The following is a 69,611-nucleotide window of genomic DNA, read 5'->3' as shown; positions in this document are numbered from 1 at the left end:
AGATCAAAAGCCTTCTAGCAGAGACCAAATTATAAAACAAAATAAAGAAAAACACAAGGCATGAGACTTCAGAAGAGCCAAAACGGAACGCCTTGTGTATATTGTCACTACTAGGGAGCATAGCTAAGCTTCAACCTGGAGCTGGCACCATCAGGCTACGTGACTGCCTTATCTCAGTTGGTTTTCCTTTGAGACTGGTTCTGTTTTCAGAGCATGTTTACAGTCACTCAGCCGTCATGTGCCCTCCGCAGGTTTCTCCAAGTTACTGTCCTCTGCGTCCTCTCTAGTTTCCCACAATTTTACTCTGGGTCAATCCATCTTCTTGAGGCATTCCTCCATCCTCTGCCCCCTCACCACATCCTCCTTTTAGCCCTAAGTCTCCTGGGGCTCAAGACCCAACTACACTCCTGCTCTAGGTATGGACTTCAGAACAAGATGGAGCACCTTCTGAATCCCAAGCTCCCTGCAGCCTGAGCCTGCCTTTGGAGGGGAGGGCAGAGCCAGGCCTGGGGCCCAGCCAGCCCTGGCAGCTGGATGGCCAGCTGTAATGGGATTAGGGCCAGCCATGCCCGCCCCCTGCCTGCCTCTCCAAGCCCCACCCACCTTCCTCCAGCATCCTGATTAGGATGCAGCCCTCGGCCCTACCTACCCAGCCAGCCTCATTGTCTCGGCCAGTGGCAGCGCCTAGCAACCCTCACAGGGGTGCCCTTTCCCATCGCCATCCTGGCCCCTCTCCTGCCCCTCAGCTCTGAGCACCAGCACCACTTGTGTTTCATCACTGCGAAGAAGCCAGCACCGTGGAGCCAGCTGGTCTCACCAGATCCTCCCAATGACCCAGTTTTGAGAGTCTCTTCTGAAATTCTGGGCCTCCTCTCCAAGATTCCTAGGTCCTATCAGCAATTCCCAGATGACCTGCAGAGATTCCAGAGTTCCATTCTGGAATTCTCCAAGGCCTGGAGTCCATTCCAGGAGTCCATGAATTCTTAAGTTCCAGGATTTTACGACGTGGGTTTCATACCATTTGACTGGAGGCTGGCATTTGGTTATTGTAGGACAGAGGGGTCTGTGGTTCTAGAAATGGAGACTCTGGTCATGAATCAAGGTGACAGAGGTTAGGAGATAATGAGGGCATGGAAGTTGCATTTTTAGTCTCTTTAAATGAGAACTTCCGAAGAGTGCAGAGAGAAATGTAACTTCTGCCTGGGAAGAGGGAATGTGGGATACACTTACTGATTCAATAAACACTGTCCAACTCCTTTAGGTGCTGGAAATAGAGCAATGACCAAAGAAAGACCCTGCCCTCACGCAGCTTCCATTCTCTTAGGGGAGACAAATATTAGACAAATAATATGCAACATGTCAGACAGTGATAAGTGCTAAAAGAGAAAGAGGGAACAAAGGAATTATTAACACTTTATTGTATTTATTCTATGCTAGACACTGTTCTAATGCTTTATTTATTTATTTAGTTTTGGCCATGCCATGCGCCCTGCGGGTTCTTAGTTCCCCAGGCCCCCTGCAGTGGAAGCACTGTGTCTTAACCACTGGACTGCCAAGGAAGTCTAATACTTTAAATATATTAACTTATTTACATTTATTTAAAAAGTAGATGCTACTGTTTAGTCCCACTTTATAGATGAGGGAACTGAGGTACAGAAGGTTAATTATTTGTCCAAGTGGCAGAGCAAGGATAGTAACCCAGTCTGGCTCCAAAATCTGTGCTTAACCAGTGTGTTATCATACAGCGGGGAGTGGACGGTGATGGAGTGAGGGCACTGTCATACAGGGAGGGCAGTGACATTCGACCAGAGCCTTGCAGAAGGCAAGGTGGCGATGCATGTGCATCTCTGGAAAGGACACTCCCCTGGGGCGTAAACCAGGTCCTATCTTCCACTATGGAGGACACATGTTCTCTGTGCTCTGGGGCTGGAAAAAGGCTCCCATGGGGATTTGGTGGGAGGGGTAGGCTCAGAGAGATGCTTGTCTCTGTGGTCATAAACAACCTGACTACCCACCCCAGTCACATTCCCGTGCATCCTCTCCTCCCTGGCTATGCAGACGGCTCCTCTCCTTTCCAAAGAAGTGTGCCCAGAACACAAAGGAAAGAGCTAAAAGAGACAATCCCATGTGACAGGACTAATCAGGCTGCTAATTATGAGTAATTAGAAACACCTCCCTGCCTTGTCAGGTCCTGGGTGGCCCAATGTGAAACAGAGTGATGACTTAATCCCCCTGGGAAGGAAGGGGGAGCCATGGGCAGAGGCACAGGGGGAAGGTGACCAAGCATCCCTGACTATCCCCACACACCTGGCCTCCTGATACTGCTTTCAGTCTGTCCCGCCTGCAGACACAGGCAACTCAGCATGGAAAAGGGAGCACTGGGGACACTGGGATCAAGCTGAGTGAGCTTGCGTCCTGGCTTTGTGTTTGTGCCAGCAGCATCTTTGGACAAGTTACTTCCGCTCCCTGAGACTTGGTCTCTTCATCTGTAAACCTGGGGTATTCATCATCCCTAATCACACAGCTTTATGATAATTCAAGGAGCTGGTAAAATAACCGAACATGGTGTTTGGCACACAGTAACTGCTCAATAAATGGTAGTGCTTATTGCTGTCCCTGCTTCATCATCTGTTGCCTTGGATGACTTGAAAAAGTACTTTGCTTTCTCTAGCCTTGGCTTCCCCACCTGTGCAATGGAGGTAGGAGTTGGTGAGTCACATATGCAATGAAAAATATTTCCTGAGCACTGATTCATGCCAAGCACTTGGGTGGAACAAGCCTGACACAGGTTCTGACCTCAGAGAGTCTTGGTCAATAGGTTGTGCTCACCCTGCCGCTCACATTCGCTCTCTAGGTGACAGGGGCTACGGGAGACAGGATTGTAAGGTGCCCTGGTATACGAGCCCACACAAGCCCCTCCTCTTGGATGTGGACAGGACCTAGAAATACTACGGGATTTTACTTTCCTGGTTAGGCTAGTTATGTGGCAGAGGGGAAAGGATTTTGCAGAGGTTGTTAAAGTCCCTAATGCATTGACTTTAAATTTGTCAAAAGGGAGATTATCCCAAGAGGGCTTGAGAGAGAATCAGATGAGCACTTTAAGAGAGGGCCTAGAACGCAAAGCCAGAGGCATCTGTCTTGCTCCTGTTGGCCCCAAGGAAGCAAACTGCTGTTGGAGAGAGGGCCAGATGGGCCCTAGAGGCTGAGGGCCCATGCCCCACAATCACGAGGAACAGATCTACAAACCCTGCCCCTGAGTGCATGCAAGGTCTTGGGTCAACGCCATCCTGCCAACTCCAACTACCTTCCCAGCCCTCAGTCAGGGCCTAGAGCCTCCTGTGCCCCAGTGACTTCCTCGCAGACAATGCTCCCATCAGCCATGGTAAAGAATTGTTTCATCAGCTGCCAACCTGCTCCCAAAGTTGGTTGTCAAAGAACGTTCTATTTGCACCACTTTTAATATAATTAGCGGCATCGTTTGCATGACACCAAGTCAGGGCTCAGCCTTTCACCGGCCCCCTATTATCCTGAGCTTCTTTTCTGGGAACGGCTGTATCCATGCCTCACGCTTGCTGCCTCCTCCCACATGAATTATCTGTAATTTCCACACCTCCGTGCTTGCTTGCCGAGGTGCCATGTAAAAGCCAGGACTTGTGCTGGGCCGGATGCACTGTTATTTTCAAGGCACCCAAGTCAGGCTCTGAGGAAACTGGAACAACAGCAAGTGGGACCTGACCTTGACTGTGGACTTGCAAGGGGAGGGGAGGGCAGGCAGAGCGGGTGTGGGTGTCCACCCCAACAGGAGCTGGAGTCAGATTGAGGGCAGTGAGCTAGCACCTAGCAGTCAGAGGGCAGGGCGTGAGCAGTATGGCTCTTGAACACACACCATGTGGTCCATTTGTAGGATGCCCAGGAGGGGGCCTTCCTTGCAGCAGCAGAATACTAGACATCAACTCCAGAGAGTGCTGAAGATGATGGAGAGGATGGAGGTGGAGGGAAGAAAAGAAAGCCCTGTGAATACTGACGATGGAATGGAAATAGCGCATTCTCTTTCAACCAGAGTTCCCTGCAGGGGATTCAGCTCCCATGGGTAAACAGCTGAGTCCCTGGGGAGGGACTACGGAAGGTGAATGGGAAATGTTGCTCTCTGAGGGGAACTGCCTGACAGTGATGAAGCCCTGCCTCTGCAGAGTGGCCCACTGCCTGGTTCAATTCTGCAGAGAGAAAACACCTCTCCTGGTGGAGATGATGTGGGATGTACCTTCACATGGCAGATCTGTGGATGGTGCCCTTGCGAGTGTCCGTGTGCATGTTTGGAGCCTATGTGGATGCACCTCTGCACATACATAATGCACAGAAATGCACGTGTGCGTGTGCAGAGTATACTCACTTGCAGCAATACGTGTGTGTATTTGGGTGTACGCTTCTGCAGGCTGGAGGCTGCATTTGAGTATTTGTGTACGTGGGGGAAGGAGACAAGACATTTGGTTCTCCACATGTATCCCTCAGTTTGACCTCTTTTGATACTACTCCCAATATACCCACACTTTCCACCTCCCAGGAGGCGTGTCTTCCCTTCTAAGAGTTATGGTTCAGGGGACAGAACTCTGGACTTGAAGTCCAGAGACCTGGTATGTGCCACCCCCCATCTCTGCTACTAGTCGGCCTTATAACTTTGAGCCAATCACTCCTGTTCTCTTAGCCTCATTTGCTTCCTCAGTGAAAGGGGGTGCTTAACCAGTCAAGTCTGCACTTGGAATTGAGGATTCCAAATCCCTGGTCCCCTGGTTCCTTCCCCCTACTCTGACAATCCTCCCCTTGCTCACCCTTACCCATCACTGTGCCCTGCGGAGTACACAACAGAGAGGACTCGGGACTCCTCAGCTCTGAGGAACTCCCAGAGAGCTCTGAAGACAGGTCTCCCTTCCTCTTGTACTCCAGGTTTCTCATGAGGCAGCTTCAAATATTCTAGGGCTCCTGGAATACAGTTTCAAAACCATGGATCTAAGTAGCCTGATGTTCATTGCCTTGGTTTCTTAGAAAATTCCAAGGGTCCAAGCGGTAGCTGAAAAGGCTCTGGAGAGTATTGGTTTATCTGATGAGGATGCTGCCTCCTAGGTGAGAGGGCAGGGGGCTTGCTTCTGGAATGGTGCTCTCCCATGGGAGCCCAAGCCCTGCTACCTGGAATGTCCCTGCAGCCTGAGTATCTGCAGGAGGGGGCACTTACACGAGGCAATGGGACTGGCCTATGCACCTTCATGGGGCTGAGCCTTCCAAAGCCTCCCTGCTGCCTGCCCTGTTGTGTTTCCAGGCTTTCTAGTGGGCAATCCCTGATGCACTCGGGCCTTCTCAGAGCCTCCCTGGCTGTCTGGCTCCAGCACAGATGCAGGAGGTGACCAAGGGGCCTTCAGAATCAAACTTTCCCCACGGCTGCACAATCTAGACCTCCAGTTCCCACTGGCTTGAGTGAGAAGTGAACCAGGGTCAGCGTTTTGCTCCTCCATAGAAAGAAATCCATACTCCATAGCCTGCCATTCAAGGCCCAGGACATTCCTCAAATGAATTAAATGGGCAAATGCACCTAAAGCAGCTATTTCCCATCTTTTTCACGTCCTAGAGTATGTAGAAAGCAAAACATGTCTACTGCTGCCAGAGGATGTACAAGAGGCTGCTTGTGGTTGCTGAGGGTGCTGAGGGACAGCATCTTGGCACACCTCTCATGGTTCTGGACATATGAGCATGCCACCATGGGACTTGCACAGGTAAAGCATTTAACAGAGGGCCTACGGCAATGGTTCTGAGCCTTGGCTTCACAGTACAATCCCCCGGGGAGCTTTTGAAAAAATATTTTTGCCCAGGCATGACCACAGACCAACTGCCTACTGATCTTGGTGGTGAGGCCCAGGCATGGGTACATTTTTAAAGCTTCCCAAGGATTCTTTAGCACCAGGAGGGTTGAAAAGCACTGGCTCAAGACAAGGTGAGCATTCAGCAAATGTCAGCTATTTACAATAAACATGCCTTGGTATCCTCGAATGTGCTGTTCTCCCTGCCTGCGCAGCTGGGCTGGTGTGGCTGGAGTGGAGCGGGGTGGGGTGGGGGCCGGGCGTCACGGAGGGAACTGGTGCTCAGGAGAGACGAATGCTGGGTAGCACAGCCTGGCATCCATCTCCCTCAGCCACATCTCAGAAAATTGAATTAAAATACATCTTTTTTCGGCTGCTGCCCGCCTGGCTGGCTGGCTTGTGGAAGGGAGCTGAGGCAGTGAGCACCTCAGGGTAGGGAAAAGCTGTTGAGGAGACCCCCAGCCTCCCAACCTTGGGGAAAGAAGGCAACTCAAGGAGTCCCCCTGGGAGGAAACCATTCCCAAGGGTGGTCCCTCAACCTCTAGTCTCTCTGAAGCCAGGCAGGCAGGGTGAGGAGGGGCTAGCTGTCTTCGAAGTACAAGGAAGCTCTGGTCCTGTCTTGGGGAGGCCCAGTCTGGGGGACTAGAACTGGCATAGCTTCTGCTCAAGGAGAATCAAGATCGTTTGGAGAGATCAGACAGGCAGAGAACAATCCGGGGCATGAAAGGCCTGCCTGCTCCAGCTTGGTGGGGGCAGCCCACTAGGTAGAACATGAAATTGGGCACATACACAAACTTTAGTCCCCAGTCTAAATGTGTCCTTGGGCTGGTCCTGTGGCCCCTCTGGGCTTGGGCACTTCATTCATAGAGAAGGGGACTAGCCAGCCTTCCTGGATCCCAGCTCTGGTGATATTTACTTCTGTGCCTCATCCTGGCTGATGCTGCTAGTACGGCTGGGACAAAAAGCCATCTACAAGGACTGCAACACCTTGGAGAAAATGAGAGAGGTGTCCTGTCCAGGACCAACTAGAAAAAGCGCCCCCTTTGGTGGATTCTGCATGCCTGGCTTGGTGGGCCGTGGGCAGAGCAGGAGCTGGATTTCCATCCCTACATGTCCCATGAAGAGCACGGACTGCACAGTGGGACCTAGAGCCCTGACTGACCCCTAGCCGTGGTCAGCGAGGAGCCCACCGTTTGCAGCAAAGGGAGGACAGGTGAAGGGAAGGGGTGTGAGCAGAGGACTGCGGGTTCATTCCTGTCCACCGGCTGCCCAGCAGAGAGGAAGGGGTGCCCAACCTGTGCACTGCCCACACCAAGACCTACATCCAGGACACAGAACAGAGAGCAGGGGATCCAAAGCCCAGAGAGGGATCTGCAGTATGGAAAAGGGAATAAACCTGGAAATGAAGGCTGACTCAGAGCCAAGGGTCCTCATCGGGCAGCCTGACCATTGACATTTCCAGGGACAGCTGGCCTGCTGCAGGTGACTCTGATTTCCACCCTTCCTCACACTTCATGCCTCCAATGTCCCGTGCTCCACGCTTCCCTCCTGTCTCTGAGACTGCCGCAGCCCCTCCTTCCCCCTCACAATGTTTCACAGTTTACAGAGCACTTTCACACACAGCGTCTCATTTGATCTTCAAATACCCAGGTTGGAGACAGATAAAAGTAGGCTCCCAGGGGTCACGGCAACAGTCTAGAAAGGGGTATTCCCAGGTCCAGAGGGAAGTCCTGTCTGTCTTGTCTGTCTGAGTCTAGCAAGGCACCGGGCCCTCTTCTCTCCAGAGGGGTCTCACTCTATATTGATACAGAGAAGAACTAACATTCTCCTCCTCCAGGAAGCTTTCCTGGACTGAAATCAATGTGATCTATGCATACCAGAGGGGGCCAGGCTTAACTGTGCAGTAAAGAGAAGTCACCATCACTGAGCTGACCCAGGGAACTCTTCACATCTTTCCAGGCCCTCAGATACAGCCTTCAAGTTTCTGTTATGGAATCCTGCTCCACCTTCCAGTCCTCTCGTCTCCAGCTGGACTAGAATTCCCAAGGATAGGCTGAAGTCTCTCTCTCCTCCCTCCTCCTCCTTGAAGCTTCCTCAACAAGGTGGCCACATTCAAAACTCAGGCCCACAGGGAGGCTGTACAATGACTTACTTGAATAAGGAAAGACAGAGCCTGGTTGCAGAACTGTGGGTGGGAGTATGGAGGGAGCTCTTGGGATGCTCATACCTGCGGTAGTGACCAGAAACTGTGAGCAGGGGCAGGTGGGAGCAGTGGGTTGGCAGGTGGGGGTGGGCAGAAAGTAAGAGCTTGGTCTGGGAGTGGGTAACGCTTCTCAGTTGAGCTTTGGCTCCACCAACTGGCTACATGACCTTGACCTGTTTAGTTCCCCTCATTAAGCCTCAATTTATCCATCTGTACTAGGAGGACGTTGAGAGATACTACAATAATGGTAGCCATAGTAATTAATTCATCAGTGAGGACATAAAATTAGTGAAAATCAGGCTAAAGGCTGTGTGTACCATTCTTGTTTAATGCTGTTGTCAAGAGGTGGGGGGTAGGTACTATGATTCCCATGTACAGGGAAGAAGTTGAGGCTCAGAGACGCCCAGTCTACCTGCCCCAGCTGACAGAGCTAGCCCTGGCACATCAGGGTCAGGAGCAAGGCAGTGTGACTCCAGAGTACTGTCATTTTAAGTTGCTGTAGGCTGCCCCTGTAAAGCCCCCCACCTCCCTTTTCTGGCCAAAGAGGCATTTTCTAGGCGATCATATTTGAAGACATCCAGGCAGGCATCCCGAAGCTAGCTGACTTTCCCAGGCTGTGGGGGCAAAGAAAATCCCAAGGGGAGTCTTGCTCTGTAAGGAAGGCTTCCTGGAGGAGGAGGAGGAGGAACTGGCTCTGACAGACAGGGAATCAGGAGGACGTGGGAGGGAGAGGGTTTCTCGCTCTGGGTATCTTGGGAGGCTTGAAAGGCGGGCGGTGAGCCCCGGGGAAGGCCAGACGCTGAGCCCCGGAAGCCCGGCATCAGAGGGGGATTGTCGCCTCCGCATCCTGGCTCCCAGGTCTCCGCGCCGAAGCTCCTGCTCGGGTCTGCGGCGGGCGGGGTCCCGCTTCCCCCCATCCCCGGCCTAACCCCTCCCCCGGGCGCCCATTGGCCTGCACCCCACCCCCCAGCCTACGAAGCGCGCGGGGGGAGGCGGTGGTCCGTCGCCTCCCTCCTGCTGCCCGCCTGGCTTCGCGGCGGAGGCGGCGCCTCTCCCGCAGGGCAGACCCGGCTGGGCGGGCGCGCGGCGCGGGGCGGGCGGGGGCGGGCGAGGGCAGGCGGGGGGCGCCGCGCTCCGGCCCCGGGCGACGACTGACGGCGGCGGCGGCGGCGGCGGCTCCGGGCGAGCGCGGTCCCCGCGTGCGCACAAGCTCACGCCGCCGCGCAGGGACCCGCGGACACCGGCGGCCGGCGGACACACGGACGCGGAGACCTGGGCTCGGCGCGCGCTGCTCAGCGCACACTCTCCCCATCCCCGGGCTGCGCGGGGCGCGGACTCGCCGCTGCGCGCCCTCCCCGCGGAGTCTGCCCCGGGCCCACCCGCAGCCCGCGGCCCCGAGGCGAGGCCCCGCTGTGAGCAGGTAAGGGCCGCCCCGCCGCCGCTGCCCCTCTGCGCCCCGTCCGCCCTCCCCCGACTCCAGAACCTTCGTCCCTCGGGGACCGCGGACCCCCTCCTCCAGCTCCGCTGTCTCCGCAAGCAGCGTCCTTCACCGACGGAGAGCGGGCCAGCGCCAGAGCGGGGCCAGCCTCCCGAAACCGAAATGAAGCCCTCTCCCGCCGCTGCTCCATTCCTGCGAGACGGTCTGACACCCTCCCTGCCGCCCCCCCCAGTATCTGGACTCTTGCTCGGGGGCGACCGATCCTTGCAGCCCGCAGGGGGTGGGGTCGACTAGCTGCCTCGCGCCCCTCCCCGTGCCAGAAGCGAGGACCAGGGGCAGGGAAGGCACTGCGGCCGGAGGGACCCAGAGGGACCTGTCTTCCTACTCCCAAGGCAGACGGACGCGGCTACGCGGATCGGGAAGGCGACTCCGGAGGATCCCCAGGGGGCTGGGTACCGTAGTCCTCACGGGGTTTGAGGGGAGGGCACGCGATGTGCTGCGTAGATGCTGGAGTATGGGCCGGCGTAGAATGTCCCCCTGTAGTGACACCTTCGGGATTCTTCAAAAGAGCGTTGTCCCTCGGTTTCCCGCGGCGCAGAGAGGCGGGGGTTGGGATGCCTGGGCTTCCGCGGTCCGGCGAGGAAACGCCCCATGGGGGCCTGTGGGAGAAATGGGGGTCTGTGGGAGGCGTTGGCCTGCCCTGGCCGAAGGGGGACCGCCGGAGATGAGACCCCTGCCTGCTGCCTTAAAGGCACAGGCTCCTGCTGCAGCTGCGGGAGGCTGGGGCCCACATCCTGGACAGGTTGTTGGGGGCGGGGTGCTCAGAAGGGGCCAGGGTGCCCATGGCGGGAGCTAGACGCTCAGGAGGTAGCCCCGCCAGAAGCTGATGGTATTTCACGTGGAGCTGGGAGTGGAAGCTCAGCCCTGGAAGGTGCTTACACCCCCTCTGAAAGCTGCTGGGGGAAGGATGGTGGACGCCTGCTCATTATCCAGATGATTTCTATGCTTCTAGTGAAGGTGCATATGTCCTTTACCACTCCCTCCCCCCCCCCCCCCGGCCCTGCCCCCCAACACACACATCAAAAGAAAATACACTGCATTTGGCTTTTCTAGTCAGCTGCCCAGCATGGGCGGCGGCTGGGGGATGGGAGGGGGCTACACAGTCTGTGGAGGGCAACTTGCCTTGGGACCCTCTTGGGCAGAGGCAGACAAGCATCATGAAGGTCAGGCTGGAGGCTTTTGAGTGGCTGTGGGCTTCCGAAGGGAATAAAAATCTATGTATGAGCCTTGGTTGGGGGGCAGTGGCACTCAGATTTTCTCAGGAGACCTGTCTGAGTTGGTACTGGGTGCGGGGGGGTTGGCAGAACCCCTAGTCCTCAGATGAATCTGGGGCTCCTGCTCCCAACTGACCTTGGGGAAGGCAAGCAGAGGTGCCAGTCTGGACACAAGTCAAAATCTGAGTACACAAATTAGAGATGGAACACACTGGGGCAGGTCCTGGCCAGATCTTCCAAACGATTCATCAACAAGTGTATGTGGGTGACCAGGGAGGCAAACCCAGTACCTTCCCTCCCCTGTCATGGGTAGTTCATCTATGATTCTGTGTCTGGGACAAGACCATATGATTCCCTTTGCCCCTGTGTGCAGTGAGAGGGGGTATCTGTAGGGAGCCTCTTGGAGGACTCTTTCCTACATTCTAAGAACTAATCAAGCTAAAAGATTCATTAAGGTCCTGTTTTGTGTAAGGTTCAGGCTGGCAGGGGGTTGATTGGGGAAACACTTTGGAATCCATCCTTTTTCATGCGGCTGCCCCTCTCTGCCATGCTACTTTGGGACCGTCTCTCAAGCTGTGTTGAATAAACAAAACAAAACAAAATGGGTGTTTACAGATCAGTATATACACCTAAGAGGCTAGGAAAGACAAGAGCTAAGGCCACAAAGTGGCTTTCTTCCTGGGGATGTGGCCTCAGGTTCAGTGGCCCAGGTCTCCGGCCTCCCAGGGGTGAAGATTTCATTGACCCAGGGCTAGCATTGTTAAGTGGAGGACACCTTGTGCTGTCTGCCAGAGGTCAGAACCAAGGTGTGCCAAGCGCAGAGCACGAGCTCAGCTCAGTGCCAGGAAGGCCTTGTTTCCCTGGGAGCTACCCAGTGTGGAGCTGACACTTGGCGTGACAGTGGGCTTCCTGTCTGGGGAGGTATGTGAGCAGAGGTCCCATGCCCCAGACGGGGGGGCTAGAGGCCCTGGAAGCCTCAGCCACCCCTGAATGGAGGAATCTAGGAGTCCAGGGTCTGATTGGGCTGGGCCTAGTGGTCCAGCTGCCTGGCAACATGCAGGGTGGAAACTCTTCAGCTGCAGCATGTTTGTACTGAGCCCTGGATGCCGTCACAGGCACATGGTGACAGCCACCCCCACAGTGACACACAGAGAGGGAGTGACACACTGCCAGGGTGGCATAAAGACTTCCCATGACACCTGCCAGAGAGCTGGGGCAAACACACAACAGCAGAGAGCAACAAACATAGAACATTGGGCCACACCCTCTCACACAGACCTGGACACAAGTGGGGACTCAGACGTCTGCCCAATGAAGATCACAAAGTCGTCCTTAATGAGCTACAGGTGCACGTTGCGTTGAATGGAGAAAGTATGTGTGTGTTGTGTGAGGCTGGAACGAGGGTTGGCAGGCTTTTTCTGTAAAGGGCCAAATAGTAAATATTTTAAGCTTTGCTGGCCGTACACTCGGTTGCATTCTGCTATCGTAATGTAAAAGCAGCCATAGATGATACTTATGCAAATGAGCAGGGTTATGTTCTGATCAACTTTATTTATGGACACAAATTTGAATTTTGTACAATATTCCTGTGTCATGAAATTTGAATCTTTTAATTTTTTCCTGCCCATTTGAAAATGGAAAAACCATTTTTGGCTCACTGGCTGTACAAAAATAGGTGACAGGCTCGATGTGACCTGCTGAAAGGGTTTGTGAACCCCTGGGCTGTAGGTTAGTAAAGAGAAGTGGTTTAAGAGGTGGAAGAAGGGAGGGGCTTAGTCCTGGGGGCCCAAGCTGCCCTAGCGGGCCTTGGATGCTTCCCTTCACCCTGCCTGGAGCTCAGGGTGCCCATCTGTTTAATGCCTGGCCTCAGCATCCTACCCTAGACAGGCCTCTGCTGTGTTCCTGTGATAAATCTCCCATGCTAAGGACACCCAGAGACAACATTCATGCCCCAAAATGAAAGGACATCGTATCACTGAGCTCACCAAACAGGTCCTGAGCCCCCGTTCCCATTCACCCTCTTTGGCCAGGGACATGCCCACCTCCACCAGGAGGAAAACCTCAGGGAAACCTGGACATGCCCTTGTTTCCAGACAAGACTTCAGACTCACAAGAGAAGGACGAGACCTGAAACAGCCCAGGCAGGAGTAAGGGGCTGCTCATCTACAGGGGCTGGTAGTTCTCAGAGGAGGGTGAGGCCAGTGGAGGTAAGTGCAGCCAGGGTGGGCTTCCTGGAGGTGGTGGTAGAAGGTTGGGTTGGCCTTGTTGAATACCTGGATGCTCTCATCCCAGCTCCATGCATTGCCTTAGCTGTCACCTTTCCCCCATGACAAATGGGCAACACAGAGGGGTGGCTGAGAAAAAAAAAAAGACAAAATATACAGTTCCTTTGCGGGCACCTCCGAAAGTCCCAGCTTCTGATTTAAGGCTGTGTGGTGAACCAGGTCCTGCCTTCGGCTTCTTCCTATCCCTCCTGTCCCCTTCTGACCTTTCTTTCCTGCTGTCTCCCTGGAGGGGTGGGCTGCGGAAACTTGCTTTTCCCACTTGTCCAAGTCTCTGGATTCTGTCCCCCACCTCCCATTCCAGCTGCCCTTCCCCGCCCAGGCCCACGTCACCTTTACCCTGCATCCAGGATAGGTTTTCTGCCTGCGCTGTTGTCCTTCTACTCAGCTCTCCAGCCTTCTGAGGAATATTCCTTAAATGGGGAGCTTAACACTTCATTCCCCCTGCTTAAAACTCTTCAGTGCCCCCAGCCCTCTCCCTTGGAACTAGGCTGCAGCATCCCTGGCGTCCGTAGACTGGCAGCAGCCTTCCACTCTCTCATCCACCCCCACCTCCTGGTATTTTGCTGAGTCCCTCAACACCCCCACGGGGTCACCTTCCTAAACCCATCCAGCCAGCACTCCTCAGTTTTAGTGCCCCCACCACGTGCCCTGCTTGTGCCAGGTGCCGGGGCACCTGCCGGTCAGAGCTGGCTCAGCCTTGCAGGGGCTCCCAGTCACTCGGAGGGGCTGGGCTAGCAGGGGTCGGTGCACATGGCGGCCGTCTCCATCCCCCCTCGCCCGAGCCTCAGCCCCTGCCTGGGAGGTGCTCCGTAAACGATCCACAAAGCAGCGCCTGCTTCCTGTTCCCTCCCTCCCACCCTCTCCCCCCACACCTCCCACTACCTTCCATCACTTCCCGTCCCTCCTCACTCTTCCCCCCCCCACTCTTCCCCCTTTCTATTATCTTCTGTTTCCTCCTTCCCATTCTTCGCCCCTTTTTCTCTTCCAGGCCCTGGGGGTGGGGGGGTGTCCCTGGCAGAGGACTCCCAGGACCCCTCCGCGACAGGTGCCTGGATTAACCAGTGTGGAAGGGCTTTGCAGTGTGACCTTGGGAAAAGCTCTGGGTCTCTTTGGGTCTCAAACCCTCACCTGTGAAATGAGACATTGCTACCAATGTGCCTGTGTGCCCAGCCTTTCCCTGCCCTGAGCCCAGGTTCCCTATGTGTAAAATGCAGGCCTGGGTGGAATCATCGTAGGGGGACAATCCCAGGGACCTGACTTCTGTTACCTGCTGTGCACAGGACTCCTGGGACCAGGCTTTGAAAGGGGAATGTTTGAACATCAAGAGGAACATCAGCATTGATGATTAATCCATCAATTGCCAGAGCACCCCTCACTCCGGCATTGGACACTGACCTTTATCATCTCTGACTTTATTGACAAGGAAAGAGGTTCTTGTTTCCCAGAAACAAGTTCAGTTCCCTCCCTTCGAGGGGTGAGTTGGAAGGGCAGTGTTTCATCTTTCAGCCATCCATCTCTGGTCCCCTGTACTAGGAGGGAGAGGAGCAAGTAGGGAGTGGGTGCTGCTCAGGTTTCATTAATAAAGGGAGTCTGTGTAGAGCAAGGGAGGTGAATGATCCACTTTCCCTGGGTCATCTTTGGTCTGGTGCCCAGGCTTGGCACTGCCCTGTGATGGAGAGGGGTGCTGAGCGGCCAGAGGAGTCCAAGAGGAGATGCCTCAGCTCCACGAGGGCAGAATAGGAACCCAGGGCTCTGTGGCCCCATAGGGAGGAAGAGTGAGATGCTGCCCTCCCATGGTGGGGGCTCCCAGGAAGCAAAGGAACCTGTGCTGCTCAGGGCTGGCCTGGAAGTGTGTGGTGGAAAGACATCAAAGCTTCCTCTGAGGGCCCTGGACCAGCAGCTGGAGAGGGGTGAGCCTCTCAGGCCAGGAGCTGGACCACTCTCAGCTGGGGGGCTACAGAAAGGGTCCTGCAGGGTGTGGGGCAGTGTGGGAGGTGGCTGCAGGGTCTTCGAGTCCCCTCCCACTCCATGCGGAAAGTCAGAGCCTGGTGAGTCACTGCTGGCTCCGGTGAGCTGACTGGTGATGCCGTCTTCCTGTGTGCCGCTTGAGGTGCAGTGGCTCGCTTGAGGACACGGCTGCTCTTTCTCTTCCGGCCCCAGGCCAGTCACTGGGCTTATGGGGCCTGAGTAGGGCAGGTCCTCCCAAGTCTGTAAGGGGGAGTGGACTCCCCTGAAGTCCACGCATCTGTCTCACATCCATTCCCACCAAGCAGGGCTCCAGGACTCTCTCCTGTGTGACCTTGGGAAGCGTCTCCCCAACTCTGGCCTGCTTCCCCACAGGAAACTCAGTATCTTGGAGAGGTGGCCGTTTCAGGTGTGAAATGCTGTGTCTGTAATTAATTCTTCCTAAGGAGAGTGAGCAGAGTGGTAGCAGAGGGCCTGACCTGTGCCAAGGGATGTGAGAGGGATTACTTATAGGGTACCAATGGACTCTGAGCTCGTCTTCCTTTTACCAGTAACAGAGAGTGGCAGGAGCATAGGGATGGTGTGCACAAGCCTTGGAGCCAGGCTGCTTCAGTTCACTTCCCAGCTCCACCACATGCTTGCTGTGTGACCTTGGGGAAGTTGCTTAGCCTCTCTGTGCCTCAGTCACAGCTATAGAATGAGGATAATGCTAGCGATGACTGCATAGGTTTGGGGCAGGTGAAATGAATTAATGCATTTTTATTGTTTGGAAATGTGCCTGGCGTGTACCAAGTAGTTAATAAACGTTAGCCATTAGCAGATAAAAGTGCAGCAGGCCTGATGTTCCCATTTTGAATATGACAGAGGGCTTATGGGGGGTGGAGATGACAGCAAGAAGGTGAAACAGCCTGAACACAAAGTGGTAAGATAATAACAGTTAACACATGTATAGCCCTTATTGGGAGCCAGGCTATACTCTCTATAGTTTACTTACATAAATTAGTTGATGCCTCCCCGTAGTGTCTATGAAGTAGGTATTACTCTTATTCACATTTCGCATAACATCGACTTGAGGCACAGAAAAGTTAAGTGGTTTGCCTGAGGTCATTAAGCTGAAAACTCTAGCAAAATGGTTCCTGAGTCCACCACATTAAATGCCAGGAGGTAGTGTAATTGTCCTCAGATCAGTTGCAAAAGCCAGTTTATCCCAGCAGAGCCTGGACCTGAGAGACAGCCTGGGAATATCAGTGCGCAGGTCATCCTGAGCCGCACGCATGGCTGGGCTGAAAGAGCCCAGCATCCACCCTCAGGGAGGGGAGGGTCCAACCCCAGGCTGCAGTGGCTGGGCCTGGCCCTGGCCCTTAAGAGGGTCACTGGCAGCTTTCGGGAGTCCAGAGGAGGGGGGCAGCTGGGACAGGGGACAGGGCGGGGAGTGGCAGACCCAGGGGACACATCTCAAGGGGCTTTCCTAGGACAGAGGGGCCATAAATATGGTCCAGTGGAGTATGAGGTTTGGGGCAGGCGGCCTCATACTGGAAACTCTGAGCATGGTCCAGCAGGGGCGGTGCCCCGTGGCCTCGGGGCGGGAGTCGTGGGAGAAGTGGTGGGGGCTGAGATCACCGTCCTGGAGAGGATGCAGGAAGTAGTCCCTGAGGTGCCCAGCTGAGGTGGAGGCGTGGGAAGGTCAAGGCCTGGGAGCTCCCAGGTTCCCTCTCTCCACCTCTTGGCTAGTGAGTGTCTGTATCCCGTTGGGCAGAGGGTAGACTGTAGCTGGGGAAGGTGAACAGGAGAGGGCAAACGTGGGACTCAGGAACCCGGGTCTAGTTCCAGAGGAGGCCTCCTGTTGAGAGTGCCCCCGCCCTCCACCCTGCGGCCCTGGGCTGGGGACGCACCGCTCTCCTGGTTCACCGTGTTGTCTGAGCAGCCTGGTGACAAAGCGGAGAGCTGGGGAATGGCTAGGCTGCAGCCTCTGCTCCAGCTTGTTTTTTATCCACTGCGAGGGATGAGCATCCCACAAGCCTGGGCATCCCTGGTGTGAGCGTGCATGTGTGTGCGCGTGTGCGTGTGCGCCTGCGTGTGTGTGTGTGCCTGCACCCACATCTGAATCCAGGGAAATCCAGCTGCCTGTGAATACCCGGATGTCCTCGCAGGACGAGGGTGTGGATGACTGGACGCAGCAGTGGTTTGACGGGCATACCTGAAGACCTACATCGCTGTGTGGTGCCTCTGCACCTACCTTTGTGCTGTGCTCTGTGAGTGCGCCCCTGCACTTCTGTGCAGGTGTGTGGAGTTGTCTGTCAGTCCCTGAAGCAATCTCCACCTTTGTGTATTCTACACATGGATGTTTGTATGGATGCCTTCAGGTGGGTGCCCTGGGGATAAACGTCTCTCTCTCTGGAGCTGATGTGTCTCTGTGCTCTTCTCTGTAGACCTGTTTCTCTCTCTCTCTCTCTCTCTCTCTGTGTCTAAGAGAGAGCGCACCAGTGATTAAAACACAGACTCCCTTTCTGCTTGCCCACTGCTACCCACTTGCCCTCCAGAGCAACTACAACGGGGTAAGCCACTAGCTCTTCCTAGAACCAGGCCAGCTCTCTTGGTGCTGATAAAGTTAATACAGAGGCTTTATAATCCCATCTCTACATGAGAACCACCTGAAGAGGTTAAACAACACTCATGCCCGGGCCCCAGCCCAAGGGATACCGACTCAGTTGGGTTGGGGTATTTTTAAATACTCCTCAGAGATTGTGCTGGGCAGCCCAGGTTGAGGACTGGGTTAAGAGGTCAGAGCGTATTTTGGGTCCTGGTCAGGGCTCAGGGTAAGAGGCCATGAGTCTCCAGTTGTGGGTGCCCAGGAAGGAAGGGGGTAGTGCTGTTGCCATCTCAGGGCCCTGAGCACTCTTCCCTCTTCCCAGACCTCTTCTTCCAGGAAGCTTGCTTTATGCCAGGGCAGAGGTCTCTCTCAAGAGATATGTTTCTGGTGGTACCTTGCTGGGAGTCCGTGCGAGACAGCCCCCAGGAAGGAGCGCTGTGTGTCCACTTAGGGACACAGGCAGTGCACCCATTTCCAGCCTCTGGCTTTGTCTGGGCCCGGCTGGCTGCCAGGCAGGCTGAGGAGGGAGCTGAGATGAGGAGTCACCTTCCTCTCTGCTAAGAAAGCTGAGACCCGGAGAAGCAAAGGTCTTGACTGTGGCCGAGTGCTGAGGCCAGAACCCAGGTGCAGGCCACAGGTTGTGGCTGCTTTCACCCCTGCCAGGAGGGTCGAGGGAGGTACTGGGGGCACCCAGCATTGTCCTGGGTGGAAGCCTGCCTGACCCCAGACCCCACCAGCCTTTGGCTTGACGTTGTCCTACGTGCAGGAGACTCAGCCCAGATCACGGAGGTCTTCTGACTTGGTGGTTTCTCTGAGCCCTTGGTGTCTATCATCTGCTAAGGAGCTGTGGGCCCGGCATTCCTCTCTCGCAGCGGGGTGGGTAGGGAGCGCCAGCTCTCTGCAGAGAGGGCCTTGGCCTCCCCAGGGATAGTGGAGATGACCGGCCTCCCTGGGAACCATCAGTGCCAGGTCATGCCAGAGGCAGCCTGTGGCCACTAGGGGTATGGAGGGTCCTGGGAGGGGGTACAGAGACTGAAGCCTGTGCTTGGGGTGCCCAGGGGTGCTGGGGCCAGTGCATCCCCAGCCTGTCCGGTCCATCCTGACCCGCAGGGGAGAGGCTGGGCCCGCATCCCCGTGGACCCCTGGGATTCTCAGAGCATCTGTCAAAGATACTGAGGCCTCCCTCAGCATCTCCAAGTGGGCCCCAAGCAGGCAGAACAGTGGGTAGATAAAAAGGGCCCACCTTTCCTTGAGCCTTCCTGTGGCTGGTTTTCTTTCTCCTTTTTGGATGCTCGTTTGTCACCAGATTGAGCTTAGAGAGGCCAAGGGGAGCTCATAGAGGCAAGGAGAGAGGGGTGGGGCGTGGGGAGGCAGCGATCTGGGGGCACAACAGGCCCCGGGGTAGTGGCTGCTCTGCCCATCGATGGGGAGTGTGTAAGGACTCACGGCTGGGATGCAGCCCCCATGGGCCTCTTGAACCAGGCACCTATGGGTTAGTGGTGGCCCTGACATGGGCCTACTCAATCTTTTTAATAATAACTTAATAGTAATAATCAGTTTGTAATTACTGTGTAGGGTTTCATTGTATGGCTGTGCAGGGGCCTGTTAACAGTGCCTGCTTGACAGATGGTTGGCTGCCCCATTTTTTGCTGTCGATGCTATTTGAAATGATGCTGCAGTGAATATCCTCGCATAGACTTCTTTCTATGCACGCACAAGTATCTCTCTAGGATAGACACGCAGATGCGGAATTGCTGGCTTGCAGGGAATATGCGTTAACGATCAATTTTAGAAGCAGACCGGACTCTTCCTCCAGGCATGTGCCTGGGCTCCCTCAGCCTCCTCCCTTGACACCCCGTGCCCTACCTGGTCCCCAGTAGCGAATCGGGCCTCCGAGCCACAGGAGCTCCCGGGGGAGGGTCCTCGAGGCCCGAGCACATCCTCCTCAGTGGTCGTTCTTTTTGTCTGCTGTGTTGGTAAAGGCTTTATGCTGGAGGCCAGGTGGGCTGAGGCAGGGTGAAAGGAGGCTATGTTTGTTGGGGACCAGGCTCGGCCACTGAAACAAAGGGGCCCTGTGTGAGCGAGTGAGTCAGAGAGACGGGCAGCTCCTTGTCCCGCAGCAGCCCGCCGCTAGGTAGGCCTTCAGGCTGGCGGGTGGCTGAGCGCCACTGCCCATTCAGGCATCCTGGCTCCTCCCACCCCTCAGGTGTTGTCCTAACTGCTCCGTCAGAGTTGGGTCCAGTGTCAGGGAGGGGCAAAGAGCAGCAGGGGTGAGTGTGTGATGCCTTAGGGACAAGTGGTGCAGAGGTGGCACGTGTCACTGTCACCCACATTCCATAGGTGGGAAATTCGTCATATGCCCACACCCGAGAGCAGGAGGGACCTGGAAATGTCCTCTCCAAGGGGGCACGCATGTGTCAGCTAAAGCTTTGCTCCTGTGGAGGGAGATAGGGCAACACAGTCATCTGCTGCAGAGGAGAAAGCCATCCAGACCGTTCTCGTAGTCTGAGGGCGCCCGAGCCAGTGTGCTCCCTGCTGCATCCCCAGTGCCTAGGACAGAGTAGGCTCTCGGCACTCCTCGGCACAGATTCTTGTGGGGTAGAAGAGTAGAGAACAGCACAGAGCCGTGGAGGGGCTTACCCCTGGAGGCTTTGCTGCAGGTAGGGGAGGGGGCCTGTCCCTGTCCCTGTCTCTGCCCCTCCTGTGCCACCGGACCCGCAGGACTCATGCCTTTCCTTTCTTTTTAGCCTGTAGATGCCCGGAGCTGAGCAGCGGCTGCTCTGAGGCTCTGGCTGAGCCTTCTTCCGAGCTGAGAAGCATCATGGCCAGCATCGTGTGGGCTTCCCTGGCTGCTCTCCTCCTGCTGCCTATGGTAAGGGCCCGGGACCCTCCCCTCCATAACCAGCCGGAGCCCCAGGCTCACCCAAGCTCCCAGACAAGCTGTGTCTTCTGTGTGCTCTTAGCCAAGCTCAATTCATGCCGCTGGTATCTCTGCCAGCACCTTTGTGTGAATTAAAAAGGGTACTCCTTCCTCAAGACCCTGTGCCGATTTGACCAGAAATTGTTACATAATTTACAGATCTATTACGATAGTAACGTGTACGGATCTATTACGATAGGAACGTGTGGCAGCCTGTAGAGTTGTACAGGACGCAACCTGCTCAGTTGTGTGCAGGGGCCCTCGTCAGGGCTGTAGAAGGCACTTTTGATCCTGGGCCGCAGCCCACTAGTCTCTGGCAAGTTAGAGCTCAGAAGCCTGCTCTCTGCTCATGTCTCTCCCTGAGCAAGAGGGGTGGGGGTGGAGGGTTCCGTCGGCCCTGCCCTTCCACCTGGAAATTCTGACCAGCATGGGTGCAGCTGTCTGCAGAGCCCTGGATGCCAGTCCTGCCTCTGCCCTGCCTTACTGTGTGACCGTAGACAGGCTCATCCCTGTCCCTGCACATCTGTGAGCAGTCAGAGGTAGCCTGGATTCTGGAGCACTGCTCTTGGCAGCCTGGGATGCCTTGCACCTGCCTCCGCACTAGCCAACATCCCCTTACAGAACTCCATTCCTGCCCTGGAGTTTCGAGTTGAAGTGGCAGCATTAGGATGCAGCTGTTGTGATACATCCATGTGCTTTGAAGTTACTTGGTCCTACACTTAGATCCAGTATTTGCCACTGACTGACTGTGTGACCTTGAGCAGAAGTTTCTTAACTTTTCTGAGCCTCAGTTTCCTCTTTTGTAAAATGGGGCAGGAGTAAATGAGAGTGGCTAGTAAGCCCCACGGAATGCTGCCACTGTCCTTTGCCTGCAGCTTCCGGGCCCCCAGAGCAGAGGGGATGAGCTCTCTCAGCCTCTCGTCTCTCTCACCCCCTGCTTGCTCCCCTAAAGTGCAGTTGTAGCCTCATGGTCTCTGGAGCTGGACTGCATAGGTTTGAATCCTGGCTGTACACTCTGCTAAACTGTGTAAACTCTGAGAAAGTTTCTTAACATCTCTGTGCTTAAGCTTCACATCTGTAGAATGGGAAATGGTAAAAATAGCGCCTACTTTGTAGTACTCGATATATATATATATATATATATATATATATGACATATGACAGAGTAATGCATGCACTTAGTACGGTGCTATATATATGTTTGCTAATGTTATTATTATAAGACATAGAAACTGAGACTCAGGGAGGGGGTGGGATCTACCTAGGTCCCACAATGAGTTGGTGAAGGGGAAGAGCCCTCATGGCATCTGTGACAAAGTGGAGGCAGGGTCCCTGCTAGCTCTGAAGTCTCTCTGTCACCATCCTCTTCCTGCTTCTGTTGCCCCTCCCCCTCCCTGTCCCTGGGGCTTAGGTAGCAGAGCTTGTAGGTGAACTTCCCTACACCTTCCCACCATCCATCCCCTGTGTCCCCTGCAGGCCACCGCCATGCACTCCGACTGCATCTTCAAGAAGGAGCAAGCCACGTGCCTGGAGAAGATCCAGAGGGCAAATGACCTGATGGGCTTGAACGACTCCTCCCCAGGTGAGGAGGGTGGTGGGGAGGGCCACCATCCCTGGCACATCCAGGCCAGCCTTAGAACTGATGTCCCAGCCTCTGGCCACCTTATAGAAAGTGCTGGAGGGTCCAGTCCGCGGGTTCTTCAGAAAGCCCTTTGGAGTGATGAAGCCCTGGATCCTCTCTGGGCAGTGACGCTGGGGTTGCCCTCCTCGAGGACGGCCTGCCCTGGATGCCTCCCCCTGGAAGGGGCTCTTCCAAGTGACTGGCCGTGGCCACCTTCACTCCCGTGGGGGCTGGGATAGAGCTGGTGTCTGGGCTGGGCAGCAGCTGTCAGAGAGCTTGTTAGCAGGCAGCCTGGCCCTGGTGGCAGAAGGGACACAGCTGTTGCTGGTGGCTGAGCTAGAGAGCACCTGGTCAACCCAGAGCGTGAGGTGTGGGATTCCCATCTCCCCTGCTCACTCCATCAGAAGGCAGAGAGTGAGGCAGCGGCGGGAACCCCAGTCCTGTGCGTGTCTGGTGCTGCTTTTCTCCTGGGGTTGCTGTTAGCATGGGGGACGGGATCCTGCTTCCTTGTGCTGGATGGTGCTGTGCACTGCAGGACACTTAGTGGCCTCAGCTCTCCCTTTAGATGCCCGTAACACCCCCTGATCTCAATGACAGCCCCCAAAGCCTCACTTTTGCAGATGTCCCAAGGGAGTCGCATGGCTGCTGGTTGAGAACCAGTGGTCCTTTGTAACCCCTTTGCTCCTGACTCCCACTCTGTGCAGATGGGACATTGAGGCCCATAGAGCAAGGGCACCTTCCGCTTCATGACTCTAGCAGGGCCGGGGGGGGGGTTCTGCATGGGAAGTTGGGGATTTGGGGGTAGGGGGCATCCCTGGAGGACTCGCCAGACTCTCTCGTGCCTCAGCCACTGGAGAGGAGGGCTCTCTACCTACCCTAGAGGAATCCACTTTTCCCTCTGATCCTCCCCACTTACAGGGAGCTCTTCTGCGCACCATCTGTTTAAATATTGATTAGTCTAAAGCCCAGTTAAATGTAATGGTCCCTCTGGGCTGGGCTCCCTAGCCAGTCAGTTCAGCGAGCATTAACTGGTAATGGAGTCCCTTCCAGCCATGCTGGCCTTTCCCTCTGGCCAAGCTCTTGCTCAGCCCTAACGGATGCTGAAAGTGGATTTGAGGCCCTGCCAGCTGGGGAAACTGAGGCAGGGGGCCTAGATGGGCACACAGTTGCAGAAGACTCAAAGAATATCTGGGCCAGGCCTTTTGTGTAGGGGATGGAGATGTGGATCTTTGAGGGCAGTGGCTCTTTGGAACCATGGGAAGAGGGAGTGTCAGGCTCAGGTGGGCCTGGAACCCAGGTGCCCTGCCTCCCAACCCAGGGCCATTGTCCCTGCATCACAGGTCTCAGACATGCTTGGGGTTGAGCAGTAGGACGCATCACGGAGGGGTGGTAGAGGTGGGAGGTGGGCTGGGGACTGGGCCAGCAGGCTTGTGAGTGAATGGCACCCATGGAGCCCTGAGCAGGAGAGGACAAGAAGCCCCGCCCACAGGGTTGTTCAGGCAGAAGCGTGAGTGTGGCTGGGGCAGAGGTAAGGATGGAGACCACCCCAGGAGGGGCAGGCCAGAGCAGCAGGGAGGGGCTTTCACCCCCAGCCTGCTCAGGAGAGAACGGATGAAAAGCATTCCCTGTGGGGAAGCATTCGTGGAGAAGGTAGCATTTAAACCAGATCCTTGGTCCTCGGACCTGGCTGTGCATCAGAATCACCAGGGAGCTTTTAGGAAAATGTACCCAAGACACGATCTAAACCAATTAAACCAGAACCTCAGTCCATCAGAGTCACTCTGATTTTTAAGGGCTCCCCAGGCAATTCTGATGAGAAGCTAGGCTGAGAACCCCTGAGTTAGGCCCTAGGGAGGAGTAGGCACTTGACGGCAGGTGAGAACTGAGGGATGGATGATTGGGGAGAGCATTCTAGGTTGAGGAAACCACAGCAGCAAGAGGTGGATGGGGGAGGGGAGTGAGTCCCTATATCTGGAACCCTGAATTGGAGCCAGTGGGGGTGGGGCTAGAGGGAGGTATGGCTGAGGGCCCAGGATCAGGTATCTGTGTGTTGTATGTCTGCCACCACTGGAGCTGGAGGTAGAAGGGGGTGGCAGTGGCGGCTTCCCCTGAGCTGCCATCCCTCCAACTTTCCCCAGGACCCTGACTTGGGGGCCCTGTGAGTCATTGTCACCCCCAAACCTGAACTTGGGCAAGGGACCCCAAGCCTGTGGAAGAATTTCACTGATCCGCCCACCCGCTCCTTCGCTCACCCACTTGTCGCTTAACCCTCTCACTCACCCAATCAACACACAGGATGAGCTGGGATCTTAGGTGTCCAGCCCGGGTGCAGTGAGGGCGAAGCCAGGGGTGGGGGACTGCAGAGAGGGAGGTCTGCACCCTGACAGCCCTGTCTGTAGAGTTCTGGGGAGTGTGGCGACATCTCTAGGGAGCTGGTCAGTGCAGGTTAGAACAATCTGAAAGGGCTTTCTGGAAGAACAGAGAGGGATTGGGGACCAGATTTGGGCTTCAAAGGGCTCATGGAGAGGCCAGGGAAGTTCCAGCTGGGGGATGACCCCAGTGAGGGTAGGAAGGGGGCAGGGAGTTGTAGCAGCTAGCACTCAGATGCCAGGGGCCAGGTTCTAAGTTGTTAAATGCTCGCAGTTGCACAGCATAGCTCATTTAAACCTGGGCAGCCTATGGGCTGGGTAGAGTTTTCCCCTCATGTTGCGGATGAGGCTACGCAGAATCACAGAGGTTAGGTCACTACCTGTTACCTAGTAAGTTACACAGCTGGGAAAGGTGGAGCTGGGATGTGCCGTCGATGGTTCCAGAGTTCTTGCTCTTAATCACTGGACTGCATCACAGCTCAGAAAGGAGGGAGGAGACAGCCCCACCTCTGCTTTCCCCCTGGCTGCAGTGAAAGGTCACCCGGCAGAGGAAGTTGAAATGAGGCTGGAGAGAGGAGTTGGGAGAGGAGGGCTTACGCCTGTCCCCCAGAGGCCTGCACTTTTCTTGGCCACAAAAGGCCAGAGGGCATTTGTGTTTCCAAGGGCTGGGACAGCTTGAGACCTCAGTCTCTAGTGACCTGCTTGGCCCGGTTGCCCAGGCCCCAGCTCCAGCCTTGTGGAAGGAGAGGGGCAGGCGGCAGGGAGGCCGCGGAGTGTCCAGCTCAGCTCACATCAGGCCTGTGAGCAGCAGGGACTCTTCCCTGCAGGCTGAGGTTGGAGGAGCCCCAACTCCAGGGGACTTCAGAGCAGGGGGCCTCTGGGCACCTTCCAGTGCAGAAGTTGTGGGAGATGTTGGCCGTGCTGTCAGCTGCTGGGGGAGGGTGAGCTGGGCCCTGACGCAAGCCTCAAGCCGGGTCCTCAGGGCATCCTTGGCTTCAGATTCAACGTGCTTGTGAAGCACGCGCAGAGATGCATCCCGTGGCGCTGTGCAGATAGAGCCTCAGAGTTTCCGGGAACGTTTACAGATGCTGGTGGCCAGGCCCTCCCCACACCAGTGTGGTCGGCATTTGGGCAGGGGGCTTGTTGAGAGTATGCGTTAAAAGCCTCCCGATGATTCTAAAGAGTATCCAAGTTTGAGAACCATTGGTTGGGCCAAAGAATAGCATCCCCCAGGGGGCTCATATCAACTCAAGCCAGAGAGCAGCCCCCCAGGGTCCAGACAAACCCTTCTGGCAGCCAAGAGTCCCATCTGACCATAACCAAGAATCAGCAGTTGTGCCTTATGCTGTCCATATCTGTGCTGAGGGTGAACTGAGAGAGGCCAGCCCTCCTGCTGCACCCCTTCTCTGCACTTCCCCTGCCCCATCTGTCCCAGGCACATGCGCCGTGCACAGAACGCTGGCCAGGGGTCAGCCGATGTCCCTGAAACACACTTGAGAAAGAAAATCTGTCAGGTTGTCCCGGTGGCTGTGAGTGTGAATTCATGGCAGTGTTTATATAAATATATATGTACATGTCTTGTGTGTATGTGTGTGTGTGTGTGTATGTATTACTTGTATGTCTCCATGATCTGTTAAATCCGATACAGTGAGTGCACTGGGATGAGGACACTGATCTGTTACAGGGGAGGTGTGTGTGTGGCATATGGTCTAGTTGGGGGGATGGTGGGGGGCGCCCGGGAGGGCACCTGCATCCCCTCAAATCCTTATCCCTCGCTGGTCCTGGGACCTCCACCTCAAAGAGAACACGGGGCGGTATTGCATACAGTGGCCTTCAGAGTGGGAGCCAGGGACAGAGGTGTGCTGGGGAGGGGCGCCGGAGCTCAGCGGGTGGCTGAAGGGGTGGAAAAGACAGGTGAAATAGTGGAGAGTGAAAGCGAGCTTTCTGACTGAGTGGTTTTGTCGGCACCATCCTTGGCGGCTTTTAAAGATGTCTGTGGGACCAGTGTTGAGGCGATATGTTTAGTGGTTTTGTCCCTCGTTCCAAACCCCTAAATGCTAAACAGAACGTGAGACAACACCAAGTTCGGCTCCATCTTGTGACGCACGCAGAGGCTGAGGTCAGAGGTGGCCGTCACTGGCCACGTCTCACCGAGGGCCGGAGCCAGCTCTGAGACAGGACCCGGCTCTGCCGACCCAGCCAGGGAGTCCCCTCTGTGCTGCAGGGCTCTTGTGCCCAGAGAGGAGCAGAAAGGACTCTGGTGCGTGGGAACCAGTGTCTCCTCTCTGGAGCGTCCCCAGGCCCACGCCAGCCACAGGCACCGCCTGCCGGCCCGGCCGCTTTGTTCTCTCGGCTCAGCCCAGGCAGCCTGCCTGCCCCGGGTGCATCCTGCCAGCACCTCCTCTTTGTGGGGCCGCGGGCTTTCATCAGTCTGGAGGCCTTCCCTGCCTTTAAGTGGGCTGGTCAGGTGTGATCTTCCTTGGGGGTCCCCCGCCCCATACTCTGGAGACGGTGGAGGAGGGAGGCCTGCAGTGGCTTTGGCAGGGGGAGGAGGGATGCGGCGTGGAGGAAAGACAGGAAAGGCTGCTCATTGCTATTCTGACCCAGCCTCGGAGGCCTGTCCAGAGTGCGGAGTGTGCATCCCAGCCTCCACCTCCCCCCTCACCAGAAGAGAGGCCTGGAGGAGGGAGGGCAAGCCACCGCAAGGCTGGGCCCGCGCGCCTCCCAGCTGCTCTGAGAGCAAACGGGCCCCCAGTGTGGGGTCTGCAGGGACCCTCCCTCTGAGGAGCGCACTCCCCAAATCTGACAAAAGCTCCTGTTTCTGTCCAAACCTGTTTTGCTTTGGTCCGGAGTTCTGACTAAAGCCTGCATCAGAACCTCCTGGAAGGCTGGTTAAAACCCAGATGGCTGGGCCCAGCCCCAGTTTCTGACTCAGTGGCTCTGATGGGGCCCGAGTATCTCTATCTCTGGCAAGCTCCCAGGTCTGCTCCTGCTCTGGGGCCCACACTTTGAGAACCACTGACTTCTAGAGGGAAGGGCTGCATCTTTAGTCCTCCCTCCACTCCCCCAGCACTGAATTCGCAGCTGGTCCTCATTTTATGGGTCAGAAACATTGGCTGTAAAGGAAATTTCAGTACATGGAATCATTTTTTTACCCTTGAATCGCATGCTGCAATGAGGGGCTTGTTCTAACAATACCCAGGCCTCCTCAGGCAGCTTCTCAAAGAGAGGATGGCGCCTTTGTTTGAGTCCCCTTGGCGCCCCTGGTCTCACAAGTTTTGAACACTGTGTGGAACTGGACAGAATCATCACCATGACAACCCGAGATTAGCTCCTTATTTTTTTCCCGTCAGGGCTAATGGCTCTTGCATTCTCTCTCCATTCAACCTGCCCAAGTGGTCTTTTCCCCTCCTGCTGTCACAAGGCACTGCTTCTCCTTGGGCGCTTTGTGTATCAGTGTCTTAGTGGCAGTAGCCCCGGAAAGTGTGACCCGCGTTACAGCCCCCTGCCTCCGGTGCCTGAGTTGCTCTCACCAAGTCTCATAGAGGCTTTCGGTGGGACACACTGAGCCAGGAGGGCACAGGCAGGCTTTGTGTAGAATTGGGGCACAAGAGGAGGGGAATCGGGAGGCTTGGGGGTGTCAGAGTGTCAGGGAAGAGGGCCGGTTCTGATTTCCTCTGCATGGGGAGGAAGAGGAGAGGAACTTTCTCCACTTTGCAGCCATGTCTGATGCACTTGACCATCTCCTCCTTGAAGCAGGCTTTCCTGCTGCTGTGTCACCAACATCTTCTGGTTTTCCTTGTGTTTCTGGCCACCCCTCCTGAGTCTTCTCTGCCAGCTCCTCTTCTTAGTGGTGTCATCCCTTCTATTGGGGCCAGGCCCTCGTCTCTTTTTTCTTCTCAAATCTGCGCCCTCTCACTGGACATATCATCCGGGTCCATGGCCCTACGGAGCATCCTTGTTCTCTTTCTCCAATTTCAACTTCTCTGAATGCCAGAAATTTGTCTAACTGCCTATTTGAAATCTAGTTCCACTTGGCTCTTGGCATCATCTCAAACTGAACATACCCCAGATGACACTCCTGACTTCCAGCTTGCCGATTCTTTCCACCACTGCTTCTCACCCAGCCCTCCTCACTGTGGCCAATGGCTCAGCTAACCAGCCATCTGGACACTCAAACCCAGGTGCCATCCTTGCCCCCTCTCTCCCGTTCAGTGGTTCAGTGCATCGGTCAGGGTAGCCTAGACCATGCTGCAGTAACAAATGGACCCTAACATCTCAGAGACTTAGCACTGTAACCTTTCTTGCACACACACGTCACAGGCCAGTGTGGTTGGCAGAGGTGAGAGGTGGAGTTCAACTCCGCCTGGTCCTTCAGAGATCCAGGCTCCTTCCATCTCAGAACACTGCCACCTTCAATATGTGGCCTCCAGGGATACTGCAGAGAAGGGAGAGAGAGAAAGAGTACAGAGTCTGTGAGGGATGTTTTTGAGACCTGTTTGTCACTCCCCCCACTTCCCGTGGGTGAGCACTCAGTCACGTGAGATGGAGTAGCACCAGCAGTCCCTGGCACACTCACCGGCTGTGTCTAGCCTGTCTGTCACCAAGTCCTGTTCGGTCCTGCCTCCAGACCCTCCTACACAGAACTCCTTTCTACCTCAGCTACCATGGCTCCTAATCGAGCCCCACCACTCCGCTCTGGACTGCGGCTACATCTGATAGACGTGTCTCCATGTTTGCGTTCCTGTTCTTGAAATACATCACCTTCCACACAGCTGAATCAGATCATGTGACTCCTTATCTTAAAACCCATCTGTGGGAAGCAGAATAATGCTCCCACCAAAGATGCCCACCTCCTAATCCCCACAGCCTGTGAATGTGTTGCCTTAGATGACAAAAGGGACTTGGCAGGTGTAATTACGTTAAGATGGGGCGAGTAGCCTGGATTATTCAAGTGGATCCGATGTAATCACAAGTGTGCTTATAAGTGACAGGAGGCAGCAAGAGGGTCAGAGGAGAGAGCTTTGAAGATGCAATGGTACTGGCCTGGAAGATGGAGAGAGGGGCCACAGGGCAAGGGATGTAGGTGGCCTCCTGAATCTGGAAAAGACAAGGAAACAGGTTCTCCTCTAGAGCCTCCAGAAGAAATGCTGACAACTTGACTTTGGCCCAGTGAGACCCGTTTTGGACTTCTGACCTCCAGAACTGTGAGATAAGAAATTGTGTCATTTGAAGCCACTAAATTTGCTTTGTTATAGCAGCAGTAGGAAAGTAATACACCATCCAAGGTCTTCTCAGCATTTGGCATTAAATCCAAACTCATTCCCATGAGCACAGACTATAAGCCCTGTGCGGGCACAGACCAGGGGGCTTTGTTCACCCCAGTATTGCTCTTTGGTGTCTGACTTATAATAGGCACTTCATATTTCTTGAATAAATGAGTGAAGAAGAGGGAGGGGAGGGGGAAAATGAGAAGAAACAAAAAAGGTAAAAGGAGTAGGGGGAGGAGGAGTAAAGGCATCTTGAAATCTTCCAGCCCCAACAGAACTCAGCTTTGTTGGGACTGGAGTCTGGAACAGATGGGGATAGAGAAGCTGGACGTGTTATGTGGGTGGGGAAGGAAAATGAGTTGCTGTCCTTAGTTAGAAAAACCCAAGGCTAGCTCAGGAGCCCAAATCCCATCCTTATCTCCCTGGAAAGCGTTCCTGGGAGGATTCGGCTCCAAAGCTTCTGAGGCCAGAGCAGAACCCATCAACAATGAGAGAGGAGACAGACTCCACCTCTCTTCCTGTCTGGGTCAGGCTGGGAGGTGATGACTGCAGGAGAAATGTGCATGGGCATCCTGGGAAGCCCCGAGACGGAGACCTGCATCTCCTATGAACCCAGTGATGCAGGCCAGAGAGGTGTGTGGATGGCTGAAAGCTCCCAGTGGGGTCAGGGACTTTGTCCTATAAAGCAAAACTGTTTCTCTCTTCACAGCATTTCTGACACCAAATGTGTGGGTTATCCATACCAAGCAATTCTCCAGTTTTCTACAGATACCCATTGGATGTCCCTACAATTTAGTTCAAATCTGACACTCCCTGGAGTTATCACAGACCCTACAGGTTAAGGGTCAGTTTCAGGAGACTGCTCCCCCATTTCAGATGCTTATTGCAAGTCATGGGTCCCCAGGTTACCCACACTTCAGTCTGTCTTGCCTACAAATCGAGGGTTCCCATGGCCTCCTTCTCGGGCTGAATAATTTGCTCTAATGGCTCACAGAACTCAGGGGAACACATTTACCAGTTTACTGTGAAAGATGTTATAAATGAACAGCCAGATGAAGAGGTACATAGAGAGGTCCAGAAGGTATCCCAAGTGCAGGGGCTTCTGTCTCTGTGGCGTTTGGAGTGTGCCACCCTCCTGGCACATGGGTGTGTTCACCAACCCAGAAGCACTCCACATCCCATTGTTTAGGAGTTTATGCATATTCCGTTAGGTGGGCATGATTGACTAAATCATGGGCCACTGGTGATTAACTCGATTTCCCGCCTCCTCCCCTCCCCCAAGGTTGAGAGGTGGGGCTGAAAATTCCAGTTCACGAATCACATAGTTGATTCCTGTAGGGACCAGCCCCCATCCTCCAGGGACCAGCCCCCATCCTCCAAGAGTCATTTCATTCGCATGCACTCAGGTCTGGCTGAAAGGGGCTTATGAATAACAAAAGATGCTCCTCTGACACCAGCAGTCAGCAGTCAGGACGCTCCTAGGGTTTTGGGAGCTCTGTTCCAGGAACCTGGGATGAAGACCAAATGCATAATTCGTATTATATCACAATATCACAGTGTCTTAAACCCAGACAGTGGAATTGGGCCCTGGAGTTAGGGGTTCTAGTTTTAGGCTTCCTACCTGCCCTGGTGCTACAGGAATCGCCCCTCGGACCCTTCGTCTATGGAGGGTACTCAGGCTAGGAAGCAGGAGGGCCTCCAGAGTGTGGCAGGCCAGGGGGCAGGGTGAGGGGACCACGGCAGATGCCCCTTTGAGGATGTTTGTCCTGGCAGTGGGGCCAGGGAAGGCAGCCTCAGCCTCCCAGCTGTGCTTGTGGCCCAGCACGTCCTGAGTGACTCTCTTCCTGGTTTGAGTTCCAATCACTGAGTTGGGAATCCCCTCAGAGATGCCCAGCCCTTTCTGTGCACAAAGGGAAACTGAGTCAGGCCAGAGTGGGTGGCGACTTGCCAGAATCATGCAGTGAGCCCTTGGCAAAACTTGAGTCTGGGAGTTCCCTGGCAGTCCAGCCGTTGGGACTCTGCGCTTCCAATGCAGAGAGCATGGGTTCGATCCCTGGTTGGGGCAGTTCCTGTGGCCAAAAATAAATACATAAATAAACTTAAAAAAATACAACAGAACTCGAGTCTGTGGCTGCCCTGCAGGTGTGGAGGGGACACTCTGCCCTTTCCTTCCCCCTGCCCTCCAATGGAAACTTCTCAAATTTGTTTTCTCCACCACTGGAGCCCTGGGCCTGATGGGCCCTGGCACGTGGTGGGTGCTCCGTAAATAGTTGCTAAGAGGGTGGATCCCTGTCCTGCCTCCACGCCTGTGACCTCCAGCCTGGGAGCCCCTCCCGCATCGTGCCATCCCTCCTTGAGCCCTGCATCCCTCCCTGGCCCTCGGCCTCTGTGACTGTTCGCTCGCTCGCTCTGCCTGACGAGTCCTGGGCCTGAGCAACATCAGCTGGCAGGAGCAGCTGGCCGTGCCAGGGCCCAAGGTGCCATGTTAAGGGAACATCTGTTGGCGAGGGCTCCCAGGGTGTGGGCCAGACCCAGCCACGCTCCACGGCCATTCCATGGTCGACACAGGCCACAGCGGCCAAAGATGTACTGTTAGGTCTCATAAAGGACGTGTTGTTGTAACCAGCCACGTGCAGGTTGGAGTCTTCCTGTGATGGGCGAACAGGAATCATCAGTAACAGGCTTGGGACCCGTCTCCCTTCATGTGGCCCCCAGCATCCTCAGAGCTTCCCATGGTGCTTCTGCTCCCAAACTCAGTCATTCTGGGAGCAGGGTGCTGTAGGCTAGTGTGAATTCTAGAGTAGCCAGGTCTGAATTCTGAAAGAGAGGGTTTTTTGCACCTGGCAGCTTTGGGCGCCTTCTGGTCCAAACAGGACCGAAAAGTCAGTCACGGACCCCAGCAGAGAGGTCGTGAGCTCACGAGGCCCGCCCCCGGCTCCCATCCCTGCCCAGCGCCTGCCCGGGCTTCCTCTGTGTCTGTCAGCGGCCCTCCACCGGCCCTTCTTCTTACCTGGGGGCTCTGTTCCATCTCTTTGCCCGGGGCCCCTCTCAGGCGAACGATTCCCAGGGACATCTAATTGAAATAACGAAATTAATGGTAAGAACAGCGGCGAGCACGCGTGGCGTGAGCCCGCCGTTCCTCTGAGAGCTTTACACGTGTGAACTCATTAATCCTCCCCGCAACCCCGCGGGGTGGGACGTGTGCTGGCTGTCCCGTACCTGGCAGAGAAGCCCCCCGAAGCCCTTATTTATAGACCGCTCAGCAGGATGCGTTCCCTTTCCTGAAAGCCTGTACTCTGCCGTCGGACACACCACACGGCTGCCTCCCTCTCTGCCCCTGCCCCTCTGTTACGATTACATCACTACGTGTGCTTCCTCTGCCCACCTGGAAAGTGTGGGGTTCCGTGCTCCTCTCACATCTTGTCCTTTCCCCGGCTGAGCACTCATCACAGGGCCTTACCTGCGCCCCGTGTGTCAGAATGAACAGCAAGAGCCAGGCCTTAGGGACCATGTTAAGGATCTGGCTGGTGCTCGCTGGTGGCGGCGGCCGTGTGACCCGGCCAGACCTTCCTTTGGAAGGGCTCATGGTCACAGCTGTGTGAGGTTGAGTGAGAAGACCCCTGGGGAGGCTGTAACGGTGGTCCCAGTGAAAGGTGGTCAGCCCTTGGCTGGGTGGGAGTGCAAGGGTGGAGAGTAGGGCTTGGATTCCACACGTGTTTGGAGGTCAAACCAGCAGGACTCGGTGACTGATGGGCTGTGGAGCACGAAGGAGAAGGAGACCGAGAAAGGGTGACTCCAGGGCTCTAGCTGGGGCTGAGACAGGAAATCGGGTTTCATAGGAGAGGCTGAGTTGAGTCTTGGACCCGCCGAGTGTGGATTGTCTTGGGCGTTTCAAGGCGGGGATATCCTGCAGGCACCTGGCCGTGGGAGGCAGCCCTCAGGTTGTGCAGGAGTCGGGGTTGGGCGTTGGCTGTCTGATTCTATAAGTCCTTGAGCCTGGTGGTCTCGTCTAAGGTGAGTGGCGCAAGGGCCCAAGGGCAGGGCAGACACAAGCCCCTGCACTCAGTCCGGGTGGGCAGGGCGGGGCCCGGTCAGGGCGAAGAGGTCAGTAAGGGCAAGAGGCCTCTCAGTGGAGAGGAGGGACGGAGTCAGGCGAGGGGTGAAGCGTGGAGGGGAAGTGAGGAGGTGGTGACCGGGGGTGCCGAGAGCCCCACAGAGGGGCCGGCAGGGGCCGGCAGGAGGGCAGGCACGGGGTCGGGGGGCCTGCTGAGCGCCTCACACCTGAAACTCTGCGTGTCAAGCTTGGCCTCTTCCTCCTTCTCGCAGCTCGTGTCCAGCGAGTCCCCGTCTTGATTCCTGAATAGCTCTCCGTCTGTCCTTGCTCGTCTCTGTCTCTGAGCTCTCACCTGACCCGGACGTGCCTCCCCTCACAGTGACCTCCGAGGTGGTCCCTGCCTCCCGGCCCTTTTGTGCTCCCCGTGCTTTCATGGTCCAGGACCTTGGCTTTGCAGGCCGCTCTCCTCCGCCTCCTCCCGCAGCTGGCCCGCCTGTGCTCCTCTTCAGGTCCCAGCCTCGTGCCGCCTCCCTGCTCCAGGCCTGCCCTGAAAGGCGGCGGGCAGCTGGTGGGGAGGGCGTGGAGCCGCACCCTCAGGATGGCCAGCTCCTGCCCCTCCCACCGAGGAGGTCGATCTGAAGAGGGACCCCACGGTGACGTGGAGCCTGGCGATGCGGAAGAGCTCGTGCAGGGGTGACGTGTGTGTGTGTGTGTGTGTGTGTGTGTTGGGGGGGCCTGGATGCCCTCTCACCATGGTCCCCTTCCCCACAGGCTGCCCCGGGATGTGGGACAACATCACGTGCTGGAAGCCCGCCCACGTGGGTGAGACAGTCCTCGTCAGCTGCCCCGAACTCTTCCGAATCTTCCACCCCGACCAAGGTGGGTTCCCTCCGGGGCCTCTTCAGGCCACGCTGGGTCTAGCCTGCTCGGACCCCAGGCCTTTCTGGGAGACAAGCACCAAAGACGCGGGGCGCCCTGCAGGCAGATATTTCCCATTGCAGAGTTCGTACGCTGCCGGGGAGATGAAACGGCAGAACCTCGTGCACCCAGGGACACAGAAGCACCCCTCGGACGTGGCAAGTCCACGTGGAGGTGCATCATCGTGGCTGGGCTCTCGGACTGGGACTCCGTCACTTAACCCAGCTAGGGATCTTGAGCAGGGCATGCACCCCTCTGTCCCCCGTTTCCTAGTCTGTAGTCTGTCAGATGGGAACGTGACGTGACTGTGGGGAACCGAGTGGAAGCTGCAGGTGGAAGTCCCTTCGCGGGACTGGGCACGTCTTAATGGTCAGTGGTAAGTGTTAGCTGATAGCATCCCTGTTAGCACTCCCACAGAGAGGCCTGGATGACCGCCTCTCCGTGGGGTGGGGTCTGAGGGGAAAGGTCCTGGGGGATCTCCTTCGGATGTGAGTCTGGTGGTCTCCCCAGGCCTGTTCCTGTCTTTGGTGGAGGCCTCGTGGACTCCTAAAGAAGGTTGGTGCCTGACGCGTCCACACGGGCGCTGCGAGGGACCTGGAGCCAGACTGGCCCTCCAGCCCAGCGCTGTGGGCGGCAGGGAGGCCGGGTGGCGAGCTGCGGGCTGCTGAGTTGGGCCGGGCAGGGGGAGATGGCGGGGCTGGGCTTCAGGCAGGTCGTGCACCGAGAACCACCCACGGACCTCTGAGCCCTCAACTGGGGCCTTGGTTTGAGGAGAACGGTGGGGGGGGGGTGCTCCTGGTGGGATTAGAGAGTCTGAGCCCTGTGTGTGGCCATGCGCGGCTCCCTTGAGACCTGGGCTCCAGTTTCCTCCTTCACCTGCTTAAGGCTTTGGCCAGGGTCCTCTGGAGGTGGAGAGTTTCCAAGCTCCCCTCCACTGTGGAATCCTGCCTGCCGCTGCCCCCCAGCCTGTGTGCGAGAGGCAGGGGCAAATTCTTTCATACTTGCAAGTCCAGCAACCTTGACTCTGCCTGCAGGGGAAGGGGCAGGAGAAGGCAGCGGGAGAGAGTGGCAGTGTTTTGGGGTGCCAGGTCCCCGTCTCTGGCTCCCTGCCCAAGACCAGAGGAGGCAGGGTCTAGCTACACTGCACCCCACCTACCCTCTCCCCACTCCCCCTCCGGGGCCTGTTGGCCACACCTCCCACCTCCAGAATCTCCTGCCAGCCCAGCAGGCGGGCGGCAGCTGAACCCTCCCATCCTGACAGCGTGGGGACTGGGTGGAACCCAGAGCAGGACCGGAAGGGCAGAAGCAAGAGGCACAGCGTGAATGGTGGGATGCTGGGCCAGGTGGCAGCCCAGTGATTCAGCCCAATTTCGAATTCATTCCTGTAGAAACCAACTTAATCACTTCCTCCATTCATGTACTCCCTTCGTTCAGTCATTTATTTAAAGTTGACGGAAGATCTACTCTGGGTCGGGTACCATGGCAGGACTACTTCTTTTCAACCACACACACACACACAAGGTAAAATGAATCAGCAGTAAAGTAAAATTTTCTTTAGATAAACTTTCCTTCAGACTCTGTGCCTCCCTCTGGCAATTGCACAATGAATGTGTTATTTACACCTGCTTCTTAATGGTTCATTAAGGCAGGGCCTTTTAGCATCTCCATTCACAAGGCTGGCGTAGTGAGACTTGCCTTAAATACTTAGAAATCTGAGGACGGCAGTTTTTCATTTTATTTCTTGGTTCCCAGGGCTGCATCTTGTGCTCATTGTAATAGTCGTTGCTTTGCAGGCTGTTGGAGATACAGGCACATCGATCTCTCTCCTCCTTTCAAATGCCTCTGTTTCTCTTGAACTGTGTCCTGTTCTCGAGGGAATAGTACAAGTCTCCAGGGTCTGGTCCATCCCCAGCTTGTAGTTCGCATGCCTCTGGGCCCTCAGCAGAGCCTGTCTCCAGTCTGGGAGTGGGAAAGAGGGGGAACGCATCAGCGGGGCCCGGAGAGCGCAGACTTGACGTTAGCCTTCTTGTTCACCTCCGTGTTCTTTCTCTCTTTCTCTGTTTCAGTCTGGGAGACGGAAACCATCGGTAAGAGGAACCTTGGAGAGGACAGACTGCTGATCATCTGTCCATCTGTCCATCCAGCAGCAGCTCAGCCCTGACTGCTGGGAGCGGGTTGGCGGGGGCTGGAATGAGAGGCTCCTCAGGGGCTGGGTTTATCCCTCCTCCGCCACCCCCTCCCCCCTTGGCCATCTGGAGGTGGGGGAGACATAGGAAGGTGGAAGGTGCAGCCCTTGGTCTCAGGGTGCTCATGGGCTTGTTTGGAAAGCTGAGACTGGCCAGTGGAGGGCTTAGCAAACAAGCCCACCCGTGTGCATAGGCACGTATGTGTGTATACATACAGGCCTGACGGTGTGCGTGAGCCCACATAGATACTGACATCCCCAGGGCCGTGGAGTTGGAATGTAGGGCAGGCTCCAGAGTAGAAGAGACCTAACTGGGTGGAATGCAGGCAGAATAATGTTGATGTCAGGGGAGGCTTCCTGGAGGAGGTGACATGTTGGCTAGACCTTGAAAACAGAATTTTGAGAAGGAGCGGGGAAATGGGGGTTCATTGCTAGCAGGGAATTCAGCCTAAGAAGAAGGGTAGAGGTGGGAATTGAGAGTCAGGAGAGAAAGAGAAAAAATGTCTGAGGAGGAAGTCTTTGGAGTTCCGGGTTCCCTTTGACGAGAGCAGTTTGTGGGCTGAGATCCCAGGCTGAGCAACAAAGAAAAAAAATGCAAGTGCAGGACCCGTATTGCTATTCTTTGCTCCTTTCTTGAAAAGACCCAGTTAATGAACTCATTTATAAAACAAAAATAGACTCACAGACATAGAAAACAAACTTATGGTTACGAAAGGGGATAGCGGAGGTGGGGGTGGAGATAAATTAGGAGCTTGGCATTAACATATACATACTACTTTATGTAAAATAAACAACAAGGACCTACAAAAAGGAGAAAAGGCCCAGTTACCCTCTTCCCGTCGTCTCCCACTCCAGAGGCCCTCCTATCCTCCCGACAATGTCCCACTTCCACTCCCTGTGGTCCAGTGAGGAGAACTGAGACATGGCCCACTACTGACATTATAGAAATACAAAGCAAATGAGATGGCGCTGCAAGGGGCAGTGTGCCAGACAGGTGTGCATGGCTGCTGTGTGTGATGCTGCCTCTAGGCTCCGACCCCACCTCCCCCAACCCCCATCCTCCAGACCAGGGGTAGCCTTGGCCTTGCAGGGTGCAGAGGAAGCAGTAGAGAGCCCTGGCAAGCTGATGACCGGGTGTCCTGACTCATGCCCACGTCTGTTTTGCAGGAGAGTTTGGTTTTGCTGACAGTAACTCCTTGGATCTCTCAGGTGAGGGATGAGCTGGGGTTGACAGTGGGCTGGCTGCAGGGAGGGCATCTACTAACCTGTGAGCTTAGGGACCCCCTTCCGGGCTGGGCTGTGTCTCCCTGTGTGATCTTTGGCATCTGACTTTCCTTCTCTGATAAAGCTGTGGGTTTCCTCCACAGAAATTTGCACACCAAGTGCTCAGACAGAGCACAGTGCATACAATTTCAGGGAAGCACAAGTCTCAGCACAGAGCTCAGTAAATGGCCTCTGATAGCTTTGAACTCCCACATGTAGAACGGTGTTTCTCATACTTTAACTGTGGTCACAGTCACCTAGTGGGCTTGTTAAAACAGATTCCTGGACCTCACCTCCAAAGTCTCTGATTTAGCAGGCCTGGGTGGGGCCTGAGAATGTGCATGTCTAGCCAGTATCACAGGTGATGCTGATGGGCTGATCTGGGGAGGATGCTCACTTTGACAAGCCCTGCCCTAAGAGTCTGTGCTCCTGCGAAGTTGCTGGGGCAAAACAGCCTAATGAAGTAGATGCAGCCACTGCGGGCTGTTGACAAGTTGGAGAGTACTCCATCTTCTGGAGGTTTTTATCAAAACAATAGAGTGGCAGATTCATGGAATACTTCTGAAATAAAAGGTTTATATTTTTCTGAGCCCACACTGTATTATAAAAAGAGAAAGAAGGAAAATAAAAGAAAGGAAATGGCTTGTATCTCCAGGATACTTTTTTAAAACAATGTTTTTTAAATCAGCTTGCCTTTCCTCTTCCCACCACCCCAGTGTGGGCAAAGCAGAGAGCGGACTCAGGGAAGGGAAGGGCTTGGCCAAGGCCATGATCCCCTAGGACATGCAGCCTTTCTGAAAGAAATATTCAGAGAGACTTGGAAGGAGGTTGCCAATAGTGACCTGAAACACATTTGCTGAAAGGGGGAACCGTTTGGCATCAAACTGTGGGACAGAAGTGACCCTTTCTCTCCCTGGGCCTGCCAGGCATCCTTTTTTGTCCTGGGTCATAGGACTCAAGAGTCTGAGTAGCGCTGGAGACCAGTCGTCTGCTCCAGGCAGAGCAATCTTTATGGCAGGATCCGCCACCCTCCACTGCCTCCCAGAGTCCCAGGAAATGCGTTTCTGATTCTTGGCCAAAAAGAACTGGCCTTAGATCTTCCAATTCAACCATCAGGACACGAGACTGAAAAAGTGTAGGGGTCTCCTGCCTTGGCCTCTGCCTTTGCCCGCTTCCTGAGCTCCCCAGGGGTGGCATTCTTCCAGCAACATGGGTGTTGGAGCCCCTTTGATGCAGATGTCTCTTGTATACAGTTTCCTGGCCCCTGAATCCTGTGCAAGGAAGAACCATACCTAGGGGTCCTAACACACAAGTGAACTCCCAGGAAGCCAGTCTGGGAAGAGGGGTCAGTCGGGGGCCACACTCCGGGGCTGGGCTGGAGGCAGAGGGGCTGCTGCCTTCTCCCCTCCCCCAGACGTCCGTGGCTCACCCTTAGACAGTCAGGAGTGGGGAGGATGAAATGAGCAATCGTTAATGGCTAAAAGGCCCCAGGCGGGCTGAAAACCAGACTGGACTCCACTCTGCAGCCAGCAGATGGCTCCTGCCCGCTCTGGTGTCCTGCAGAATGGCCTTTAAAGTCGAGCAAAAGAAAACTAAAGTACATTAGTGACAGGAAACAGGCCTCTAAACCTGAAAAGGCAAAAGTCTTTTTTTTTTTTAAACCTAAATATGTATCTTAATAAGATCTGATGCTAGGTTAATGGAGGTCTGGTCCTTGTTAATTAAGCAAGCCTCGTGTTCCCTTGACACGGGATATTGGAGCTGCTGGAAGGGCCAGGGCGCCCGGTGAAAGCATCACCTGGAGCTGAGTGTCTCCAGATACGATGAGAACTGCCACACCACCACCCGAGGTGACTCCTGGGCCAGGATCGTTGGGCCTGGCATCTGCATTTGTGATCCCAGATCATTCTTCTACTCACTGAAGTTTGGCAAGTGCTGACCCAGGGCCTAGGGGAGGGGCTGAGACCTTTCCCCAGGGGGAAGGAGGCTGGATTCATCCTGGCTCAGTCCCCTCACCCCGTGTTTAGAGATCAGCTTTCACCTTGTCCTCCTACCCCCCAGGTCCTTTGTATAAAGGCTAAACAATGAGTATTTTCCTTCAGGCAGTGGAGGGTCTCCTGAACCTTCAGTTGCCATGCTTCCCAGATGGGCATGTGGATTGCCAGGAATTCTCACTTAAGAAATAATTTTTGATTAAGAATTTTGAAGCCCTCTTACATCATTTCTGTGCCGCGCTGAGTTCTTGTTCTGCTGCAGACATGAGGGTGGTGAGCCGGAATTGCACGGAGGATGGGTGGTCGGAGCCATTCCCGCATTATTTCGATGCTTGTGGGTTTGATGAGTACGAATCTGAGCCTGGGGACCAGGTGAGTGTTTGCTTCCCACCCGGAGGCGGAGGGGTGAGGCTGAAGAGGCGGGTGGAAGGGTGCGTCCAGCAGGGGCCTTGTGTCCTGATGGAGCTACAGGAAGCTCTGGTCCCTGTAGCATTTGTGAGCGCCTGCTGTGTAGCCAGGCCAGATGCGTGGAGGGCAGGGCCTCGTCCGCTCATTCTGGGCCGGGAAACATCTGGCTTGCTGCCTGAGCTCCTCCAGCCCCCAGCATGTGTCCCCCACCTCCCTGGCTACTCTTCCAGGACTGGCAGCCTTTCTGCGGTCCAGCCATTGAAAGGTTAATGTGGGACCCAGCAGGGGGTCTCCCTGGTCTGGCCGGTCCAGTGCTCCTGCCCTCTGCCAGCACTTAGCTTCTGCACAGTGGGGACACTGCAGAGGGAGGAGATGGCTCAGTGGGGATGGGGGGGGGGTGTTGGGGTGGTGGAGGAACTGATGGGGGAGTGGAGGAGATGCCATCAGCAAGAGAAGAGAGGAAGGAGGAATTGGGTGGCAGGCCCAGAGGTGGGCAGGCTTTGGCCTGGGAGGCTGGGTGCAGTTCCGTGGGGGCTGGGGCAGGGGGCCGGAGGCAGACCCCGTGTGGAGCCCTGCATGCCTGGCCTGTGCTCTGCTCCAGGATTATTACTACCTGTCGGTGAAGGCCCTGTACACAGTTGGCTACAGCACGTCCCTCGTCACCCTCACCACTGCCATGGTCATCCTGTGTCGTTTCCGGTGAGACCCCGGGCAGCATTCGAGCAAGCACAGCCCACCCCAGCCCAGAGCCCTTGCTCCATCCCTCTCATCTCCCACTCCTTCCCTGGATGTCAGCTCTGGAAGTCCCTTGGAAGGCATTTCCCCCACCTCTAGGATAAGAGATGGGAAATTTGATCCCAGAGAGGGCAACTGACTTGTCTAGGGCCACACAACAAGGCAGACCCTGGGTAGGAGACCTGCGTTCCTCACTTTATCTTCCTGGTCTAGATAAAGAGAGGTCACAGGAGGGAGCAGTCTGGCTTCACAGAGGAGTGGGGCCTGGGAGTGACTGAGGGTTTAGAGAGGTGGGAAGAAGGGGACGGTCTAAGTGGAGACAGAGCCGTGGAGCTGGCCCAGAGGGGACCCTGGAGTGGAGGGTGGAGTGCTGTGGGCTTCCTTACTTCAGAGCCTCTTGCTTCCCCGGCCCGCTGATGTAGGAAGCTGCACTGCACCCGCAACTTCATCCACATGAACCTCTTCGTGTCGTTCATGCTGAGGGCCATCTCCGTCTTCATCAAGGACTGGATCCTCTATGCCGAGCAGGACAGCAACCACTGCTTCATCTCCACTGTGAGTGCGCTGAGCTCTGCCAGGGTGGTTCCTCCCCGCAGTGCCCGGCCGTCCAGGTGTTTTCCTGCAGGTTAAGACGTTGACCCTAGTGAACACGGAAACCCAGGAATGACCATGAGTTTACTAGAAGCCAGTGAGACCCCAGCATGATGTCACTTCCTGTCCCTCAGCCCGTGCGTATCCTTGGCAGAGCAGTTGAGGAGGGTCGGGTGGAAATGTCAGGTTCCACTTGACTAAGGAGGAAGCTAGGCTCAGAGAGAGGCCTGGCCTGGCCGCTGGTCATTTAGCCCAAGACGGAGCCAAGGGGCTGATTGGCTGGGGTTCCCTCCAGACCACCTCCTCTGTTCTGATACCTTTGGAGGAAAGCAGAAAAGTTAGGCTTTGATGGGGCAGGATGGAAAGACCAGCCCAGAGCACAAGGCCTTGACCTGAAAGAGCACACTTGGAGGGGGGTCTATGATATTTCTAGGGGGGTAGGGGTATCCCCCTAACCTATGTGATGTCTGAAACCTTTGTTTTACCCGGGAGGCTCCTGCAGGGTCCTCCTTATTCGCCTGTCCTGTGGGGGCTGGTGAAGGGGTGGAAAGTGGGGGAGGATGGGCCTGGGGAGCAGAAGGGCTTCCATGTTTTCTGACATGTGCAGAGCTGCCCCCATGGGCAACTTTGACTCAGACTCATAGGATGCTGCAGTTTTAAGCTCTGCATGCAGGAATGTTGAGTCTCCCAGACCCACGGGGAGTGTAAGGCTGAGCAAGCTTAAGCTGAAGGGCCCTCAGGATTCTTCCTCTCTGGTCCTGCTGGGCTTGATTTTCAGGGTTCGGTGGGGGCTTGCCCCTTCCTCCCCCTCCCCACTCTCCCTGCAGGTGGAATGCAAGGCTGTGATGGTTTTCTTCCACTACTGCGTGGTATCCAACTACTTCTGGCTGTTCATCGAGGGCCTGTACCTCTTCACCCTGCTGGTGGAGACCTTCTTCCCTGAGAGGAGATACTTCTACTGGTACATCATCATTGGCTGGGGTAGGTCACTGGCTGTGGCCTGCACAGGCGCAGGCCTCATGACCACAGATGGCCTTGATCCTGCCACCTGGGAGTGTCAGATTAGAGGAGGGAGGCGCTGCCCTGCCCCACAGCTGATGGCATACTCCCGGTTCTTGGACCCTTTTTTGCTCTCCTTCTTGGAGAAAGGCCACCATCTGAGGGTGGAGATATGCTCAGGAGTTCTTCTGGGAGGCAGGGGAGCCCGGGCTCTGGGGGACACAAGGACCCCCAGGAGGCTTGGGTGTGAGGGACAGTTAGGGTCCCCAGGACTCCAGGTCTGAGAGGGAGACATGCCCCATGGGTCCAAACCCTGCATCCGAGGGGTCCATTTGCTCCCAGAAGCCCCGAGTCTGAAGGGGACACTGAGTCTGTTGGTTTTCCTGTTATCACGGGGCTCCTTTTCTTGCTCTCCAGGCACCCCAACTGTGTGTGTGTCCGTGTGGGCTGTGCTCAGGCTCTACTTCGATGACACAGGGTGAGTACATGCCTGAGAGCCACGGCTGGAGCCCCAAAGAGTCTCTAGCAGGTGGTTGTCAGCGGCTGCCTTGACTTCACGTTAACTGTCTCAGACAAACCGTCCAATGCCAGGCCTGGGTGCAGCCCCAGCCCTGGGCACCGACTATGTCCTGACCCCGCTGTGGGTGGACTCACCCAGCCACATCTCAGCTGGGACCCAGAGAGGGAATGTGCGAGGTTTCAGAGCCCTGCCTGCTTCTGGGCCCAGCTCTAAGTGGCTGTTCTTCTTTTACGGAGGGCAGGAGGAATGTCAAGGGTGAGGTTGCATCCCCCCAGAGCCCAAGGTCTGATGGAGGAACGTGGTTCTTGCCCAGGAGCCCATCGGTGACCCTGACTCCTGGGCTTCAATCCCTGCCTTGACGGGGAGCTGAGGGAAGGACCAAGGCACTTGAGCCAGAGCTGGGCTTGGGTGTGCAGCCTGCCCAAGGACTCTTCTTCCAACCAGCGCCTCCTCAGAGCTGCAGGGGAAGAAGCACCACCCACAGGGGCAGAGGCATTGTCCCGAAGGGGTCCTAGCCCCCAAGTGTCATCTCTCTTCTTTCTGTCTTGCAGCTGCTGGGATATGAATGACAACACGGCTCTGTGGTGGGTGATCAAAGGCCCTGTGGTTGGCTCCATAATGGTGAGTGTCCTTGTGACGAGAAGCAGGGAAGAGACAGAGGTCTGGGCTGAAAGGCAGGGGAGGAGGAGAAACAAAGAGGTCACCACACAAACCAACCTCCTCCCTTTTCGTGGCTCTGTTATATTCTGTCTGCAACATGCACGCATAAGTTATTTAGCTATTCTGTTCGCGTTGCACATTTATCTTTGTCCCCTTTTCCCTCATTATGAAAGATGCTACTAGGAACAGTTCTGTGCGTAGCTTTGAGAATGTGTGAATGTTCCTTTAGAATTAATCCCTAGAAGTAGAATTGCTGGGTCAAAAAAGGATACCCCATACCACTGTCTGCACTTGTGATTTCAGCCATTTACATTTTTGCCCAGCTTTGTGGGGGATAATGGTAGCTCATTGTTTTAATGTGCATTTCTCCGTATTGCTAGGGCAGCAGAGCAGTTTTCAAACATTTATTGAAAATTTGGTTTTATCCTGGCTAGTACTTATTCTTTGCTCATTTTTCTAGTCCATTTGTTATCTTTCTTACTGTTTGATAGAGAGTAATGCTTCACCTGTTTTACGTGTTGTAAGTATTCTTCCAAGATTGCATAATTTTATACAGTCAGACTATCAGGCTTTCTTGCCGTGTATTCCAAGCCTTATTTCTTGTTTATGGAAGTCTTTCCCAACCTTAAGATATAAAAGTATTCTTAATTGTTTTAAAGCAGTTTTACAGATTGGATTATTCCATGTATGTCTTTAATCCATCTGAAATTTTATTTCTCTGTCTCGTCTGAAATGATATCTAATCTTACTTTTTTTTCCCAATGGATGGACACCTCACCCTCTCAATTCTTTGTTATTGAATAGGTCATTCTTTCTCCAGTGTGTAGAAATGCTACTTTATCGTAAACACTCAATGCACTCTACCTGTGTTTTGCTCCAGACTTCCTCCTCCGTGTTACTAATCTATTTGGCTCTTCCCTTGGCGAGTACCCCGTTGCGCTAGTTACTGTAACCTGGCAGCATGTTTTGCTGTCTGGTGTGCTGATACCCCTTTCCTTATTTTTTTCCCTTTGAAATTTTCTCGCACATTTCCTTTCTCAGATGAACTTTCAAATTTGTCAAGTTGCAAAAAAAAGCCTGGTTGAGATTTTTATAGGAACTCCATTGAATTTATAAACAGATTTGGAGGAGAAGTGGTTTTCTTAAAATGTTGAGTCTTCCCTTCCAAGAACATGGCCTGATTCTCCACTTATTCAGTCTCTCTCATAGAGTCGTTTTTTACATCCTTTTTTCAGTTGTCTCATTAAGGTCACCTTTATGGCGTCTTTCAATGTGTGCTCGCATTGTGTCTAGGAATCATTCTTTCGTTCTGTTTTCTAGTGGGTGTATTTGTGCTGGTATTTAGGGAAGCTACTAGTTTTTGTGTAGTTTTTTCTTTTCTTGGTTACCTTTTGAAGCTCTTTTATTGCTTCTTATCCCTTTTCAGTTGGTTCTCATGGAAAATTACATAATCTGCAAATGGAAATACTTTTTACTTTTCATTTCCAGTATTTATACTGTTTATTCCTTGGTTTTGTTGAGGATGATCTTTGCTATAGTTTTGGGCAGTTACCTTCACTGAATTAGGAAAGTTTCTATTCCTGGCTTGTTTTAGTGTGTGTTTTTTAAAAATCAGGAATAGGTGTCGAATTTTTTCCAATGTGTTTTGGAAACATGAATTGATCATTCCCTTAGTGATGGACATTTATAGTATTCCAGTTTATCTTCGTGGTGACCAATGCTGCAGTAGATATATTTGTGCACACTCTTGAGTACGTGTGAACATGTCTTTAGAATAAATCTCCAGGAGTGGAATTTCTGGGACAAAGGATGTATATACATTTAACATTTTCATGGATATCAAATTGCCCTCTACAGGCAGAGTACAAAAGTGCTCATTTCTTATGTTTTCGTTGGTGTTTCAATTACTGACCTATTCACCAATCTTAGCTGTTTCAATCTGTTAATGTAACAAATGTTAGCAGATTTTTTTTTTTTTTTTGCATTCCTGGCATAAAACCTTTATGGCCATGATATGTTTGTTCTTTTAATGCACTGCTAAATCCATTTGTCAATATTTTGTTTACAGTTTTTACATTGTTCTTTGTGAGTCCCCTGGTTGTAGGCGTGTGTGTGGGCATGGTATGTGTATACGTGTGTGTGTGCCATGCTTTCTGTCCTTGTCTAGGTTTTGCACCAGGGTTTTGTTAACCTTATACATGATTTGGGAGGTTTTCTTTTTTTTTATTTAATTAATTAATTTATTGGCTGCGTTGCTGCGTGTGGGCTTTCTCTAGTTTCAGTGAGTGGGGGCTACTCTTCGTTGCGGTGCGAGGGCTTCTCATTGCGGTGGCTTCTCTTGTTGCCGAGCATGGGCTCTAGGTTCACGGGCTCTAGAGCACAGGCTCAGTAGTTGTGGCACACGGGCTTAGTTGCTCCATGACATGTGGCATCTTCCTGGACCAGGGCTCAAACCCATGTCCCCTGCTTTGGCAGGCAGATTCTTAACCACTGTGCCACCAGGGAAGTCCCGGAAGGTTTTCTTTTTATTTGCTTTTAAATAATGAAGTAGTATGTAAATTACATCTTCCCTAAAGGTATTGTGAAATTGGCCGATAAAATTATCTGGGCTGTTGCCTTTTAATGCATGCATCTTTGAGTACGTTTTAAATTTCACCTGAGGTTATTGCTGTGTTCTGATTTTCTACATCTTGATTTGATTTGATTAATTTATATTTTCCCATTTTGTTCGATTTTTTTTTCTTCGTGATGATTTAAAATATTCTATACATCTGTTGTCTTGTCCTCTTTCTCATCCCTAAATGTGTTTAATTGCATTTTCTCCTTTTGGACTGACTAACATATGCAGTTAACCGTATTTACTGTGCTAAATTCCAGGTACTGATTAGACACTGACCGTGTAGTAGAAAGCAAGACTGACGGAACCCTGCCCTCCTGGAGATGCTTTATCATTCTGCTTGATCTGTGAAAACCAACAAAGCAAAGCCAAAACATTTTGTTTTTATTCATTGGCTACTTTCTTTTCATATTTCTTTCGTGAATTTTTATCCTTAACTTCCTTCTTGTATAAGTTACATTTATGGTACTCTCTCCCTAGATTTTGATTTGAATGCTTAATTATTTTATTTTCAATATTTATTATTTTTAACGTTAGTGTTAGGCTCTACCTTTCTTCCTGGCGCGCCGCTCGGCTGCAGCCAGATGTTGCTGTGTAGTTGCCTGTTTCTATGTATTTGCTCCCCTCCCTCCCCCTCTCTCACAGTATGCACAGCTTCCCACTTTGTTTAGAGCGCTTTTGTCTCCGACCTTTGTCTGAAGGTAAATGCTGTTGCTGTTCCCGGGCCAGTCCTTTAATTAATAGTGTTTATGGTTGTCCATTCTGTGTCTCCATATTCAATGACTCTGAACTTGGAGTTTCTCCCGAGGACAGCTCCCACCTCTGCAGCAGCCTCTCCTCTCTCTGTTTGGCATCGTAGTTTTCCCATCACCCTGACCCTGTTTGCTCTTTCTCTTCCAGAAGTTGCTCGCTTTCCTAGCTCACTCATGATAACCTTTGCTCTTTCTCAGTACTCTTCACGGAATTCTTTTTCACCTCTCTCTTCTGTCGTTTCGATGATAGGGAGGGAGGCTGGGGAGGTGAATGAGTGTTCTCATGCTGCCATCTTAGAGTATAAGTCTAGATGGGATCTTGACTGCATGGGAGGAGGGCCCTGTCGGGGGCATGACAGCCGGTGCAGAGGCAGGGGTGTGGAGAGGCGTTGCTCACAATCATTTTCATCTGTTTTTTCTGTGCTTCTCAGGTTAACTTTGTGCTCTTCGTTGGCATCATTGTCATCCTCGTGCAGAAACTTCAGTCTCCAGACATGGGGGGTAATGAGTCCAGCATCTACTTGTAAGTACCATTGGGTGAATGCCATGGTCAAGTCCAACAGCTGTGCGGGCCCTGCACTCAGGACACAGGATGAGAAGGCTTGAGTGTTGCTGACAGGGTACCCTAGCATGGGTATTGGCAAGAATTCTTTTGGATTAAAGTACCTTTAAAATCTAGTTGCTCGCCTGTCCTTCAGCCAACCCAGGAGCTCCTAATCTGCATGGTGGTAACATGGAATGGAAAGGAGGGAGAGGAAAAGATGGACAGATCCTGTGTCTCGCTAGGAAAATCAAGATGGAAAATGCCAGATTCCTTAACGTAGTTAGGGTCTTGGTAGTTTAGAAATTGGACTTCCTTTGGGGGTCTTGGTTCTGTGGGAGGCTCATGAATGCTGCTGGATACAGTGTTGCCTGAAGTCCCCACCCCCAGCCCAGTGTGTGCGAGTTGCTCAGCCCCCGATAGTGAGTCAGGTGGACAGTCTCCTAGGTCTGGGTACTGGAAGAGACATTCTCTTTTCCACCTTCTCTTGGGGCAGCGCTACTTCTAAGTGTGGTTGTCTTCCTGCAACTCCCTCCTCCCTGAGCAGAGGAACATCTGACATGTTTGGGGTTGATGGGTTCGGGGGCAATCTCGTGTCATTGAGTGTAGGGTTTCTCCACTTCCGCAGGCATTGGTTTGTTTCTTCCCAGTGTCTCTGCAGCCAGGTCCCTAACAGCTTACCCCTGCTTGCTCTGCCCTACCCCTCTCCCAGCCCTCCACCCATCCTGAATCAGACCTAACATCTTCCATCTCACCCTTCTTGCCTTGTGATCAGGAGCATGGCCAGCTGGGTGTGTGTGCTGTGGGGACACTTCCGACACTGGGGAGGCAGTTTGGTTCCCTGTGGTTGGCTGGAGGGGCCAGATAGGCACAGGGAATCTGAGGACCGTCTCTGGGGTGGAAGCCATATGTGTTGCTTCCTCACTTTAAGAAAAGAGCAGGTTAGAAGGAACTCAGGTATTCTCGTGGCACCATAGGGGGCTGGTTCGCCTTCGTCAGAGGCTGCAACCTGGGGCTCAGAACCTTGACGGCTGCCCAGTGGGCAGTGGGACAGCAGAGAAATTCCAGCAGAGGGCTCCCCCACCGGCCATTCTCCTGGAGAGAGGGAGAGGCAGGAACTGCTCAGGGACCAGCCCCAGATCCTTCCCTCAGGCTCCTTGAAGCTTGCCCTTGGTCTGGTTGGGCCTGGGTACCTCTTCTAGTGGAAGGCCTTCCCCTGGGGGCATGGACTGGCACAGGGCCTGGCTCCATCAGGCTTGCTTCCCTGCGGGTAGGATGGTTACCTTGACTGCCCCCTCTCCTCCTTCTGTTGGCTGTCCGTTCATTGTCTTTTATCTTTTTTCATGTTTTTGTAAATGTTTACCAACCTTTGCTTTTATGTGTATGATATGTAGTTGAAAATTGTTCATCCACGTAAGTCATAGAATCTCCGAGGTTCTTCACTGAGGGCCCAGTGTAGCCAGCTGTCTGCAAGTAACTGCCCCAGAGAGATCATTCCTGCCTCTGTCTCCAGGAGCCACAAAGCAGGGCCCTGCTGCTCCCCTCACCTTCTTGTCCAGTGTTAGAAACCACAGTCTTGTGCCTGGCCTGTTTGTCCTGCTCGAGGGTGGCTTGGCTTTCACATTAACAGTTATCTTGGACTTCTGAATCTGCTGGTAGCGAAGTCGGTTTCATCTCTCGTTGGAGCTCTGCGCAACCTTGACTGCCCCCTTCCCGCCGCGCCCACCCCCCCAGCCCTCTGCCATCTTGCTTCCTGGTAGGGTCTGTTTCTTCTTCTGAGGTCCCTGGGGCCTCTGCTCTGGGGGCTCTCCTAGCTTCCCTCACTGTGCCTGTGCAGGGACACACACGGCGGCTCAGCCGCAGCCTGAGTAAGGACACTCTATTGACCCCAGCACATACTTTACCAGCTTGGACATTCTGCCCCAGGCAGCAAGAACGCCAGGGTCTGGAGGGAGGGAAGTGTGGGGCCAGGGATTTCAAGGTATATCATGGACTGGGAGCTGTAGAGTCCTGTCAGGCCTTCCTAATGCATAGATGAGAACCATCTGTGATTAGCACAGGGTTTATACATTTAAGTACAAATGTTTAAAGAACCAGCTGCAGGCACGCCTCGTTTTATCACACTTCACTTTACTGTGCTTCACAGATATTGCCTTTATTACAAATTAAAGGTTTGTGGCAACCCTGTGTTGAACAAGTCTGTCGGTGCCATTTTTCCAGCAGCATTTGCTCTCTTCGTGTCTCTGCATCACATCTTGGTAATTCTCGCAACGTTTCAAACTTTTCCAATATTATAGTTGCTGTGGTGATCTGTGATCAGTGATCTTTGTTACTACTGTGACTCACTGAAGGCTCAGATGATAAGCGTTTTTTAGCAATAAAGTGTTTTTAAGTTAAGGTATGTACATTTCTTTTAAGACATTATGCTATTGCACACTTAACAGACTATAGGATAGTATAAACACAACCTTTACGTGCCCTGGGAAACCACACAATTTGTGTGACTCGCTTTATTGCAATAGTCTGGAATTGAACCCACAGTATCTCAGGGGTATGCCTGTAACTGGTTTGCTTTTTTTTTTTTTTTTTTTTTAATTTTATTTATTTATTATTTTTGGGGGGATACACCAAGTTCTGGTTTGCTTTTATCATGTGAAAAATCCCCCTGAAATCTCAGCAGTTTTTTTTTTTTTTAAGAGAAATCTAAGCTTGTGCTCGTCTCAAGCCCCAAAGGTTAAATCTCAGGTGGATGTGGTCTGCAGGCAAGGTCGGAGGGCTGACACAGGACGGGATCAGCTTGGTCCCATTAAATGCAGCACCATGTTTGAGTGTTTCCAGGGTCAAGGAGACCCTCTTGTTGAAAGTGAGGGATAATCAAAGTGGTCATGCTGCTAAGAACTGCAGGGCATTTAAAAACATTTGTCATTCGGTGCTTGCACGTTTAATGCTCACAGACACCCAGCAAATCTGGATTAAATATAATCCCCGTTTTATAGCCGAGGGAACTAGTTGTCAGTGAAGTGAGATGAATCCAGCAGGAGAAAGTGAAGCCATAGCTACAGTGCAGGCAGGCCCTTGACTCCAAGCTTGACTGCACCTTCATTTACAGGCATTTACAGGACTTTACAGACAGGAAGATGGTGTTAAACAAGGCTTCTTGGAAGAAGAGGCCCCAGTGGGTTGCAGCCTTATATAAAACTGCCCCACGTGGAGTGCTTTGAGCTGGGAGGTGTCTGCAGTAGGTGGGGAGGTGGGGAGACAATGGGGAGATTAAAAAAGGGGCAGGACATGGTGGGAGAGGGAGATTTCAGGGGTGTGTCCGAGTCCCCTTGGGGGACTGAGAAGCCCCTTCAGATCTGCCCACAACAGCTTCTGGTTTTTCCCTGTTTCCAGAACAAATTTAAGCCTGAGAGTCCCCAAGAAAGCCCGAGAGGATCCCCTGCCTGTGCCCTCAGACCAGCATTCACTGCCTTTCCTCTAGGTTGGTTCCAGCTGCTGAGATGATCAGGGTTTGTCCTCCTCCGTGGACCAGGACAGCGCTCCTGCCCCAGCTGCAGAAGGACCTGTTGGGGGCTGGGGCTCCTGCAGGGGGCAGTGGCCCTGAGCCACCTCCACTTTCTCACTGGCTGGTAGAAGGAGTGGCTGGGCTCAGGACTTGGGCAGTGGCCAGGCATGGAGTGTGGCCTGGGTTGGGGCTAAGCCAGTGCTTAGGCTCGACTTGGTTAGGGGCAAGGGGTTAGGGCTCAGGCCCATTCTGGGGTCAAGTTTAGCCTGCTTTTTCTTGGGAACCAGAGTTTACCTCTGTGAGAAGCCAACTGGAGAAGAAAAAGGAGGGTGAGGTTTCAGGGCAAACGCTGATTGTGCTGAGAGCATCTCAGGCCTGGCCCTGTAGGGAGCTGGCTTTATTCCCAGCGGTCTCCCTGCTGCAAGATGGACATTGGCAACTGCTTCTTGGGTCTGGGGTTGGGAGGGAAACCCCGTCTGTGTTTCCCTTGGGAACCACACAGAGCAGGTCTCCATGGCCCCTTGGGGTAAAGGAAGAACAGACACCGTGATATAGTATATATAGCTCAGCAGGGCTGTGGACCTACCCAGCTTCGGAGGGACAATGTTTGCCTCTGAAGACGGGCGCTTCCTTGTCTAGGCAGAAGTGCAGCCGGGAAGCTCTCATTCTAGGAATTCAGACCGCAGCCTGAGGCTCCCAGTTCACATAGGGCTTCATCTTCTGCTACCAAAGCACTCTCTCCCCTGTCTAGTAGCACCCTATCCTGACAACTCCTGTTAGGGATTGGCAGTAGGGAATGGTTGCCCCCCATTTTGCAGATGGAGAAACCAAGGCCCAGAGAAGGAAAGTGGAAACACCTAAAATCAGCAAGGCAGTAGCCAAACAAAGCCTTGAGCTCAGGTGCCCCAACCCCCCACATTAGGCAAGGGGCACAGAGGGCTGGCTGGTCCTCAGTGGTGGGAGAGAAGGAGGCTGGGCAGGGAAACTCCAAGATCTGCTGAGCTGAGCTTCTGGCTGGAGTACCAGTGTGGTGGGGAGTGCCTCCCAGGGACTGGGCCAGGGCTGTGGGGGTGCGCAGCATCTGAGCATCAAGGGGGACCCTATGGAGAATGTCTAGCTTAGGTCACAACATTCTGTGGACCTGCTGCGTGTCCCACACTATGCTGACCACTAGGACCAGGGTGAAATAGGCAGTGCTGTCCACAAAGGGTTCCTCTGCAGGAGTCTCTGTCTAGCATCTTGGGGCTACAGCCCAAGCAGCCTTGCATGCAAAAGGCACTACAGTGTTCATGGAGTTTAGCTTGAGACCAAAGCAGAGTTGGAAGAAACCATGTGTTGCATCCCAGGGTTATAGATGGCAGTGCCGAGACGCACATGGGTTTGACCTTCTTGCAGACACACAGCAAAGCCTTGGCAGAACCAGGCCTGGGAGCCAGCGCTCCCTGACTTCCAGATGTAGGGCATGAACCCTGCACCTGATGTGGGGGTCTCCTCCCTTCTGATTCAGGCTGACGCTGCTCTCCAAGCAGGCTCTGCCTGGTACCCTTGCTTCTTATGCTCCCTGGGATGCAGATTAGAACTGAGCTGATCAGGCAGCCTAGGTTTATCTCTTCCTCTTGATTGAAGTTCTTTTCTTTTTTTGACGAATTGTAGTGACTTTTCAGAAATTCTGACATCTTTCTTTCTCATGCCTGTTTCTGTTTTTTTTTTTTTTCCACCCTCTTTCCTTTTTGTTTCTGTTCATTGGATCGTTTTAAACAGTCATTGGAGGTTTGGGGGGAGGAGAGTGTTTGGGAAGAAGGGCCCTTAACTTTGTCCCTAGATCCTTCTCTGGAGAGCCCTCCCAGGCATCAGGTGCCCCCTTTGGTCTGCCCTTCCCCTCAGAGGCACGTGTCTTTCCCGGGGTCTGATTTCCCAGCTAACTTGCCACTAAATGGCCTTCTGCAGTACTTTGAAGAAATCAGAGCAGTCTGTATTTATGGTATTCAGGGCTCAGGAAGAGCAAGGATAATTTGGGAGCTCAAAGAGAAGAGGTCTCAGAGGCGAACAACTGAAGCTTTAGAGTTCGGGGTGAGGGTTTAAGCCTGATGTGTAGGAAGTGACATCTGAGGTTTGGGCTCTCTGGCTCCTGGACCATGATTTCTGTGGCCAAGGTTGAGGGGTCAGGCCACCGGCTGTAGGAGAGAGTCCTCAACCTTTCAATCTGGCAAGGTAGAAAATAAATTTGAAGGCTAGAATGGCTTCCATTCCTGAATATCCAATTAAGTTTTTCTAATTATTGAGAAAAACATACTTATATGTGTCCATCTGTCTCTTTGTATATATACAAAAAAGACCTTTGATATTCATTGAGGCACATGAAGAAATTTCTCAAATACATGACTTCCTCACAACAGTGTTTCTGGAATTTTGATTTGCAGGTGACTCACTAGGGATTTTTTAAAAAATGCAGATTGTGCGGCAGCATGTCTGAGCCAGCCACCTGAAATTCTGCATTTCTAAGACGCTCTCAGGTGGTACTGATGCTGCTGGTCTGGGTAGCAGAGCATCATGATAATGGTCCAGTACTGCCCACCTCACAGTCTGGTGTGAATTGAAAGATGCTGTTTATTAAATGAGAACCACAGCCCTGACTGAGGCAAGGATGCTGGGCAGACCTCAGCTTGCCCCATCTTTGAAGTGTGTGATTCAGATGTTCACCTCAGCAAAATGACGTGTCACTACATGTTGAGGACCTACAGACTTACTCTTAAAGAGCTGGAATCACAAATTACGAATCCATGAATGCCCAAGGTCTCGCCTCTTTGTGCATATCTGTTCTCATTTGCATCAGACCCCCCTCAGGTTGATCGGTTCACTGGCAGCTACTAGGAGCTCTGCCACAGGGTGCCTGAGGAGGGCGTGTGAAATGGTAACTCTTCTGCAGTCTGACGAGATGACACAGCTCTTACTCCATTTCTTACATGCTTGTCAGAGACGGGGAAGAAAATGGGTTGTACCAATCCTAGCATAAGCAGGACCAAGAGGGGCTAGGAGAGCTGGAAACGGAGCCCGAGACCTCTCTGAGGGGGCAGAGCTCTGTGCCTCACCCGGTGACAGGTAGAGCTGGACAGGCATCCTGGGCCCACCTGTGGGTGGCACCTTAAGGTGACTCGTTTCTGCAGGCAGTGGGGGCAGAGCCCAAAAGGTGCCCTCTCAGCCTTCAGCCCCTGCCTTCTGAACTGTGATCGAGAAGTCTAGCCAGCACTGTGCAGTAGAACTCTTGGCAGTGGGGGAAATGCCCCAGAGCTGTGCTGTCCAGCATGGGAACCACTAGCTACCTGTGGCTGTTGAGCCCTCGTAGTGTGGCTCAGGCGACCCAGGAAGTGGATTTTTCATTTGATTTTAACTTACATGGTGGATGTGTAGTGTTTCATGGGTGCTCCATCCACCCTCTCTCTGCTCCCCTTAGGCCCACACTGAGGCTCCGGGGGCCTCAGTCGGAGGAAGGTGCGGGAGAGGAGGGGGAGGGGGAAGCCCAGTGGATGCTCCATGTGGTTTTCACACGTGAGCCCAGAGGTGGCCTGGTTCTAGGGCTGGGCAGGCGTGAGGTCCATGGCGTGAGTTTCCAGCTGCCCATCTTGCAGAGGCATCTCCGGCAAGGCCGTGCTCTGAGCCTGGAGCTGAGTCTGGAGACAGCTCCTGGTCCCCCGCGTGAGACCCAGCCAGACCCCACCTCCCACGCACACCCATTTCCCCGCCCCGTTCCGAACCCCACCACCTGTCAGTTTCCCAGTGTGAGTGCTCGCCTGTGCCTGTGTGTCCGCGCACACACGTGTACACGTAGGGGTGTGTGTTTCTACGTCGAGAGCTGACCGCGTCTCGGCCCTCGGTGTCCTCCTCCTCCTCCGCGGGACGCCCCGGCCCCGTCTCTATACCCTGGACCTCTCTGCCCTCCCCGTGAGCAGTGTCACTCTAGTTCCCGCCTCAGTTTCTCACTGCCGAGTGCCCCCAGCTGACAGAAATGCTGATCTTGTCACACCCAGCAGCTGCGTGCAGAAATGCTACTGCAAGCCACAGCGGGCTCAGCAGCACTCTTGCAAGATGTCAGAACTGTCCACCATCACTCTGTAAGTGTGCGTGGCGTGGCTGTGGCCGGGTGTGCCGGATGGGAGGGGGGCCGCATGCCGCCGCCGCCGCTGCCGCCGCCGCCTGGAGCTCGCGTCCGCCCAGGCTGCAGCAGAGCCGGGCGCGAGCCTGTGCCTCCGGCCCCGAGCCCTCTCCCGGCTGTTGCATGTGGACATCTGTGTGTCTTGTGAGTTCTCTGCAACCTTGTGGCCTGGGGCGGGGTGGGGGGAGGCGGCGGGCATGGGGCTGTGGCCGTGGTGGGGGCAGCGGGGGCGCGGCCGGTGCTGAGGAGGGAGTGGCTTTGAAGCCTCTGCTGCTGTCGCCGCCGCCGTGGTGTGTGGTCGGCGCCCCGTCCCCCACGTCCCCAGGTTTCAGTCTTTGCAACTGCCACATTATTCCTAAGGGCCTTGAGCTTGAATTCATTTAGACTGAACCCCTGCAGGGGGCGGGACCCTCACCCCGCGCATCTCACGCACGCTTCACGTGCTGAGTGACTGCCTCCCCACACAAGCCTGTGAGGTGGGTACTTGTCTTATCCTTGTTTTACCGGCGAGAAAACAGAAGCACGGAGAGGTGAAATGACTCACTCAAGGCCATATAGTTGGTGGGGTGAGGATTTGAACCCAGGGAGTCCTAAGCCCTAGGCCTCTCTTCCTGGAGACTCAGCCCCAGTTTGGACATCCCTTTAAGTGGGGAAACTCAGTGTAACTTGGGTGGCTCTGACCATTGGAAGCTCTTCCTGTGTTTTTTAGGCCTCTTCTGCCCATTGATGCCTCCTTGGGGCAGGAGGACGGAGGCTAAGGCCCTGTGTCACTCTTTGGGTTAATCAGATCCTAGGGTGATTCTGTGACTCCTCAAGGAGGAGTTCCAAGGTTCATACCATATGTGCCCATCTCAAGGCCTCTGGTCCCAGCTCTGAAGGACAGAGGTCCTCAAACTCTGAGACCTAGTGACTTCCTCCTCTGCCTCAGCTGTCCCATCCACCAAAAAGAGCCCCTGGGATGCCCTGGATCCCTGGATCCCTGGCAGAAGCCCCTGCTTGTTCCTGGGCTGTCGCGGGGCCGCAGGGGAGGGAAGGCGTCGCCCTCGGACCGCACCATGGCATGCCTGCTGCCTTCACCCCGTCTGCCTGCGGCTGGGAAGCGCCTGAAAGCTCGTGTGTTTCTCACGTACTGAACCCGTCCCCTCCACTGCCACCGTGAAAGCGGGAGAGGTTTGGCCTTTTGGTTTCCAGGGCACCTTTCAAACTGCGGAGACGGATCCCTGGGAACAGATCCATTTTGGGGACAGAAGGCGAGGAGGGAGGAGGGCAGGGACCACAGCCACATCCCAGGGCTGCCTTCTCGCCTCAGCTCCTTCAATGAAGCTGCTGTTTTAAAGGAAGCCCTTCAGGCAGGGTCACGGAGGCGCCCCCAAGATGTCCACATGCCCGCATTTCCAGGCCACTTTCCTCTTTCTTTTTGGACGTTCATTCTTCAGCCAACATTCCATGCTGCCCTCTGGGATGAGGCTCTGGGTGCCCAGAAGGAGCAGGACCCAGGTTCTCAGGTCATGCTCAGCATCACGGACTCCAAGGTGTTCATCCCGGGCCCATGTGGTTATCTCTTTATGGACGCACTTTCCGAGTGTGAGCGCCGTGCCTGTCATGTGCTGGCCAGGGCAGATGACAGATAAGTGAGGCATCACACCTGCCTTTAAACAGCCACATCCGAGAGCGGACAGACAGATGAGAGGCTAGACTACTCCAAGATGCAGCTGGGCTCTGAGCGGGACCTGCTCAGACCCTGTTGGCGTCCACTCTGGTCCAGGCACCCCCGGGTCCTACAGAATGGGCGGCCTGTGATCACAGGGAGGATTGGTGGGCACTGGGCACTTGAGGGGCTTTTTCCTTCCAGGACTGAGCCTTGGTCCCCCTGAAGGTGTCCCCAGACGATTCCTCCCCCTTCCTCTGTGTCCCCTCCCCTGTTTCTCTTTCTTCCCCTTCCCCATCCTTTCGCTCTCAGTAGATGCTGGGAAGCCAAGGGCATCACTCAGACTCTGTGGTTTGACTTCTCCTGAAGTCTGGAGCCCCCACATTCAGTAGAACATTCTCTCCTAGAAAGGCTGGGATGGGAAGACGGAGGGGCACACAGTGTAACTGCCCCAAATCAAATGGCCACCCCCTACCCCGCTGCCCACCCTCGTGGACTGAGCTCTGCCAGGAGGGCCCAGATTGCACCTGCAGGATGGGGCTGGCTCTTCCAGGAAATCCAAAGGGAGTCCGTCTGCTGGGATGGGCAGAGATGGGGTCCCACTCTCGGAGACCCTCTGGGAGCTGCCCTCCCCCCCGGAGCAGGACGCATAAGAGCACACGCTGTGCCTACTCTTGATGTCTTCCCGCAGCTTCTGTGCCCCACCCTCTCAGACCAGACCCCATGCCCCTGGGCCTCGGAGTCAGTTGCAAGTAGAGGAACCCCAGAAGAGCTAGCCTCAGGGGTACTGAGGTCCCTTGGGCCATTTCTCCCTTTCCCGTTCTACCCTCACCTGAGCGGACAACCTTCGCTCCTTCTGACTCAGTTTCCCAGGTGGCAGGTTCCTCCTGCTAGATGGTGACTGTTTATACTCAGTGTCAGTAAATCCTTCCTAGGATCCCTCCCAAGTCTCTCCATCGGTGGTCTACCCACCCTACCCCACCCACCTCCCTATCGTCAGCGCCTCTCCATCACTCCCCACGAGCTCCCTGGCTAGCCCCAGACTCAGGAAAGCTGACTGTCTCTGTGGTTCTCTAGGGGCTACTCTTTCCAGGCATAGGGAGCTTCCTTTCAGAGCAAGAGAATGTTTTCCCTGAGGACACATCATGTTGTCTTTCCAAATCCCATCTCAGGGTTTTGCCCTGACTTCACTTTTCCCAAGGGTTTCACACCTACCAAAAGGGGTCTCTGTAAATCACATTACTCACATGTGCATGTTTAGTGGTTCTGCAGGATACCAGCATGGCCTAGAGGGATGGGCGCCCTGCAGATGAGGGGATGTCGCCCCAGAACTTCCCAGGGAGTTCTGGAAGCCTGCGCTCTGTTGGCCACCTTCTCCCCCAGGGCCCATGCCCTGGGAGAGAACCCTGAGGGGGTCTGTGGATAGGGGCCCCAGCTCTGAGGGGGCGTAGGGGCTGGGACTGGGCCTCTCAGCCCTCCACGGCTCCGGCCCCAAGCCCTGGTGGCCCCCGGAGCAGATGTTTTGCTCTCTCCCGACAGACGGCTCGCCCGGTCCACGCTGCTGCTCATCCCGCTGTTTGGAATTCACTACACGGTCTTTGCCTTCTCCCCAGAGAACGTCAGCAAGAGGGAGAGACTTGTATTTGAGCTGGGGCTGGGCTCCTTCCAGGTAGGCGTGGTGTGTGCGGAGGGCAGAACTCACAGGGAGCCAGGGCCCTGGCCTCGACCTTGTTGGTGGTTCTAGAGACATCTTTAACCTAGACTTGGCTTCATGTTTCCACCCCTGGGATAATAGTACTAGATTAGAAGGGAGCTGGGAGAGCCCTTTCTTTCTTTCTTTTTTTAAGTGTACAGTTTGATATTTTTTTCTTGTTAGGAATGTATATATTGCGATCCCAATCTCCCAATTCATCCCCCCCAACCCCCCCAGGGGAGAGCCCTTTCTACTGTCCACCCTCTAGGCTCCCAGGAGAAGACATGCTGATGTTTTCGTGTTGCGCTGCACCTGCTCTGGAGTCCGGAGCCAGGCCTCCTTTGGGTGATGCGAGAGAGCAGCTCCCCACCCCCACCATCGGCCCCGGGGGTGGGCACAGTGCCCTCAAGAGACCTCTCTGTCCACATCTGACTTCAGCCTGTAGACCATGTACCCCATGAGTGTTGGAGCTCTGTTTTACCCCAGTTGGGGGTCTCCAGCACAGGATCTGGTCACGGGGAGCTGAATGAGCTGACCAGGGGGATGAGAAAACAGATATGTAAATAAGTAATGCAGGGAATGAGAGAGCTGGAGGACTAGTACGTCTGTGCACGAAGGGATCTGTGGACGGGGCTGTAAATGAGTGAGTGAGCCAGTGTGAGGATGCATAGTGAGTAAGTGAACAGATGGGCGCGTGAGTGGGTCCATGAAGGCGAGGGTGGCTCCCTTGAATGTCTCCAGGAGAGAGCGCCTCTCGTAGCCTAACTGTTTAGAGGAGGATTTGATGGTCTCCATGGTCCGGTCAGAAAGTTACTCTGTGTATCTGACTTGACTCTCTGCCTTCCCCCATTTTAATTCAAAGCCACTGGGTTCTTAGCCTGGGGAAGCTGGGGGGATTATTGACAAAGCCGCAGCCTGGGAGTCAGAGGCTGGGGTTCCTGTCTCAGCACAAGAATTCTAAGTGCACAGAATATAAGTCAAGAATATGTGTGAAAGAGCCGAACACCTACCCTGTACCAGGCACTTACGTGGTGTTCTGTGTGTTCTGTGTACAAGGGTGTCTGGCCAAGGGAGGATGGGGGGGAAGGTGGTGGTGGGTAAAGACGGATCTGTTCTGTCCTGTAGGGGTGCTGCCCTCAGGGGGCCTGCAGGCTGGCTGGGGAGCCCAGAGAACACTCTGCGGCATGCAGGGAAGGCCTCTTCTAGAAAGTGGCATAGAACTGGCCCTCGGGAATGGGAAGGATCTGACTGAGGGAACGTGAGATCCGAAGCCAGGGTTGTCGATGGAAGGGAGTGCCCCCACCAGCCACTTGGCTTCATGGGTTGTGGCCATCTTGGTGGAGCAGAACTTTTCCCATCTTACCCCAGCTTCCCAGGCAGTTGCGTAGATCGTCTTATTTTTCTGCCTCCTGGTGTCAGTGCCTGTTCCTGCTGCCTCCCACACACCCTGCGTGGGAGGTCCCTTGCTAGCATCCTCAGGTTTTGTTTGTTCTCTCTCCCTAGGGCTTTGTGGTGGCTGTTCTCTACTGTTTTCTGAATGGGGAGGTAAGATCCTGGCCTTCTTAGCAGTGGAGGTACAGCTTGCTGGGGAGCAGACAGGGGTGGGGCCTGGCGGCCCCACAGGGCTGATCCTCCAGACCTGGGCTCTGCCAGACGCCCCGCACCTGCGGGAGGGGGGTGGAGCCGTGCTGGTGTCTCCTGCCAGTCTCCACCCTGTGCCAGATTCTCTCCCATTTTGCCTGCTGTGCAGCTGAGGCCCAGCCTCCGGAACAGAGCTCCCCCTGTAAAGGCATCAACTGCTGAGTGCAGACCCACCTGGGAGGGCTCTCACCATAAGACACACCTTAGTAAAGATGAACTGAAAGTGAGGAAGGACAAGGCACAGGAAATGGTACCTACAGTTTCTGAGGCTATTGATGGACAGGGGTGCTGAGCGGGGAGCTACCCAAAGTTCAGCATTACCCCCAGCAGGCCAGCCTGCCTGCCCAAACCCGTCCCCTGTAGAGTGGGACTTGGGAGACCATTTACAGGCCTCCTACTTTAGCCTGCTATGGTGAGGCTTTTGAGCAGAGCCCAGACCAGAGATGCTGAGCGGGGGACAGGGGCTGAATGGGTGGGTGGGTGGCTTTGAAGAGTGGGCAGAAGTCATTGCACCAAGTGCTTGGGTCTTGGCTGGTTGACCGTGGCAGGTTTCCTCCCCTTTCTGCATCTGAAAAATAAGAACATTGGCTCATACAACCTACAGAAGGGTCAGATAAGGATAGATATGGAGAGGCAGACAGGGCCCTGCAGGGAGTGCACTGGGAGCTGGAACTGGAGGCGGCTGCTGGCTCCGCACAAAGGTGCTGGTGGAGGGGATGGGTGTGTGGATACCAGAACTGGGCATGCCCCGTGCACACCATGTGAAGAGCAGCGTGGGGGGGGGTGGGGGGGGTGTTTGCCCAGAAGAGTCCTTTATTTAGTGATCCTCAACACTAACAGCGTATTGGAATGCCCTGGGAAGCTTTAGAACGTATGTGTGCCCTACTCCAGGGATTTGGATGTCGTTGTTCTGGGGTATGGCCCGGGCATCTGGGTTGTTAAAGCTCTCCGGGCAGTCCTCATCGGCAGTCACTGTTAATGGAAGTGCCCGCCCGGGAGGGGCCCCAGGGCACGCAGGTGGGAGGGTGAGGTGTGAGACGGTGTCTGCCCGGAAGTGACCGCCCAAGTTGCCCCCCCCCCGCAGGTGCAGGCGGAGATCAAGCGGAAGTGGCGGAGCTGGAAGGTGAACCGCTACTTCACCATGGACTTCAAGCACCGGCACCCGTCCCTGGCCAGCAGCGGGGTGAATGGGGGCACCCAGCTCTCCATCCTGAGCAAGAGCAGCTCCCAGATCCGCATGTCTGGCCTCCCAGCCGACAACCTGGCCACCTGAGCCCGCCCTGCCCCCTCCGCTCCTCCGTACACAGGCTGGGCTGCGGGCGGGCGCCGGCCATGCTTGTTGTGCCTCTTCTCTCCCTTCGGGCAGGCCCTGGGCTGGGAGCCCAGCTCCCCGAGGTGGGAGGAGGATGCAGGGCGCAGATGGGTATTTCCCCTCCCCATTTTGGCGCTGGCCCCACCCACCGTGGGCCCTTGGGCGTTGACCCCAGACATGTAAATACTCCTTAATTTTGGAAAAGTCGTCCCATCCCTACCCCTCTACCCAGTGTCCCTGCTCGCCTCAAGCAGGTCCCTAGCTCCACCCCACCCTGTCTCCACCAGCCTCAGTGATCACCTGACCCTATGTGAGAGGCCTTGTGAGTTGAGGCTGATGACCTTGCTTTGGGGGATTTTGTGACCTTGCACCCCCCTGCAGTGTCTGACTCTCAGTGTGGACTCTTGGAGTCGACTTGCCACCCCGTGGCCCTTTTCAGGCCTGGCCCAGTCCCTGAGGCTGCCAGAGGTCCAGCTTGGATGGCCGGAGTGCTTTTCAGTGCAGCCCATGCTCACCCAACATTGGCATCAGACAGTGGGAAAGCTCCAGGGCTCTTCCAGTCAGAGACTTCAGTTGGGATGTGGGGCTAAGGCCAGAGAAAGTTCTGGTGCTTTTCATTTGGCCCAAGAAAAATTACCAAGAGCCAGAAAAGTGGAGGTGATTGGAATGGAGTTGGAAAGAGTTTGGAGGGACCCATGGAAGAAGACCTTCACCACCTCCATTATTTTACCCTTGACTCAAGGTAGGCGGGGTTGGTGTGCCAGCCTCCCTTCTGTCCCTCCTGTCCCCAGGCATCAGTTGCAGGACGTTGAGAGATGGATGCCTCAGAGAAACTGCTCCCCAGTCACGCGCACCATATACAGCTCCTAGGCACTCCCCCTTGTCATTTCCCTTGAAGTCAAAGCCATGACTAGGATGAACCAGCCGCCTTCCTGTGATATTAGTGAATTCCGAAGCACCTTACACCTCCATGTGCCCAAGTCCAGGGCCCAGGGCTCCCCTTCACCCCCCACTCCCAAGGACCACGAGGAGCCTGGCCACCAGCTCCTCCGGCTTGGGCTCAGCTACTGAAATCTGAGACCTCTGCAGAGACTTCCCTCTGTGTGCTCTTGACATTGAGTCAGCACAGATGCCAGGGTGTCCTAGGGTTTGGGAGGGGAAGCCACACCTGCCATGCCTGTTAGCAGGAGCTGCTGATGGGAAGAGCGGCTGCAGCCCAATTCCTGTCCTGGCTGCCCAGCCACAAGTTACCAGACCACAGCTTAAGAATTTAAAACGGGGCAGAACCAGCTTCAGGGCAGGTGGAGGAAAGTGCTAGAGTGCCATGGCCCATTTGTGGGGCCCACCTCATTTGTGTCAGCTTGTGGTGTTCCTGTCCTGGTGTATTCATGGGCTTGTTTCATGGTCATGTTCTGGAATGCTTGGAGAGTTTGGGAGGATGGGGAATGTTGCTTTGCTTGGTTTTATAAAGAGAAAGAGGCCCAGGGGACTTAGGGACGTGTTCCTGGAGAGGCCTTCGAAGTGGCTGGAGAAGGGCTTAATGCTTGGTTTAGAGATGAGCCCCCTGTCCCAGTGAAGCACTGTGGACCCCAGGTCTTGGCCAAGCCATAGGGAAAACGGGGCCCGCTTTCCCTGCCCCGGGCGTACGTGGTGACTCAGGCTGGCCGTGGGGTGTGCAGCGGCCCTTTCATCCTGCACCTGCCTCGTGATCTCCTTCCCTCTGTCTGGGAGACACGCGTGTTACCTGAGGGGGTGTCCACTGGCCACCTTGCGTTTGTGGTCCTGTTGGGAGACCTGAGTTGCTTGGAAGGAATCAGGTTTGGATTCAGAGACACAGAATGCGCCCCAGTCGGGCTCAGACTGCTGAGAGAGTAGACATCACGCTCCTTGTTCTGGGCCTCAGTTTACCCGTTTGTGAGTTGAGGTGACTTCTAGTACTTCTCCAGGCTCTGTGCTTCAGTCATTGTCCAGTTCAAAGCCAAGGCGGGTGAAAGGGCATGCGTCACTGTTATGTGTATCATCTATGGTTCCGAAGTGTCTGTGTTTGTGTATGTGTGGAGGGAGGGGGATGCTGCGTATTTTCCCTTTCTTAGAAATGGGACATCTGTCTCTTCCATTTGGACACCACAGTGGAAGCTGGTGGGCCAGAGGGAAGGCTCAGACCAGGGACAGTTGGACAGGTGGCTTGGGCACGATACGCAGACCCAGCTGTGTCCCGGCCGGGGCAGGGTGCCACATCTGGGTGGGCAACAGCTACCCCCAGCTCCTAGGAGCAGTACCCTGAGTAGGGACCCTATTTCTTCATCCTCGCCCCCACCAGCAGGTCTGCTTCACTGTGGAAGAGGCTTTGATTTTATACATATATCATCACAAAACAGCAAAAAAAAATCCACCCAGAATCCCCATGCCATGCTACCACCTGAGCCCTGGGCCTGCATCCTCATAGAGGTTCCAGGTTCCTGTTGGTTAGTTTTTGTCTCTGAACAAATTATTGCCAGGCTTGTGAGCAGATGCACCTGATGTATTGTGGATGCTCCAGGAGGTTAGGCTGCTCTCCTTCAGGGTCACAGGCTGTGGGGGGAAAGTATAAGGTCTGGGTACAACCCTTCCCTCTCAGACCCTTTTATTCAAATCTGTAAAATGGGCAATAAGACTAGATAGCTTGTATAGCCCACTGTACCTCTGAAATTTTCGTCTAAACACCAGCCATCTACTGGGAATGGGCCCCAGGCAAGGACTGTGGTATTTGCCTGGACTAGCAACGGGTAGGAAATCATGCTGAGTGAGGAGGGGCTGAAGGGCCTTGGGAATGGTTGGGCTGGAGGGGAGCAGAGTTATCCGACTCCGTGTCTCTAGACAGGGGTTATTTGTGTTCTATGCAATCCTAAAGGACAAAACTCACCCAGCAGAGGTTGAGTTTTCCTTGGGATGAAGAAGTCTCTCATCCTCTGTCATGACTGTCCCATCAGTCAGTGTCGAGAGAGACTCCAGCCCTGGGGGAAATGGTACTCTAAGTCAAGGATGCTGAGTCTGTCAAAGAAACTGTGAGGGGTCAGAATGTGGGAATCAGGGTTCAAGGGCTCTCTGGTGGTCCCCAGCATGACAGACTTCATGATTCCCCACCATGCCTGAGGCCAGGCTATGTTCTCTGTCTCAGTGGGCAGCTCCGTGACCCTCCTTGACACATCCAGTGGCCTGCAGTGATTCCTTCTCTAACCGCCATCCCTCCCTGAACCGGCTTCTCTGGGGCACAGGGCCAGAGAGCTGGAGCTGGGCCCAAAGTTTGAAATACCCCAGAGTCCACCATCACCAACCAAGGGCGCTGACTCACCTCCTTCATCTGACACTCTCCCTTCCCGGAAGGAAAGCTACAAGAGGCTTTCTTTGTTATTCTGTGAGTACCCTTGACCCACTCAGGGCCACGTTAGAGTGAAAGCAGGGAGTGCTTCGTCATCATAAATACCTGCTTGGGCCCAGTGACCGTGAATGCCTGCTGGAAGAGCCCTGAGCAGGGAGCAGGGGGCCTGGACATCTTCCAGCTTTGCCACTGATCTGTTGTTTGGCCTGGATTCTTTCTTCATGTATCTTTGAGGAGACTCACAAAGCGCTAGAGCTGGGAGGAAACTTGGAGACCTGCAGGTCAAACCTCCCTGTTGGGCTGATGAGAAAACACTAACAGGTGGGCTTAGCATGGTGCCTGCACCATGTTGGGACCCAGTATACTTTACAAATCTGAGTGAGGAAATGGGCCTGCCGATATGTGCCCACCCTGCATGTGAGCCAGGACAAGACATCCAATAAAGCTTCAGACCAGAAAACATTCAGCCTCGCGCAGGAGAGGGCTCTGGCTACGGAAGTTGTCAGGACTCCAGACTGCAGAAGGAACAGGGGAGTCGGTATGGTGAGGGGAGACCTGCATTCTAGCCTGGCTTCACCACCTGCTCTGTGCCGCTAGGCTGAACCTCTCTGGGCCTCTGCTTCCTAATCTGAGAAATGGGAGGATGTGATTTGTGATCCACCCTGCAGGCCAGGGGTGAGGTTGAGGTGAGATGCACTTGTGTGTGAAAGGGCTTTGGAAACTCCACAATTGTGGGCTGGTTACTGGGGTGACAACCTCTGAAAGGGGGACCCCATGCTGTTTGTCAACTGCTTTGAGCCCTCCTGGGTTAACCTCTGCCCCATTTGTAAAACCACCAGCACTGGGGGAAGGGGGAGGCCAGTGGGCTCTGATGGACACAGAATTCCAAGTTTATTCCCATCAGCTGGTTGTTTGTTCTTGGGATAGAATGAGGAGACTTCCGTGTGGGTGATGTCAGTGTTTCTATGCCACCCGCATGGGAATACTTCAAGAATCTGGGACACCCCTCAAGTGGGCTGTGTGCCCATCTTTCTCCTTTTCCTGAACTCAATGTCCAGGGATATGTCTGTGCTTGGCCTGTGTGTCTTGTCTTATGTCTGTCTTCTGTAGCTTTGCCCCTGTGAGGGCTGGAGCAGGGATGTCCTGGCATCCCAGACGTGGTCCAGGCTCGCTGTGGGAGCTGGGCCTGCCTGGGTCTCATCTCCCACAATGAAGATAAGCCCCACAGACCTCACTGCTACCGCTGTGCTCACAACCTTGTCCAGGATTTTAAGAATGTTAAACTGCTGTAGATGATCCAATAAATGTCTTATCATTTTTTCCTGGTGGCTGTAACTTGGCAAAAGTGGAGGGCAGGGAGGAGAGGGGGTGGAAGGGGAGGAAATCTGATCCCCCAGAGTAATCCAGTCTATAGGGTCCTGTGGCTTTTTTGAGTCCAAGGAAAAGGTATGAGGACGGGCCTGAATGAACTTGCAAGAGTAAAGTCCTGGCATCAAAAGGACCTGCAAGGGTCATGCCACCTGAGTGGAATCGAGGTCACTGGGATGTTTTGGGTTCCTAGACTTGGAGGCAGCTTACCTCACGGTCTTCGTTGCTTCATGGGCTTCACATTGTTTTATGAGAGTGGCCCCTGGATATCCCCAAAGCTTGCCTGCAGTGAGCATTTCATCCCACAGGTAACCACAGGCTGCCAGAGTCCCATCCTCTAATGCTTCTGGACATTCTGAGTCATCAGCCCCTGCCAGCCCAGATAACCAATTCCAGGTAACCCCCACTCTTGAGGTTCTATTCATTTTTCACAACTTCCAGTTCCCATATTTATATTAGAATTTTTAGTTACTAGGTACAGAAGATCATTTTGGCTGACAAATCAGAAAATAAGTTTAGAAAAGGAGACACTGGGCATCTCATAGAATTCTTTTGAGGCTGGAGAAACCAGAAAAGATGTCTCAAGTCTTATCATGTCACAGAATTGGTGACAAAGTTGTTGACTGCTGCTGCCAACCCAGGGATGTCTCTTCTGTGCCAGGGACCCAACCTCTCAATTACCAGTTTTGAAAGCAAATAGCTTTGCTGTCATTGTCACCAGCAAGTCCGATTCCACATGCAGCCCCCTTCTTCCAGTTGCTCACTTCTGAAATCAAAGTCTCACGTGAGTCCATCAGATGGGCTGTGTTCTAGCTGCAGTGAGGCTGGAAATTTGACTTTTGTGGATTCCACCTTGGGGAGGTGTGGTTCATACATCTGGAGAATTTCTAGATTTAACAATAGTGTTAAAAAGTCCTGAAATAATATATGCCTACCACCGCAGGCCTGAGGTCTACAGCAGTTGCGGAGGCAGCTCCCTCCAGTGTGCAGGTGGGCCACTCTGAGGAAGTCAAGTCAATGGAAAGATGAATCCCAACCCAACTGCATGTGATCCTTACAACCAGACAGACCACTCGCCAAAAGCTCCCAGGCATCTGGTGGGGATGTTCCCCAGCTGGGAGGCTGGCTGGTTCTGCTGCCCGAGATCACCCTTGCTCTTTCCTCTCCAGGTAGACCTCTTCTTCCAATCCGAAGGGAATTATCAGGCTGTCATATAACTTCTCTGGCAGATATCTTGAGCTGCTTCCAAAATGGAACCTGCCCTCAAAGGGTGAAAATTAGTCTCCTGGTGTGTCAGACTATGCTGACCACTCACATAGATGACTTCCCTAGTGCTTAGAAAAATGTTCCCACTGGTGTGACCATGATAAATTGAGGTTGAGGTCCTATGTGTTTTATTCTCAGAGAGAGGTCACACTCACACTCAACAAGCAAAGATTAAAAAAAAAAAAAAGTAAATGGAAAACCTTGAATTCCATCTCCATCTTGAATTTCTAGGCAACTGTGAAGATCATTCAAAGACTTAGTCCAGATGAGCACCTATTAAATCCTGTTTCTTCTATCCACTCCCTCACAACTGATCAACTCTTATAGCTCTCTTTTCTCCCAAATCCCATAAAAGAATGCCTTCAACCCTGGTTATTCCTGATGATGCTCTTTGGTCCTGGTAGTGTGAGCAATTCCTCTTGGGTACCCAGTGTTTCTCAGGCTTTAGTATGCATCAGAATCATCTGAGGGCTTGAGAGAATACAGTTTGCTGGGTACACCTCCAGAATTTCTGATCCAAGTCTGAGGTTGGGCACGATATTTTGCAATTCTAAGAAGTTTCTAGGTGCTGCTGCTCCTGATCTGCAGACAATGCTTTGGGAACCGTTGTTCTAGACATTCTACCCAAGGACACTGGCTGGGCATCACAGTCCCTTTTTGGGAACCTTGGGGCTTGACAGTGATTAACTTCCCAGGATGGGGAGGCCAAGCAGGGACATCAGCAGCATGAACTGTAATTGATTTTTCTTCCCAGGCCTCTGTTTTAGGGGCAGGAAGCAGGAAGGTCCAAGAGAAAAGCAGCCCATGGATGTCCATTTATTTTCAATCAAAGTAAGTACAAGACCATCTCTGCGTCAACTAGGATTGGGTTCAGTGGGTTATAAAAGAAAAACCCCAATGAAAAGTGACTTAAAGAAGATAGAAGTTAATTTTTCTCACATTAAAGAAGTCTAGAGGTAGGCACTCTAGCAAGTGGTATGGTGGCTGTATGATCTCTCTAAGGACTCAAGCTTCTCCCTTTCTGCTCCTCCATCCTTAGCATGTGACTTCCAGTCTCAAGGTCACCTCCTGGTCAGAGAATGGCTCCTGGAGGTCTGAATGTCACCAGACTCAGGGGGAAAGTGAAAGAAGGCAAAAGGTCCCTCCTTCTAGATTTTCAATTTTCTTTTTAGAAGCCTCAGATCTGCTTACATCTCGTTGGTCAACAGTTATATCGCATGGCCGCATTTCAAGGTGATGTTATGTACCCGTAATAAAATTGGACGAGAGCATGGATACTGACTGGCAAACAGTAGTTTGTGCCATGGTCTCAAATCCACAAACCTTTCAGGGTTTAGGTGGTGGTCACTGAACTCATCCACACTTGTGAAAACCCAGGGGCTAACTGATCCCACCGATGTCCCACTCTACAACACTGGGAACAAACTGGGGGATGCAGTCTCCAACCTGGACCGAAGACTAACTCGAGCGGAGGTCCCCAGTCCGAGCTGAGGGAGCTGCTTTTGCCCACCCACAGGAACCTATTCTGGTGTGAGGTGTGAGGTGTGAGGGCATGTTTGCATCACTTCTGGTTTCCTCCATCCTTCCTGCTCTCTCATGACTGCATTTCCTGAGTGGATTCTGCTCTCTTGTGGCTTCTACGTTATTTAATG

At 54.1% G+C, this 69,611-nt stretch overlaps 1 protein-coding gene across 1 annotated transcript; it reads left to right on the top strand.

The window, feature by feature from the left end:
* Positions 1-20,405: 20,405 nt before the first annotated feature.
* Positions 20,406-61,928, top strand: ADCYAP1R1 (ADCYAP receptor type I). Its single transcript, XM_057731849.1, has 17 exons — positions 20,406-20,473; positions 21,998-22,103; positions 34,607-34,714; positions 36,820-36,840; positions 38,106-38,147; positions 40,458-40,567; positions 41,205-41,302; positions 41,761-41,893; positions 42,757-42,910; positions 43,346-43,406; positions 44,000-44,069; positions 47,909-48,000; positions 51,412-51,495; positions 55,549-55,632; positions 58,861-58,990; positions 60,518-60,559; positions 61,740-61,928. The coding sequence occupies exons 1-17, from the start codon at positions 20,423-20,425 to the stop codon at positions 61,926-61,928; spliced, it is 1,575 nt and encodes a 524-aa protein (XP_057587832.1). The 5' UTR covers positions 20,406-20,422.
* The last annotated feature ends 7,683 nt before the right edge of the window (positions 61,929-69,611 follow it).

This window comes from Hippopotamus amphibius, chromosome 4 (assembly GCF_030028045.1).
Source record: "Hippopotamus amphibius kiboko isolate mHipAmp2 chromosome 4, mHipAmp2.hap2, whole genome shotgun sequence".
Lineage (NCBI taxonomy): Eukaryota > Metazoa > Chordata > Mammalia > Artiodactyla > Hippopotamidae > Hippopotamus > Hippopotamus amphibius.
Note: the sequence above shows the minus strand (reverse complement) of the source record. Positions and strands in the feature narration are given on the sequence as shown.

Excerpts from the sequence above, each read along its gene's own strand:
- ADCYAP1R1 (XM_057731849.1), top strand. The coding sequence starts at position 20,423 with ATGGCCAGCATCGTGTGGGCTTCCCTGGCTGCTCTCCTCCTGCTGCCT. Across the intron at positions 36,841-38,105 it reads CTGGGAGACGGAAACCATCG|GAGAGTTTGGTTTTGCTGAC; the intron begins GTAAGAGGAACC and ends TCTGTTTTGCAG. Across the intron at positions 38,148-40,457 it reads TAACTCCTTGGATCTCTCAG|ACATGAGGGTGGTGAGCCGG; the intron begins GTGAGGGATGAG and ends GTTCTGCTGCAG.